This window comes from Hyaena hyaena, unplaced genomic scaffold (genome assembly GCF_003009895.1).
Source record: "Hyaena hyaena isolate Hyena2069 unplaced genomic scaffold, ASM300989v1 scaffold_0, whole genome shotgun sequence".
In the NCBI taxonomy this organism is placed as follows: Eukaryota; Metazoa; Chordata; class Mammalia; order Carnivora; family Hyaenidae; genus Hyaena; species Hyaena hyaena.
The window spans coordinates 8,051,624-8,120,765 of record NW_024080632.1 but is presented as its reverse complement, the minus strand read 5'-3'; the positions used below and the strand labels follow the sequence as shown (position 1 = coordinate 8,120,765).

The window sequence follows — 69,142 nt, the reverse complement described above, 5'->3', positions numbered from 1 at the left end:
ACAGGGGAAGAGGTCAAGTCCTGCTTGATGACCTTGTAGAAGAAGCCAATTTGCCACTCAGAGACTCGCTCTTCTCATCTATTAAGTGGAAATCTATTAAATGGGAAAGTGTAAAAACAAAACTATTAAAATGGGAATTCATTAAAAAAAATCTCCTTCTCAGGGTTGTGACGATTGCAGATGATAGCTATTTTGTAAGCCTGGTTGGTAGGTAGGTAGATTGTAGATGGATACACATTTATGAAGCATGTTTGTCTAAAAACAAATATTTGTTAGTTTCCGGAGGACTCGGGCTCCCAGGTGTCAAATGAAATGGAAACACCTGGCTGTTGTGGAGGCTGAAGCCCGCTTGTTGTGAACCCTGATTAAGCCAGCATCACTTACATGTAGGTTTCCTGCTGAAATTGACCTCCTTGTCCAGTCAGTGACCCTGGAAGTGACCCCATGCTCAAGCAGCCTGGAGCCCCAGGCTTTGAAACTGACCTGGATTTGGGGAGAACTGGCAAGGAAATGAGAGTGGCCAGGGGGGTGGGGACAGGGCCTCTGCTCCCATGTGACCTGGGCCAGTCCGGAAAACCCTAATTCTGTAGGTCCCTCTGACCTGGAGACAATTAACCATCCATTTCTGGGAAACCTGTGTGTGTGTGTGTGTGTGTGTGTGTGTGTGTGTGTGTGTGTGTGTGTCGCCCTCTCGGCCAACCAGGACTAGAGAGAGATGCCCCTGCCTGGGGACTGCCCGCAGGACGAAACCACCCCTTGACCTGTTTCTCTGCCTTGGGCAGTTGGCGGGGAAACAGGAGGCGGAAACTGTCCTCACAGCTCCATTTCCCTCCCCCAGGGACCATCCCTCCCAGGGAGGCTGTTCCTGCCTGAGGTCCACACTCCTTGCTAGGACCTCTTCAGACAACCGACTGTGCGGCCCCTGGCTCTGCCCCTCGCTAGGCTAGCCACCCACGGGCACGTCCCCAGACAGCCTGAGCCCTGGAAGGGAGCCAGCGCCATCAGGCTGAAGGAATCCACCCCACACCAGAGTATGCATCTCTGGGCACCTGCATCAGTTCGGTGCCCAATCCTGTTTATTCTACATCCACACCCCCGTATGGTGGGTGTTTCCCTGTTCATTTGAACAAAGGTTCAAAAACCCCCCATGATGATCCAAGATAAGGTGGCGTGATGGATACTTTTTTGACGGGCTAAGAGAAGCCCAGATGGTTGGGAAGACAGGATTTCTTGGTGTATCTGGGAGGGTGTTTCCAGAAGAGGTGAGCAGTTGAGCCAGAGGACTGTGGAGGTATTTCAGTCAACTGTCCCCGCTCAGCCCAGCCTGTGAGCCATCCAGCCAAGGGCCAGACACGTGAATGAGCCAGCCAACTGGTCAAGTCCCTCGGGCCACTCAGATCTCCCAGGCCAAGGTCTCAGACATCATGGAGCAGAGGCAGCCTATCCCTTCTATGCCCTATTCGAATTCCTGACCCATGGAATTCATGAGTCAATCCGTTGTCTTGAGGCCGCTAAGTCCAAGGTGATTTGTCACGGAGCATCAGGTAATGAACACATTGACCTGCCACCGATCTGAGCCTCGCTTTCCCCATCTGCAACATGTGGACAAGAACACCTTCCAAGGGGATCCTAGAGGTGCATGTGCTTGTACAGATAGCAAATGACCCAGGCACGAAGGCCCCACTGGATTCAAGAGGTTAGGCCACCCCGTGAGGCTCTCAGAGAGCTGGGCACCCCGAGATTCTCACCCCCCGTACCACCTCCCCCATCTCACTGCAGCCAGAGAAACCCAACCAACCCCGCATCTAGACCTCGCGTCCAAAAGGAAACCCCACACACTGCACTCTGCCCGCCACTGCCCATTTCCCTTTGCATTCCCATCGAGGAATTCGTTGCCAGACAGCAAGGCTGCCAACAGCCGAAATAAATCACAACTGGGAAGTACATGAACATTATCCAAAGAGGAACAGCTTAGCAAACATTTCTCCCCCTTCCAAACCAATAACAGTTCAATTATTTGGCTGTCCCTGTAAATGATGAGGCACCATGTGGCGTTCCTGGATGGGAGGGGTGAAAGCTTTGGGAAAGGACGGGAAAACCAGCCAGGCGGACACACTGAGAATCACAGAACGGTAAAAAAAAAAAAAAAAAAAAAATGGGGGTGCCTCTCTCCGAAAATGGGGGAAGGAACAGTGCCGACCAACCTCATGGTCATTGGCGTAACACTTGGTTACACGACGCTCATACATCCATGATTGTGTTGACCCTCAGAGAAAGCCAGAGGTGTCGTCCGAGGTGATGTCCTCCACCCCCACGGAACAGGGACAGGAAGTGGGGCTCAGAAAAGCATTCAGGAGGCACCCGGGTTGCTCAGTTGCTTGAATGTCTGACTCTGGCTCAGGTCATGCTCTCAGGGTTCGTGAGTTTGAGCCCCACATCGGGCTCACTTCTGTCAGCCTCTCCGTGCAGAGCAGGCTTCAGACCCTCTGCTCCCCTGTCTCGGCCCCTCCCCCACTTAGGCTCTCCCCCACCCTGAAAAAAAATTTAAAAGAAGAAAGAAAGGAAGGAAGCAAAGCACTTGGGTGTAACAGGAAGGGCACCCAGTCTGGAGGGAGAAAAAGCTGATCTGTACACACATTCCATGACTGATTTGAAAGCCAGTGATGAGGGCGCCTGGGTGGCTCTGTCAGTTAAACATCCGACTTTGGCTCAGGTGATGATCTCACGGTTTGTGGGTTCGAGCCCCAAATCAGGCTCTGTGCTGACAGCTCAGAACCAGAGACTGCTTCGGATTCTGTGTCTCCCTATCTTGCTGACCCTCCCTGGTCACGCTGTCTCTCTCTCTCTCTCAGAAATGAATAAAACATTAAAAAAAAAAAAATGAAAGCCAGTGATGTACCGGCCACAAGGCAGGGATCTGGGGATACATCACTGAACAAGATACACAAAAATGCCCGTGGAGCTTAAATTTTAATTTGGAGAGAAATGTAATTTTTAAAATAAACCTAGGACGTAAAGGTGTTAAATGGGTCCGTCCAGGGCACAAAGGGGCATGAGACAAACAAAAGCGAGGCGGGAAGGAGGGGAGGGAGGGAGACAGCAAAAACCCCAGCATAGGAACAAAGGCTAGAAAAGAATCCATCCCGCAGCAGCGTGGGGGAAGGGCGCCCCTGGCAGGGGGGAAACAGCCGCATCAAGGGGCAGAGGTGGGGGGTGCCTGCGGGTTCTAGGATCCACCAAGAGATCAGCGGAGGGGAAGGGGACAGGGAGTAGTAGATGAGGAAGTCAGAGAGGTAACGAGGGAGGTGGGGGGGCCAGTCGGGCCAACGTGAGGACTTCAGCGTTTACCATCAATGAGACGGGAGCCATGCAGGTTTCAAGCAGAGGAGGGGCGTCTGGGGGCTCCGTCAGTCGGTTGATCTCATGGTGGTTCGTGAGTTCGAGACCCGCGTCAGGCTCTCTGCTGTCAGTGCAGAGCCCGCTCTGGATCATCTGCCCCGTCTCTCTCTGCATCTCTCCCTGCTTCCGCTGTCTGTCAAAAATAAATAGGTATTTTTAAAACTAAAAGCTAAAGCAGAAGAGGAACATGATCTGCCTTGGGCTTTCAGAGGCTCTCTCTAGTCCCTCCAGTTTTCCAGAGCAGCCTAAGGCAAGGAGACCGGCTAAGAACCACCCACGTGAGGATGACGGTGACTTAAACCTGAGTGGCACAAGTAGATGTGGGAAGAAGTGGCTGGATTATAAATGCGTCTTTTAACATTTATTTATTTTTGAGAGGCGGGGAGGGCCAGAGAGGGAGGGAGACACAGAATCCAAAGCAGGCTCCAGGCTCCGAGCTGTCAGCACAGAGCCGGATGCGGGGCTCGAACCCATGGACTGTGAGATCAGGACCTGAGCCGAAGTCGGACACCTCACCGGCTGACCGACCCTGGTGCCCCTAAATGAATTTTTGAAGATAGGTCCAGTAGCATCTCTGCTGGCTATATCCCAGCACCTTGAACAGCACCTGGCACCTGGGAGGTGATCAATAAGTGCATGTGGAAAGAATAAAGTGGGCCGTAGGAGGTCTTTTCACGAAGCTGAGCTCAAAAGCTGAGGGTTGGAAGATGGGTAGGAGACAAGTAAAGAAAGGGATAGCAGTGGGGCGCCTGGGTGGCTCAGTCAATTAAGCATCCTAAGGGATCTCGGCTCAGGTCATGATCTCACGGTTCGTGAGTTCAAGCCCCACATCAGGCTCTCTGCTGTCAGCACAGAGCCTGCTTCAGATCCTCTGTCCCCCTCTCTCTCTGCCCCTCCCCTGCTCCCACATGCTCACTCTTTTTCTCTCAAAAATAAATAAACATTAAAAAAAAAAAGAAAGCAAGGCCAGGCTAGCGGATCTAGTGGAGGGCAGCCCAGTGATTGCTGCCTTCTGGTTGTCGGCCACATCCTTGTGTAGCCTCCTCCCACATCAGACAGGACCTGCTCCCATTACTAATGAGAAACTGCAGAGAGGATGCAGTGTGGCTTCCCAAACTAGCACATAAAAGATATCGTGGCTTCTATCTTCTTCATCTTGAATCTCTCGTTCAGGCGGAGGTGAGAGAGACCTCTATGGGTGGACGGGGGTGGGGGGAGACTGAGGCCTCCAGCTGATAACCAGCCCCTGTATGCATTTACACCAGTGTGAACGAGCCATCCCATAATTGTAGCTTCGAGCCTGCCGATGATGCCAACTCCAGCCAACCTACCACCGCACCTGCACGAGACCTTGGGCCAGATCTGTCCAGCCAAGCCACGCCGATTCCTGACCCATAGACTCATGTGAGATCATAAAGCCTTAGTTGTTTTCAGCCTTATGGCAGAGATGATTTGTTATGCAGCAGTAGCTAACTGATACAGTGCCCAAAGTTAAGGAAAAGAGGGGAAAAAAAACCCCAGGGTGTCTTAACTTACACGTGTAGGAAAGAGAAGCAGGAAGAAAGGATTAAGGAGGGGCCCACCAGAGGCAAACCTGTGGAAAGCCTTGTGGGCCACGTGAAGGAGCTTGGATTTTACTTTAAGTGCACGGGGAAGCAAGAGGTTTTCATAGGGGAATAGCATGACCTACATTTACAGTCTCGAGAACTTCCAAAAATTGATAGGAGAGGAGTAGAAGGAGAGATCAACTGACAGGAGAGAAAATTGTTGGAGAGGAGCAGGAAATCACAGGGACGCCTCAGCCTCCGGGTAGGCCACGCGGGGGGCTGTCCAGCTGGAAAGAAGCAGGCAGACCGGGGGCAGAGTTTGAAGCTGAATCAGATGAGAGTTTGGGTTTACAGCACACGCAGCAGGCGAGAGGCAGCAGCCACCGTGTGGGGCCCGGGCTCTCCGCAGGAAGTGAGGTCCTTCCCTGAAAATTGTCACGCTAGAGAAAGAAGTCGCCAAAACGGACCGCCAAGGATTTTGCCATGACCTCTGAAATCCCAGCTCCCGTGGAGAGGCTGGTGAGCCGCGGGATGAACTTCTAAGCCCAGGACAGGAGACGAGGCGGGAACTAACAGCAAATAGCTGTCACAGAAAGTCGTAGAACCATGGGGTGGGGGGCATCTAATAGGAACACACTAATGAGAAGAGGACTGGAAAATGCCAGTGTAGGGGAGATTCAGGAGGCCACGGGGTATCCAAAAGACACAGAGGAGGGAGGAAAGAAGGACATGCATGCGGGGTCCCCAAGGCTGCCTCGCAAGGAGCACAGGGGAATTGGGGCGGCTGATGGAAACAGAAACCCTGATTCTTTGTTAGTGACGTGACTGTTTGAATTTATCAAACTCGTAGAAACATACACACAAAAAAGATGAATTTTACTGTATATAAAATTATCCCTCCAGAAGCACCTGGGTAGCTGAGTCAGTGGAGTGTCCACATTTTTTTTAATTTCTTTTAAGGTTTGTTTCTTTTTGAGAGAGAGAGAGAGAGACAGAGTGCAAGCGGGGGAGGGGCAGAGAGCGAAGGAGACAGAATAGGAAGCAGGCTCCAGGCTCTGAGCTGTGAGCACAGAGCCCAATGCGGGGCTCGAACCCACAAACCGTGAAATCATGACCTGAGCTGAAGTCGGATGCCCAACCGACTGAGTCACCCCGGCGCTCCTTTGAGTGTCTGTCTCTTGATCTTGGCTCGAGTCATAATCTCACAGCTTGTGTGTTCGAGCCCCACATGGAGCTCTTCACTGACAGCTTGCTTGGGATTCTCTCTCTCTGCCCCTCCCCACTCACTCACCCTCGTTCTCTCTCTCTCAAAATAAATAAATAAACATATTTTAAAAATGTCTTAATAAAATTATCCCTCCATTAAAAAAAAAAAAAACAGTGCCTCAAGAGCAAAGGTTAAGCAAAAGACATCACCAGAAGCCCCATTCCACGAGGTACCAGCTGAATGACCTTGAGCAAGCTCATCTCTGGACCTCAGTCTCTGCATCTGTACAACGGGCATCTGAGCTGCTTGTGAAGATACAGAGACTTGTGCGTGTCAAGCACTTCTCAGGGCACCTGGCTTAGGTGAGTGCCCTGCAAATCTCAATTCCTCCTTCCCGTCCACTCCTGAAAAAACAAAGTCCATCGGGTACCCTCCGGCCATCGAATCTGTATTCCAGTCGTCGGAATTAACAGACTATGGAGCAGTCAACGAGGCCAACCGCAGCCGCCGCACAGCGTGCCTTCTGAGCGCCCGGCTCTGCGCCAGCCTCGTTTCGTGCACTGCCTCGTTCACCTTCCCCATCATGCTGTGAGGCGGGTCATTCCCGTCACCACGCCAACCTCAGAGCTCTCCACTCTCGGATTCCCGTGACGTCACAAAGCCAGCCTCAGCTGTCTGAGGGATCTCCTGGTCGCAGATACAGCGAGTCCTGTCCCTTGGATGGAGCCTGGGAAACTGTCGGAGCTGGGGCTCCTCGGACTCTCACTCTGGTGTCCCCTGCTGAGCTCCTCAGTCCTGCACAAGGCAGGAGAGCACAGCGGTCAAGAGCATGGCATCTTAGGGGCGCCTGGGTGGCTCAGTCAAACATCTGACTCTTGATTTCAGCTCAGGTCACGATCTCACAGTTGGTGAGTTCGAGCCCCACACCGGGCTCTGCTGACAGTATGGAGCCTGCTTGGGATTCTCTGTCTCCCTCTCCCTCTGTCCCTCCCATGCTCACTCTCTCTCTCGCAAAATAAATAAAGAAACATTAAAGAGCAAGAAGGAGAAGGAGAAGGAGCATAGCATCCAGAACCACCAGTCTGCCTGGGTTCGAAGCCCGGCTTTGCCATTTATTAGCATGTACGACTCCAGGAAAGTTACAGAATGTCTCAATGCCTCATTTTCCCCATCCGAAAAGTGGGGATCATGACCACCCCTCCCTAACAGGGCTGACCTAAGGATAAAGCTATTCGTATTTATAAGATGCTTAGGCCCTTACAGCCACGGCTAGGAGGGGGGCCTGCCTGCTTCTCCCATGATGAGATCCTCTGCGGAACTCATGATCTGGGGAAGAGGCGAAGACAGAAGAAGAAGGTGAACTTTTACAGGGCAAGAAACACGGGCCATACTCCGCACGCAGCCTGCACACGGCAGTGAAGAGCAGGGACACTTGCGGCCTGAAAAATAGCCTGTGGGAAGGCAAGAGGGACCCTGTTCCAGACCTGAGCGTGGCGTCCGCAGGGTTCTTCCCATGCGCCGTCTCTCTTGGACATTTGTCACTGCGGTTCGCACGGTGAGAGGCCGGAGGTCCCCGTGCCTCTGTCCTCGACAGGCAGCGCCGGACAGGCCTCGAAGGGAATCGCTCTTTGTGTAGATGGGACCTGATCGACTATCAGCGACTTCATGAGGTTCAACCTCATATAATTTGGGAACAAAAGCAAAACAAACAAAAAATAACTCTTAAGTATGTTTGTTATGTTATGGTCTGAAATGCATCCAACTCCCCTAAATTCCTGTGTGGAAGCCCAGACGCCCCAGAATGTGGCTGTATTTGGACACAAGGTCTTTATTGATTTATTTGTGCTTATTGAGAGAGAGAGAGAGAGAGAGAGAGACAGAGCCTGAGCCGGGGAGGAACAGAGAGCAAGGGGGACACAGAATCCAGAGCAGGCTCCAGGCTCGGAGCTGTCAGCACAGAGCCCAACATGGGGCTCGAACTCACAAACCGTGAGATCATGACCTGAGCCGAAGTCGGATGCTTAACCCACTGAGCCACCCAGGTGGCCCTAATACATTTTTATTTTTAAGTAAACTGTCCTAACAAGATGGCTGCACGTCCCTGGAGCGATCCAAATGACCACCAGGCATCCATCCACTCCTGACATCTCGTGTTCCTCGGGGCCCCTCCACAGTCCCAAACAGCCATGTGGACTCTCTACCCATCTCAAATAGGGGAGAGACTACCCAGGACTGTGCGTCAGTCACACGGAGTGTAGGGAACGCGGCTTGGCGTCGGTGACCGTCTTGTCACCGTCAAGTTCAAACCCAAAAAGCAGGTCCCCTTGATCTTACATTCCTTCACCTAGCACATTGTCAGTAGCCAGGAGAGGGTTTGGCCCAGCCCAAGCCTTGGGTTTCACTCCTGGCCTCACCATTGCTCGGTGACTGGCCTTGGGCAAATTAGATCCCTGATCCTCTGTGTCTTGATCAGCACAGAGAAGGCCCGGAAATGTCTACCTCTCAGGGCTCCAAGGAAGATGAAAATAGCAAGAGCCCATCGCAGGCCACGGCTCGTGGAAAGCATTCAACGAATTATGAATTCTGCTATTTTTTTATTTTATTATTTAAAAACATTCTTTAATGTTTATTTATTTTTGAGAGAGAGACAGAGACAGAGCATGAGCAGGGGAGGGTCAGAGAGAGAGGGAGACACAGAATCTGAAGCAGGCTCCAGGCTCTGAGCTGTCAGCACAGAGCCCGATGCGGGGCTCGAACTCACGAACCGCGAGATTATAACCTGAGCGGAAGATGGATGCTTCACCCACTGAGCCACCCAGGCGCCCCATGGATTCCGCTATTTTTTATTGTGTGGTTAACCAACTTGGTGAAAGACTGATCCGTGTTACGGCCTCTCTGTCGCTTTCTCTGCTACACACTGTTTGTCCTCCATCAGAGAAGGAGAAGGAGGAGGCGGCGGAGTAGGAGGAAGGATGTGAAAGAGAAGAAAAAAATGATCAATCCCTGTGCACTCATTAGATGTCTGGCACAATTCTGAGTGCTGCACATGGACATTGTAATTCAATTCCCGTTAGGATCCGTTTTACAGGTGAGAAGACAGAGTCCCAGAGAGGCGACACAACAACCCCGAATTCACACAGCCAGTAAGTAATAAAATCAACTAAGTAAGCAAATAATCACGACCTTTATTTTATTTTATTTTTTTAATGTTCATTCATGTTTTGAGAGACAGAGACAGAGTGTGAGCGGGGGAGGGGCAGAGAGAGAGGGAGCCACAGAATCTAAAGCAGGTTCCAGGCTCCGAGCTGTCAGCAAAAGTTCTATGCAAGGCTTGAACCCACGAGCTGTGAGACCGTGACCTGAGCCGAAGTTGGACTCTCAGCAGACTGAGCCACCCAGGCGCCCCAAGAAACACTACCTTTAAAATAAGACTCCTGATAAAAAGGGGCTGGAGAATGCCCCGGAGACATACACCCTCCAAATTCCTCTCCAAGTGCGACAGCCACACACTTGAGCCTATCTGGGCGCTGACAGGTGGAGAGTGTTTCGTGGAGGATTTGGTGGGCACACCACCGTTCCAGGAAATTCCCAGCGCACCTACTGAAATGCACCCAAGAGTCCCCTTTCTCCTCAGAAAACAGCCTCAAGGTCACTGGCTCGGATCCCGATGGGAGGCTCCGAAAGGACAGGGGACGGGGCCAGGTCTATGCCTGCCTGTTCTGCACCTCCTGACCCCTCCCCAACACACACACACATCTGTGCCCCACCTTCCCCGCACTGCCTGCTCCCCAGACACCCGACCGCTGAAGATTCATCGCCAGGCCCTTGCCCTTCGAGCTTCTGATTACGCTCGGCCCATGGAAGTCACTGGCTACAGACAGGAAGGAAGGTGGACTGACAGACCATGGCAGGGTATCTATTCCCTGCTCCTTCCTGAACGTCACCCTCCATGACAGTGGCCCATGCCGGGAAGCCCGTCTTCATGGCTCCAGCCTTCTATGGCTCCACACACCTCCCGCCCTGGCCCCTGCATCCCGGGGCAGGGGGCGGGGCGGGGGGAACCGCTCCCATGTTTGCTGGACCCAGAGAGCTCCAGTACCCCTTGCCGGGCCCCTTAACCCTACTCACCCCCTTGTAAGTAGTCCTTATAGTTAACGCTTCCTGGTTGAATAATCTGAGATGCAGCTATTCCCTGCCAGGACCTTCCCTGAGCTAAAGCCCAAGGTGGAACTAGAAAGAAAAGACCCTGGCTTTGAACTCTCTCTCCGAAACGAAGTTTCAGGCCAAGGTGAAGTAGAAAAAGTCACAGAACCCGCGTGGCCTCAGACGCCGCCTCTCTTCATACAAGCTCGGACCAGCGGACAAAGTCCGTTGTCTATCCAGACAGACGTTGGTTCATATCCTGACTTTGTGGGGCGCCTGGGTGGCTTATTCGGTTAAGCGTCCTACTTTCGCTTAGTTCATGATCTCGCGGTTCGTGGGTTCGAGCCCCACGTCGGGCTCTGTGCTGACTGCCAGCTCAGTGCCTGGAGCCTGTTTCAGAGTCTGTGACTCCCTCTCTCTGACCCTCCCCTGCTCACGCTGTCTCTCTCTCTCTCTCCTAGAAATAAATAAAGCATTAAAAAAAAAAAATCCTGACTTTGTCACAGACTTGGACCCGCCGCTTAACGTTCCTGAGCCTTAATGTTCCCATCTGTACAATGGGATCTGTACCTCACAGCATTGTTGAGTGGACAGGACAATGGATGGAAAGCAATCACACAGTACTTCGAACCTTAGTAGAGGCTCCGTAAATTCTTGTTCTCCTCACTTCTCTCACATCCCTCTTCCTTTACCTAAACTCTGTCCTTAACCCTGTAAGTAAGAAGGCCAGGGGAAAATGTAACAATCATCACATCAGTATATTAGGATTGCTTCATGATTCACAAAGAACTTTCACGGTTCCTATTTAGGTCATTCTCCAGGAAAGTGGAAATTTTAATGGGGAAAGGACTTAGCTTTCAAATGTCTCCAGCCAATTGACTTTAGAGAAGAAACCAGCAACATACAGATCGAAACGGGAGAAAACTCAGGGTTTCTAGAAACAAGAAAACCTCAGTTAGTCACTGCATCAGATCACCCTGCAACAAACAGCCCTGAATGGAATGGCTTCAAAATACCGTAAATTTAATCTGAGACTTAACGTCGCTCCTCTGAAGGTCAGGAGGTCTTCACCGCAGTGGCTGACAGGAACCATGTGACCAGCTTCAACTTCCGGTCTAACCCAAAGCCGCTCGCACTGTCACACAGCCAACTTGGTATCTCTCCATGACTCGGTGGGAGGTTAGAGTTCCTAACAGGCCCTTGATTCTGGGAACCATCGAGTCCACCATATTCAGCTCTCTCTGTTTGTAGATCAGGAAACCATGGCCCAGAGAGGTTGGGGGACTTTCCCCAGCTCACACAGGAGAGCAGCGGAAGAAGAGAGTTTGAACCCAGACCCCACGCCTAACCTCTCCCTCTCCTCCCTTTGAGCATTTGCGATCCAGGAAGTCACGGTTCTGATTCTGCCCCTCCCCCCGCAGGTGCCTCAGTTTCCCCTATCTGGCGAATGGGGTTGGTCATCAGCTCCCTACCTCCTTTCTGCCCAGGTATGCGGTGAGCACTAATGAGTTAACGTGCCTAAGAGCCTGCAGAACCTCGAATGAGATATAATTACAGAGAATTACCATCCTCAGCCTTCTGGGAAAGATTTTGTCAGGGAGTAGGTAAATAAATTACATCCTGCGGTTCTCCCTTCCCCACGGGCTGCTTAGCACTCCCAGAGAATGTTCCCCAGTGGTTGAGGTGTCGGAGTCTCTTTGCCAACCCAGCCTCCCACAATTTGGGGCTCCCTCCTGTCTCCACAGACTCCCCCCGGGCCATCCTCAACATGGAAACACAGCTCTGGAGTCTGGATCTTCTCCGGATGGGTCCAAAGCCCTGGCTTCCAGGCCGCGTGGGACCCCCCTGCCCCTCCGCCCCCCCCCCCGCCACGCTCAGCCCCAGCCCCAGGTGAGCGGGTTTCTAAGAGTTAAGCGTCCTGTACAGAACTCCCCCCTGGGTGAGTACCATCCAGGCTGCCAGATTTATTGCCTTTTAATGTGTCCCTTGTGGTTGCATTAGCTTTCCCTTCTGATACCTCTATCTTTTCCATCTGACTTCTCCTTGCCGTACTCTGTAACCCCAGGTTACATATTTTCCCATTAGCTCCCGCGCTGAGGTCTGGGCATGAAAAGTCACCAGGCTCCCCGCCCTCCGCCCATCCAACCCACATGGAAATATTGACTTCGATCTTCTTTATCTTTTCGTGAGCATCTCTCTGCCTCTCCCATTTGCTCCCATAGCTGCCAGTCTCCCCTCTCCTGCTTCTGAGAACTTCTCCATAAACCCTGGATCCTTGTGAAAGCGGCCTCCAACTCAGTTTGCTCATCACCACCACCCCCTCCCCTGCCGGGAACTCTTTCCCCTTGTTTCTGTTTAGCCAGTGCCCGCCCTGAGCTCCTGCCCCAACCCAGCTCCCAGAGCTGGCCACAGCATGGCCACAGCACAGCCCCCCGCGCAGCCTTTGAAGACCTACCTTCGCCGAAGAATGAAGATCGGCATCCTGATGGCTAAGCCCGGCAGTCCACGGGCTGCTGGAAGAATCGTCTGATGGCTACGACACGGCGTCTGCAGCCCTGCTGGCTGAGTTCAAATCCTGGCCCCGGCACTTTCTCGCCTTGTGACCTTGGGTAAGTTGCTCAGCCTCTCTGTGCTTTGGTTTCCTGGTCTGCAAGCCAGGGAGATGACAGCACCGGCTTCCCTTGTGGTGGAGGTGCGTGGCATTGGGATTAGACTCATAATATGTGTCAAGTGTTGAATACAACACGAGGTAAGTGCTGGATAAATATTAACCCTCATTATCTGCCAGCCAGCCAGGCACTCACACCCTGACCCTCTCTGGCTTGTCCCATCAAGCAATCTGCCATCCCCTGAACACATTCAGACCCCTGTCCCTCTTTTCTATGTGCTTTGTGTGTCACCCTCTCTGTCCTGAAGATCTCCCCTCCCCACTACACACCTCTTGGTGGATTTGACTCGTCTGTATGGCCCAATTTTAAAAAAACTATTAACTTTTGTTTATTTTTGCGAGATAGAGAGACAGAGTGTGAGTGGGGGAGGGGCAAGAAGAAAGGGAGACAGATTTCGAAGCAGGCTCCAGGCTCCGAGCTGTCAGCACAGAGCCTGGCACGTGGGATCATGACCTGAGCTGAAGTCAGACGCTCAATGACTGAGTCGCCCAGACACCCCTGTACCGCCCAGTTTAAAAGTTGTCTTCTCAGGGCACCTGGGTGGTTCAGTCGGTTGAGCATTTGACTTTTGGCGCAAGTCATGATCTCACAGTGAGTTCGAGCCCCATATCAGACTCTCTGTGGTCAGCGCAAAGCCCTCTTTGGATTCTCTGCCCCCTACTCTCTGCCCCTCCCCTACTTGCATTCTCTCAAAATTAAATTTTAAAATGGTTTTAAAAGTAAGAAGAAGAAGGGCGCCTGGGTGGCTCAGTAGTTAAGCATCCCACTTCACCTCAAGTCATGATCTCACAGCTCGTGAGTTTGAGCCCCGTGTCGGGCTCTATGCTGAGCCCTCAGAGCCTGGAGCCTGCTTCTGATTCTGTGTCTCCCTCTCTCTCTGCCCCTCCCCTACTCAAACTCTGTCTCTCTCTCTCAAAAATAAATAAAACATGGGCGCCTGGGTTAGTTGGTTAAGCGTCCGACTTTTGCTTAGGTCATGATCTTGCGGTTCGTGGGTTTGAGCCCCGCGTCAGGCTCTGTGCTGACTGCCAGCTCAGAGCCTGGAGCCTATTTCGGAGTCTGTGTCTCCCTCTCTCTCTCTGACCCTCCCCTGCTCATGCTGTCTCTCTCTCTCTCTCTCCTAGAAATAAATTTAAAAAATTTTTTTAAATAAATAAATAAATAAAACATTAAAAAAAATTTAGTGGCACCGGGGTGGCTCAGTCAGTTAAGCATCCAACTTTGACTCAGGTCATGATCTCACAGTTTGTGAGTTCAAGCCCCACGTTGGGCTCTGTGCTGACAGCTCAGAGCCTGGAGCCTGCTTTGGATTCTGTGTCTCCCTCTCTCTCTGCTCCTCCCCCACTCACGCTCTCTCTTGGTCTCTCAAAAATAAATAAATATTTTTTAAAAAATTTTTAATAGAAGTCTTCCCTGGCATCAGGTGGAGATTCCAAGGGCCTGGCGTGTCCTTGACCGAGTCAGTGATGACTGCAGCCACAACCCAATCTTTTGTGCTCAACCTCCATCGTGTCACCTCTGTAGATGTGCGGCTACGTACAGAAACAAATGTTTCTTCATTTGTTTCATGTTCTCGTTCTTTCTTTCAGACCCTAAAAGCTGTTCACCTTAGACCTAAAAGTATTGTTAGCCTGGAGAAATTGCACTCAACCCATTCACTCATTGATCCAGTCAACAAACCGTATGAGGAGCTACTATGTGCCTGGAAAGGTGTTGTTCTAGGGACAGAGGACACAAATTGAAACCAAACAAGCTTCCTGACCTCACAGGGCTTTAGGGAGGAAGACAGATAACAACTGAATGATCACATGAAGTGTAACTCGATAAGGGCCATGAAGGAGAGACACAGAGCTATAGAGGTTGTATGTCCGGGGGGCTCACACCTAATCTGAAGGGTCAGGAAAGCCTTCTCAAGAGAAGTAAGCTTTGAGCTGAGATCTGAAGCATGAATAAGAGTCACTCAGGTGACAAGGAGGCAGAATCCTGGGTCCAGTGGTAAGAATGAGTATGGAAAGAAAAAAAAAAAGCAGGATGTCTGGTATCAGTCAGCTACTGCTGTGAAACAAATAACCACCAGGCCTCAGCGGCAGCAACAAGAAACATTTGTTTCTCCTCTGTTCCCAGCTTGGTTGATCTTGGCTGGGCTCAGCTATGCATTGTTGCTATAAGCCACAGGTCTGAAAGGACCCAACTCCCGCATGCAAGATTGGGGACCAGCCTACTCCATGCATGTTCATTCCAGCGGGGACCCAGGCTGAAGGGGTAACAGCTATTCAGAGAGACCTCTTCAGTGGGCAGTGGCAAAGGCACAAGAGAACGAGTAGAGACATACGATATCTCTTAAAGCCCAGAGTCATTTCTGCCCACTTTTGATTGGCCAAAGCAGGTCATCTGACCAAGCCCAAAGGCAAAGGTCAAGGAAGTTGCCTTAATCTTGAGAGAGGATCTCTTTCTCTTTCTCTCTCTCTCTGTCTCTCAAAATAAATAAATAAAGTTAAAAAAAACTTTAAATAAAAAAAAAAGGCGGGGGATGCTTGGGTGGCTTAGTGAGTTAAGCGTCTGACTCTTGATTTCGGCTCAGATCATGACCTCACAGTTCATGAGTTCGAGCCCCGCACTGGGCTCTACATCACCGGCAAGGAGCCTGCTTCAGAATCCCTTTCTCTCCCTCTCTCTCTGCCCCTACCCTGCTTGTGTGTGCGTTCTCTCTCTCTTTCTCAAAATAAGTAAATAAACTTTAAAAGAAAATGAACTGCCAAGACACAAGCCAAAGGGCACAGAGACAGGGGTGTGAAGGCTTGGATTCAATCATTCAGTCTAGCACAATGCGAGAGCAGAGGAAGAATGGCCGAGGCCTTGAGACCCGTTGAATGGGAGAAGCGGGCAGAACCAGACCCCGCAGAACCTCACGGGTCTATTTAAAATCTTCTGGTCTTTTGCCGAAGGGCAGTGGGAAACTCCTGAAGATCCATAGCAAGGTGGCAACCAATGATTCCACCTGGATTCTAAAATCGGACCGCGGTAAGAGGTAATAAAAATGCCCCATGTCCTATCGCTGGGGTTCTGTATGCGTTTCAATGTGCGCAGGTGTGCGCCAGTGTTGGTGCCTGCATGTTTACACGCCCAGTGAGGAACTCTAGGATTCATCTCTCCGCACATCTGCAGAGCAGCTTACCCGTGCATCATCTAGAACAACAGTACTGTTACCCCATTCCTCAAGCTCCCAGAAGTTCACGCTTCTCCAGCGCGGAGAACAGGACGATTTCCACATATTTGACAACATGTCAATGAATGTCACCCCCAGGAGGGCCTTTCCCTTATCTCGGGAACTGCCATTGAAACAATCCAGCTTCCAAACGTTCTGTGCTTTAAAGTTTGCTGAGGATTTAATCACGGGGCCCCGGGAGATGGACGTGGAAGCTACAGCCCCTGGAGAGGTACAAAGGGATGGAGAGCTTGTCCAGCTGACTTCGCCCACAAATGTCGGCGCTCGAAACCCGTAGCTGGCTTTTCCGCCCACTTGTCTGTCCTGAGATTCCCATCGGTAAGCCCAGCCGACGTTCCGTTTTCTAGAATTGTTTGAGCATCTGGGACAGTGGCTGCCCCACGAGGTAGGTACAGAAATGAGCCCTGAAACTCCTCCAAACACCGTTGAGGCTCCGGTGCCTCCGAACATCCCTGAAAGTCGCTGGCCGCCCTCGGTCAAGGGAAACACCCGTCTTAGGGGCAATCGTCCAGAAAAAACTGTTTGCCAGCAAAATGTCACCGTTTTTCACAAAGACGCAGAAAGAGAGGGGCCGTGTGATTGGCACAGTCATCGGCCACAGAAGCAAAGACGGCAGACTGACCTTCTTTCTTCCATGACCGTGAAACCACAGAGGCAGGGCTCAGGCCCGCACTGGGCCACCATGGGGGAGAGAGGGCGCACGCTTGCTTAGTCACTTAATGGAACACGAGAAATAAGGCCAGCACAGCGGGATTGCAAGGTTGGGGTGCAAATTCAAGCAGCTTCTCTCTTGTCAGCCCTTTTGAATGGGAGGGGAAGATTTACTGCGGGCCTCGGCTGACAGCCTTTTACAGCCATTGCAAATGGATTTGAGACAGCAGAGGAATGGGCTGGACTGACCACGGAGGGGCCGTGGAAGGCTCATTTTAAGTCCCATCCAGCATCGCGGGCACCATACAGGGGCACTACTTACCAGAGAAGAGCACGGACGATTCAGCTGGAAGCTTCGAGGGCCAAAGCTCTCATCACACGTGGCCAAATTGCTGAGGGTTTCAAGATGTAAATGTTTTCAACACATTTGCTCAGCCCGGCAGTTTCTGTCCATTTAGCAAGATGTGCTTGCAGTGTAGGCAAAAGTCTTGAGGTCCGGTTGATGGGGTAGTGCATTTATTATTGATAAAGGCCAAGGAAAAATGGCTTGTGCCTGAGTAACACCTGGCCCAACAGATTTATCGTTTATGTAGAAGATATTTGTAATTTACCCCTGGCTGCCACGGACTACCTACCATTTCTCTGTGGAGTGCTCGGGTTTTTTGTTATTGTTGTTGTTGTTGTTTGTTCTGTTTTTTTTCTGATTTAGGCTGTCTTTTTCTACGGGGATGATTCCTTAAATGTCAAATTCAATATAAATTATTAAAAATACATTCCATGTGTATACATTCATAATAAAAAGTCATCCTTTAGGGGTGCCTGCATGGCCCAGTCAGTTAAGCATCCAACTCTTGATTTCAGCTCAGGTCATGATCCCAGGGTCATAAGATGGAGCCCCGGGTTGGGCTCTGCGCTGAGCATGGAGCCTGCTTAAGATTCTCTCTCCCTCTCTTTCTGCTCCTCTCTTCAGCTCACACTCATACTCTCTCCCCTCCCCCCAAAACTCATCTTTAATATAAAATGTAATATACTCTGGCGTGAATAATATATATTTTTAATTTTTATTTTTTAAATGTTTTTTTTCTTTTTGAAAGAGAGACAGAGTGTGAATGGGGGAGGGGCAGAGAGAGAGGGAGACACAGAATCCGAAGCAGGTTCCAGGCTCTGAGCTGTCAGCACAGAGCCCGATGTGGGGCTCAAACTCAAGAACCGTGAGATCATGACCTGAGCCGAAGTCGGAGGCTTAACCGACTGAGCCAGCCAGGCACCCCTTGAATGATGTATTTCAAAAAAAATAAAAGAAAGGGATGCAACAGGGAAACTGCATAGATATGTGTATAATATATCTATTATATATCTTTTATATATATTATATATATGTATTATATTATACATATATAATGTATTTATACATATATACATATGTATACATATATACATATATAATGTATAAATACATATATGTATTATATTATACATAGATCTATGTATAATATAAATAATGTAGATAGACCTAAAGATCTATCTGCATTATGATACTAATGTATATACAGATAGCATATATTATATATATATGATATACAATATACACTATATACTATATAGAACTAGAAAGATACATGTATATTAATGTGTATATATATTAACATAACTAGACAGATACACATTGCTATCAGTGATCAGTTATGAGGAATGGAAATGGGAAAGTTTTGAAAGAGAATGACTCTTCATTCACTATTTTGTACCTCTTAGATTCGATGCTCTGTACATACAGAACTTAGTTAAGAGGAAACAGTATCTTTGTTTAACTCTATGCCTGCGGAGGGAGGGAAGAACAGATCACTGTTGGAAGTGTGACCAAACCATTGGGTACATTGTACACTATAGAGCGTATTTACTTCTTTCATCAGAAACAGCATGTGCTAATTTGCTTACCAGCGGCTAATGCATGTATATGGTTGCACCATCCCAAATAGTTTACAGTTGAAAACAGGCTCCCCTCCAGCTCTGGTTTCCAAGCTCACCTCCCCGTAGGAAATCAGTATCGTCAGATTTCTTTTGTGCGAAAATAACCACTTAGGGTTGTTTTTCCCCCCTGAACATGGGTCCAGAGTGTGAGCTTGAGAAATACTGTGATTAGACAGATATATGAAAAGGGGTGTACATGTCAGGTCGGGGGAGAAGAAGAGAAGGAGTGTATTATACTTTAAATACTTCAAGACAGGGAAACCTGGGTGGCTCACTCGGTTCAGCTTCCGACTTCGGCTCAGGTCATGATCTCGCGAGACTTGAGTTCAAGCCCCGCATTGGGCTCTGTGCTGATGGCTCAGAGCCTGGAACCTGCCTCCTATTCTGTGTTTTCCCCTCTCTCTGTTCCTCCCCTGCTCGCACTCTGTCTCTCGCTCCTCCAAAAATAAATAAAGATTTTTAAAAATTAAAAAATAATAATATTTCAAGGTATATTAATATATTAATATTATAGGTGTGCTCACCTGGGGACAGCCTCACCCTTGTCACCAACAGCTCCACACCCAGCTCTGCGGGGATCATCACTCCTCCCCCCCAGGGTCTGCCCCCACCTCCTTGCTCGGGAACCCAGGACAAAGGCAAGCTGAGCTGATCCCAGGAGGAGGGGGGAGGGGGGAGGGATGGAGAGGTCCCCCAGCCGCACACCCTCTCCCACACCCTGTCCTCCTGGTGTTTTTTCTTCCTTCCCCCTCTATAAACAAGTGATTAATGCCTTGCAAAGAGGCACAGACACACATCCCCCGCAGCAAGCTAGGCCTGCCAGATTCCCCAGCCTTAATTCCGCTGTTAACACTCCTCAGGCTGAGGGGTGAAGAGTAAATCCCCTCCTTCACGAAGCAGACCTGCGGGCAATGTGGTTTGTTTAAAGCCGCTCTGCCGAGTGCTTGACCTGCCTCCCGTGAAGCTTGAAACTTAAAAATGAAACACACACACAGACCCCTTTCTCTAACCGTCTCCAGTTTGTACAGCCTAATTGCAGGGGAACCCCCACCTCCAAATGGACCCAGCTTCGGCAGAATCTTCTTCTCGTTCTCCCACCCAGCATCAGTGAATGGTGGGGAGATCGGATGGATGAACTCCGTCAGAGTTTCTACAGGCTCCTTTTTCATTTTGTTCGTAAGACACGTCCTGGCTGATTTCAGAAAGGAATCCCTGATTGGGTTGTTCATGCCCCTGGACTGGGCAGGCGGGCCCTGGTACGCACAGGAAAAACTTGCGTGCACATCTATGTTTGAATGCCATCCTGTTTAGCTTCCATTTTAGTGCACTTCAACAGCAGAGAATATGTCAAGTCAGCAGAAGAGGTATGTACTTTAGAAATGCGAAAATATATAGACATTGGACAGTTCTGCCCGCACCTTCGTTTGTTATGATGTGGCATCTTCCAAAGAAGTCTGGGAGTATTCCGGCTAATAAATGAAGAAAAAATGAAAGAAGCAAAAGTTCACCATCTTTCAAACCCCTAACGGCAAGGTAGATCCATCTAGAAAATGGTCATCAGAAGCTTCTAACAAATCGCGAAGAAAAAGGGGTAATATTATACGTCTCCCGGTGGAAGTATATGCTGCCATCTTTAAAGGGCCCAAAGCATCAACGCTGAATCCTCAAATATCCCCATTCTAACCACAAGGTTGCAGGAAATACAGGGGACAGACACACAACCCGTGGACACCACAGGGGCGCAAACGGTAAGAGCCGGAATGATTCCATTATTTCAACTTAAAAATTTCTGACCGGGAGAAGAAAGAGGGGGAAGGGGGATATAAGAGATTCATAATCAAACACAATATAGACACCTTGTCCTCGTAAAATAAATCAACTCTAATGAAATCACAAGAAGGATGAAGACAATTGGGAGATATGGAGTCCTGGCTGTGTATTTGTTAAGAGTGTGCTATCATTGTCTTTCAAGGTGTGTGTAATAACGGTATTGTGGTTGTATTTTTTTAAGTGTATTTTTTTAATTTTTAAAAATGTTTTATTTATTTCTGAGAGAGAGAGAGAGACAGCGTGAGCAGGGGAGGGTCAGGGAGAGAGGGAGACACAGAATCAGAAGACAGGCTCCAGGCTCTGAGCTGGCAGTCAGCACCGAGCCCGACGCGGGGCTCGAACCCACGAACCTGAGATCATGACCTGAGCCGAAGGCAGACGTCCAATTGACAGAGGCCCCCAGGCACCCCTAAATGTATTTTTATCTTATGGAGATACAGACTGAAATATTTACAAATGAAATGATATGGTGACTGGATTTGCATTAAAACAACCCACTGTAGGGATCAATGAAACAAGACTGGCCAGGAGTTGATAATCATTGAAGTCAGGGGGTGGGTATATGGGAGTGCACTTTGCCAGTCTCTCTACTTGTTCTATGTTGGAAATGGTTCATTAGAAAGTGGGGGTGAGGCAGTGCCTGGGTGGCTAAGTCGGTTAAGCATCTGACTCTTGGGTTTGGCTTGGGTCATGATCTCACAGTTCTTGAGATTGAGTCCCAAGTGGGGCTCTGCACTGACAATGGACGCCTGCTTAGGATTCTCTCTTTCTCTCTCTCTCTCTCTCACCGCCCCTTCTCTCTCTCTCAATAAATAAACTTAAAAAAAAAAAGGGGGGGGGGTTTGGAGACCGCTAGCACAGACCATGAAAAGCAGCAAACACTTCACCTCAATTCTAGACCAAATGCCAAGTAGCAGGTTGGCCAAGGAGGAACAGAAGAAATCTATTTCTTGGGCACAAACTCTATGCTAAGTATTAGAATAAATTCTCTTTCATGAGCAATCTTGTGTTTCCTGTTCAGCAGCCGTGGGGAATTTGTATGATTGCTTTGACCGTTATATGACCATTTTACAGGTAAGGAAACTGAGGCTAAAGAAACCAAAGTTGCTTGCCGTATGGTGCCAAGACAAGAAAAAGAGCCGCTGATGAGCCGAGGCATCTAGTTACTAAGTTTTTTCTTTGTGACCTTGAAGAAGTACTTGTCCTGGTTCTCTGGGCCTCAGTTTCCCCTACTTATAAACTGCAGTAATGATTCATAAAAGTATATTTTACTCTTAGATTTTCTTCTGCCAGTCTTCCATTTCCTTCTCATTCCTTCCTTTTTTTTTTTTTTTAAGTTTATTTTGAGAGAGAGAAATGAACAGGGGAGGGGCAGAGAGAGCGAGCGAGAGAGAACATCTCAAGCAGGCTCCATGCTGCCAGTGCGGAGCCCAGGGCGGGGGCTCAAACTCACCCCCTGACCTGACCAGAAATCAAGAGTCAGACGCTTAACCGACTGAGCCACCCAGGCGCCACATTCCTTCCTTCCGTCTTCCCAGGAATGTGTCCCCGGCGGCCTGGTGTAGGAGAAAGGGAAACCGGGTCCTGGGTTCAAATTCTTGTTCTGCCTGACGCTATTTAGAAGATTTCATTTTCAGCAAATGCTTCCAATCAAACAGAGAAGGAAATGGTTAACTACCTCTGAGCAGGGCCGGAATGATCAGGACAGCGGACAGAGAGTGCCTGGCTCAGAATCCGGAGTATAGCAGGTATTCCAGTAAGGACACGTCTCTGTCGTCCCCACGGCTTGTTCCCACCTCCCCGAGGTGGTGGCCAAAATGTCACTTTTTCAGTGAGGCCTTCTCTGACCGCCTCTTAAAATTAAACCCCACCGCCCACTTCGTAACCCCCTTTCCTGATTTAGCAGTTTCCATATGACTCCCCACCATCGAACATTTATTCTACCTGTTTACTATAATTTCGTCCCCCACTCGAAGGTCCTGGGAGACCGTCATTTTTATGTGTTTGGCTCACTGCTGTCTCCTTAGCCTGAGACAGATATCAGGCCCGTGGTAGGCCTTTGTTGAATGAATGAATGAGTGAGTGGATGAATCAATGAATATTGGATCTGGCAGTGGGTGCTTGAACAGAAGCAAAGAACTGGGCATGGGTCTTACACAAAGCGGTTGGTCCAGAAGTGCTTTTGTACTTGTTTTATTGGGGCCTTAGAATCCACTGAGGGTAAGGGCGCCTGGGTGGCTTAGTCGGTTAAGCGTCCGACTTTCGCTTAGGTCATGATCTCGCGGTTCGTGGGTTCGAGCCCCGCGTCGGGCTCTGTGCTGACTGCCAGCTCAGAGCCTGGAGCCTGTTTCAGTCTGTGACTCCCTCTCTCTCTGACCCTCCCCTGCTCACGCTGTCTCTCTCTCTCTCCTAGAAATAAATTAAAAAAAAAAAAAGAATCCACTGAGGGTGCTCTGTCCACATTTAAGCAACACCCCCATTGAACCTGAGAGAGTTCTGGCAGTTTCCAGCTTTCTTACCTCTGACTCTCCCTGAAATCGGCCTCCAAGGGCTTGTCTCGGGAGAGCTCGGAGTTCTCGAAGCTGTGTTTCACCAAGGACAGTGAGCACCACTATCCTCGGGGCCGTTTGCAACTTCCCTTCCCTGAGCACAGGTGTTTGACTAAGTGCTTTTGTTTAAAGGCAGATAAATGGCTTGGCCCCTTGACTTCATCTTTACGGTGGGATTTACCCAATGCTGCGGTGGGACTCGTCCATGGATCCTTTGGGGGCCAAAGAGCTGCAAATGCGTGTGTATGGTCAGAGAGAAGGAGGCAGGCAGGGATCCTTTATCCAGGAGGGGAAACTGAGGTATTAGAGGGGCCAGAGTCATGCTGAAGGCCACCCCAGAGGAGGACTTGCTGGAATGCGAGCATTGACAAGCACTTTCAGGAGCCGCTTCCCTCCACAGGCACCCTCTCTGAGCCAAAACTGCCCAGGCCCACACCTCGCTCCCTCCTGGGCCCATTGAGAAATATCCCTTGAAGGGGCGCCTGGGTGGCTCAGTCGGTTAAGCGTCTGACTTCGGCTCACGTCATGATCTCACGGTTTGTGGGTTCGAGCCCCACATCGGGCTCTGTGCTGACAGCTCAGAGCCTGGAGCCTGTTTCAGATTCTGTGTCTCCCTCTCTCTCTGACCCTCCCCTGCTCAGGCTGTCTCTCTCTCTCTCTCTCTTTCAGGAACAAATAAAACATTAAAAAATATTTTTTTAAGAGAAATATTCTTTGAAATGTTGATCATGGCTTTCCTCACCCACAGGCAGGTTGTGCTAGCTTCCTTCTCATGGGAACCTTCCTCCTCCATGCCTACAGAGACCGAGAGCTCAATTCATCCCCTCCCCCTCAAGGATTCTTGCTTCTTGCCCTGATGTCCCCCAACGGTCACCTACAGGAACACGGGAGCCCATGGATCGAATTCTGGGGTCTGTGAACTTGGGACTTCACTCAACTCTCAGTTTTGCTCAGCTCGAAGTGAAATGAGTATTTCCTTCCATTATAACCGTAAGTGACTGCACCCAGGAGGACTGGCCATGGCTGGGACTTGGCCATAGATAAAACCACAGGTGTTTTCGTACCGCATTGCAACTTCGTCGTCATGCTCATCCCAACTTCCGAGCTACAGTACTATGCCCACGGGTAGATCGCACTGCTGGACGTACTCATTAAGAGCCTCTGCGTTACTATACTTTCATGTTTAATACTGCTTTTGTCGTAAAATCGTAAGTCTACGCCTCTTGAAAATCTTCTACTGAGAAGGCATCTGTAGGCTTCACCAGATTGCCCGAGGGGTCCGCGGCCCCACAAGGTGGCCAAGTCCTTCTTGGGGTTGGAATTAGTGAAACGAAGCCTTGACCGTGATTGCTTTGGTTGTGACTGAGCAGAAGGCAGCCAAAGAGCCCCAAAACCCAAAATGATTGTTAACGCGCCTGTACTATCAAAAAAGCTCCAGGAAAGCACATTGCACAGCGCTCTCTGAAATGTCAAAAAGGGGTGCGCGTGTGGGAGCTGAACGTGGCTTTGGATGGCTCTGACTCACAGACGAAGAAAGCTCTTCTGGACCTGCCAGTGGAGTCCAGTCTTAGGCTCATGCTCACCGGGTCGGAGTGCCCTTGGACAGCAGTTGTGCATCATTATCAAGGCCGCAGTGGGCTTCCAGCTCGGAGCCTTGTAACATTGCCTTGATATAGCTGCGCATCACATCCCGCCTCCCTTCCCTCCCTGGGAAGTGAGACGGGAGCTCATGGACACAAGCTAGGTGAGGATTTCACGTCCAACAAATGGGGGTGCTTTGAAAAAATGAGTCGATGATGAAAATACAGATTAAGGGAATCATCGTGAAGGCGGAACCGAGGTCTGTAAATCGTGAGTGTGCTGTGCCGCGGTGCCCCCCCCCCCTACCCCCAGTTTTACCAGTCAGGGAATGGAAGCCAGACGCTCACTCCAGCGCCTGGTAATTCCCAGGCACTGTGCAAGGCCTTCCCGTGGCTTCTCTGGGAGCTGGTGGCCTGCAATCCACCCCCACCCCCCACTACCCCCCGCCCCCGCCTCAGCCCTCCTCGACCTCTGTGGGGCCAGGGGTAGAAAGCCAGGGACTCAAAGTTCCCAGCATGGGTGTCAAACATGCCTTCTGAGTGGCCTGGCTCCAGGGTCCCCGGGCCTGAAGGGCCCAGCTGAGTGGGGCTTTCATCGGCCTCTGAGAGGTGGCAACAACTTTCAGGGCAGGGTGCCCGCTGCCCGCTGCCCCCACTTCTGCAGCCCAGGCGGAGCGCTGGTAAGACTGGGAATGAGATTCCAGAGGCGTCTGGATATTATCAGTCACTCAACTGTCTGGCCAGTGGGGGGGGGGGAGGGGGGTGCTGGTGGCAAGGGGCAGAAACTGGCTGGAGGGTGGAGTTAGAAATCCCACGCAGATTCCTGGGTCCAGACCCAGCAGCTCCTGGGAGGAGGGTGGAGGGTGGCTGTGATGCGCTGGCTGCACCCCCCCACCCCCACCCCACCCCCGCGCAGCCTTCATTAGGCGGCGGGACCAAAGGCAGCTGAAAGTCAATGATGGTATTTGTCTGACAGAGGAAATGGGGAGGGAGGGGCTGATGGGCTACCCAGGCAGCCAGACTACTCCACTGGGCAGCACTTGAGGACAGCAACGGAGAGGGGCGGGGGGTGGGCAAAGCTCGCCCTCTGGTCCACTTGAGGATTCCTGCTTCAAAACTAGCCCTGATGGCTTCCAGACAAGTCGGCACCAAGGGTCACTTCTGGAGGCTGTAAGTGTTGTTGATGGCAGCTGTAGGGACAGGTGTAAATCTGTCCGTGCATTCCTTCCCCCACCCCTCCCAGCTTTCTGCACCTGAAGCAGGTCCCATTTATTACTGCAAGCCCGCTCAAGAGGCCTAAACACACACACACACACACACACACACACACACACACACACACACACGAATATGCATGCTCACAGTTAATGCTTGGCCTGCCCTGTGGGTACATTTTTTTTTAGCTCCTTACAGCAAACTCGATCAGCTGTTTGTTAAAGCAAAGCAAACACAAGCCTTTGCAACAAAAAAGAAGGGAGGGGAGGGGAGGGGAGGGGGGGAAAAAGGAAAAGAAATCCTTTTAGTTGCTGCCTTGAAAATGTTCTTTAAAGAGACTGGGAGGCCGGTAAGGGAAGAGGAACTCTGGGCTTATTCTGCTTGGAGTTGAGGAGACTTTCACCTTAACCAGCCTCCTCTGTAGTAGGAACACTTCTGCGCCTCTCTCAGCAGCCTCCCACCCCCTGAGCAAGGATCTGCCCTCCCACAGGCAGCAGGGGCACCCCATCCCTCTCGGGAGAGCGAGAGCGGGACTCTAGAACAATACGCTGCTCCCCTCTCCATCTGGCCAAATGCACTCTGGGAATCTGGAGGAGGACCGGGAAGGGTGGGGAGTAGGGGATGCTTCCTCTTCTTGGCCAAGGAGACCCCACTGACCATACCCTCCCCACTGTGGGTTTGAGCGACCATGAGCCAGGCAGGAAAGGGGCTTTTAGGCCAGGCCACTTGCAGAGCAGGGAAAGGCAGTGCCTCCCCGCACCCCGCTGGCTCCCAGGCTCTCCGCCCCACGCTCCCCACCCCCACCGTGAAGGCCTTGTAGGGGGAGCCTTGGACACCCCTAATGAATGGTAACTTATCTGCGACGTTGCTGGTATCTGATGCTTTAGATGGGGTTGAAACCATATTCCCTGAGGGCCGGAGGCCACTTCGGGATCTGGTCATTTGGAGCAGCTCAATCACGATTGAATGGAGGCGTTTATGCGGGACTAGACCACCTAACAGAGCGGGAGGGCGGCGGGGCGGGGCCGGGCTGTGTGTGCACTCCCTGGGGGCCACCGTCCCCCCATGAGCCTCCCGAGGTCCCCACATTTCGACAGGAGGCTGCTGTCTCCTTGTCTCTGTTTATCTCTGCACCTCTCTTGTCTCTGCACTTGGTCTTCACTGCCTGCTTTTTCCCCGTGTTCTTCCGTCTCCACCCCGCCTCCCGCCCTGGGTGCTGGCCTCACCACTGCCTGGGTCCGCCTTCACCTCCGCTCTCCTCCAGGTCTCCCCTCACCCCTCCAGGTGTCCAAGGGGCTCCGTCCATCTCTCAGTGTCTGCCCGGCTTTCTCTTTCTCATGTGCCCTTCTCCCTCCTACCCAAGCGTCCCCTCCCTCCTGCTCTCCCCGACTCTTCCCTGTTAGCGTCCTGCTCCATCCCCCCTCCCCTCCCCCCCCCAAGTCATCAGGCCGGGTGCAGGGCCCCACAGGACTGGGGAAGGGAACGGTGGGCTCCCGTCGCTGATTCCAGTCTGGGCCTGGGAGTGGGGACGTCAGCCACACGCAGCGGCACTGGCACCGAGGGCCCAGAAGCCTTCACCCCACCCGGGAGCTGAAATCCCCCCGCAGGCCGCCCAGCCTCACAGAGCGCAAGGCTCCCAGTATCGCTCCTTCATTGTCCACAGACCCTTGTTCCTCAGTTGAGCTGAGAAACTTTCCCTCCTCTCGGCAGGTTGGAGGAGACCCAGGGCACGGGGGCGGGGGTGGTGATGAAAAGGTCCCGGATTTGAATTCGGGATAGCTGGTGTCTGAGCCCAGCGGGGACCCTGGCTCCTGTGTGAGGAGAGGAAGGCCGCACCCTCTTATCTCTGGGATCGCTTACAGTTTTGAGATCCCGGGTCGGGCAAGGGGCCCACAGGGACATGAGGTTTTGAACGGGAAGCCTGAGGGAGCCTCTCACCTCAGGGTCAACCTGGAAGAAGGCAGGAAATGGGGCGTCGGGCTGAGCTGCGAACAGGACTGGACCAGAGTAACACTACAGAGACGGAGCTTCATAGATGCTAGGTAGTCGTGTAAGAATAGATAGATAGATACCTCGAAATACTCGAAAACATACACTTTGAGTAAACGTATAGGATTTACACGCAGCGTATAGGAGTAGATGAGATAGAGACTGGACCCAAAGGGTTTAGGGTGCCCAGCTAATTTTTTTTTTTTAATTTATTTCTGAGAGAGAGAGAGAGACAGCATGAGCAGGGAAGGGTCAGAGAGGGAGACACCGAATCCGAAGCAGGCTCCAGGATCTGAGCTAGCTGTCAGCACAGAGCCCGACACAGGGCTCGAACCCACAATCGTGAGATCATGACCCGAGCCGAAGTCGGACGCTCAACCAACTGAGCCACCCAGGGGCCCCGCCCAGCTAATGTTTAATGAGCACTTATTAGGCACCAAGGTGTGCCTGAGCAATGTCCACCCCATCTCATTTACCCCCTACCAAGTCCTTTGTGGCAAGAGGCAGCTGAGGCTTAGAAGGACTAAGGGACTCGTCGGAAGTTCTAAGGCTCTAAGAGGCCACCTCTCAAAGCTCAGTAAGAGGTGCATGAACACAGCGTAATGAACCACTGACCCTGGCAGTCGTGGGGGGGGGGGTCCGCCAATGTCCCGAGGCCCCCAGCAGCAACCCCCCCCCCCCCCCCCGCGGCGGGGCAGGCAGCCCTGGAAGGAACGTGCCCTGCGCTCACGCTCGGCAAGCGTGCACCTGCTGGCTGGGACCTGGCTGTGCGTCCTCACCTAGAGCAGGGCACACCCACACTGCCCTCCGAGCCCCATCAGGCTGTGGGCGGCTCTTAGGGAACACTGGGGTCGTGGCGGTCGGCGGCTCCATTCCTAATGCGGGACGCGTTTCATCCCGTGTGCATGGTCCGCGGAGGGGCGGAGAGGGAAAGGCGGCCGCGGGTCGCCAAGACTCCCCCTCCGGCCGCACAGCCAGCAAGGCAGCCCCGCCGCTCACCAACCCGATCCATCCAGTCGCCGTTCCTCTTCCTCCAATCGTGTCGCCGGTCACGTCTCCAGCCCGAAAGGAGCGGGGAAACTGAGGCCTACCGCAGCCGGCGCTGAGCGCGTGCGCGGGAGGCTGGCCAGGCTGCTGCATGCCCGCCAGGCACGGAGGTGGCGAGCCGAAACCGCAGTCCCGAGCCTCCCAAGGGAGGCAGGGAGGGCGGCCAAGCGCGGCGCAGGCACCTCTGGGCCTCGAGTGAAGTCTAAGTTGGTCAAGTCGGCAAGAGAAGAAAGAGAATTCGCGGTTCGGGGCTGCTGTGGGAAAGCCACGCTTTCACCAAAAGCATCCGGCTGGGGAAGGGGCTGGGCGGTGGGCACAGCAGGGAAGGCATGGAATCCAATTGCATTCGCTTCCGCGGCTCGGAGCTCGGATCCCGGCGGCAGATGGACGTCCTGAACCTCAACCTGAGTGCGGATTCCGTGTGCAGTTGAGGGAGAGAGCGACCAAAGCGGACACGGCTGGAAAGACAGAGAAGGGAGAGAAATCGCGAGTGGGCGCCACGGCCGAGGGGGAAAGGTGATCCCGACGACCCTCGTCCTGTCCGTAAATACCCGGCCGGGCCAGGCGGACAAATGATCCGGACCCCCGACGCCTCCCTAGAGGATAGAATCCTCGGCTTCGCCTCCCTTTGCTCTGCGCCTCCAGGAAAATCACTTCAGTTCTCTGAGCCCTGAACGCCATACCTTTAGTTCAGGAAGGTGGCACAGGGCGCCAAAAGACCTTGAAATAATCGGGTTTACTGTTTGTACCTCCCCTCCCTTCCCTCCAACGGAACTGCTTTCGACGAAAACACCCTGAGCTTCCCTGCCTGGGTCACAGGGTATGTGTGACCAGAGATGCCGGAGGAGAGATGTACACAGCAGGTGCCCAGTCATCGCTCGTGTGCTGCAGATCTGCGTCAATTCCCCATCATACGGGGACACCGATGCCTGGTTAACAAGCCCTTTCAAAACCACGCAGAGGGCTCCGCTGACCGCTCTTAAGAGCTGGATGCAAGGTGACGCAGGACGCAGAGCCGGGTCCCCAGGGACCCAAAGCCAGGGCTCATTTCCACCTCGTCTCCCTGCGTCAAGGATTCTCAGCATGCCCAGCGCTGTCCCCAAACCACCCAGCTCAGGTCCTGCTAGGCTGAGCCCGGGGCTTGAGAGAGAGAGAGACGTCCCGGGCGCAGAGAGAGGGCGACCAGGAAACCCGAAACCCGAGCAGAGCTGAAGGGGAGAGAAGGCGAAGGCCCGGACGTTCAAGGCGGGGAAAAGCCCAGCAGGAGGAGACGCTCAGGACCGGGGAGGCAGCCGGCGGAAGCGAGGGCCCGGGGAGTGCGCGAACCCGCTCCGGGCGCAGCGCGAGGCGCCCCCGCTCGGTCCCCCGGCGCGCCCCACCCGGCCCCAGGGGGGCGCCCCACCGACCAATTTGGCGAGCACAAAACCCGCGCCCCAGGGGCCTTTGCCTGGCCGCTGGGGCTTGATTCATTTCTTGACTAATTAACTGGAAGCTAGGTCGCCTCTTCTTTCGGGGCCCAATTAATTCGCCGCGGGCGGTGCGGCGGGGGCCGTGAGGCCTAGGCGCCCGCCTGGAGCCCTTTTGTGAAGGGCTGTCTGGACCATATTGATTCTACACACACACACACACACACACACACACACTCCTTCCTTCGTATATTAAAAAAAGTCTTGAAAGCGCTGGATTGCCAGAGTTTAAGAAGGATTGTCAGCCTGTCACTTCCTCCTCCCCCCACCCCGCCCAACCAACTGCATTTGCTTCTAGAAGGAAGGGACCAACGGGCTAGGGCAGTTTCCAGATCTGCCCAGACAAGGGTTAAATGGAATGTCTCCCTATGAAGAGCAAAAAAGTAAAGGAGACAGACGGCCATAGTGGACCCACTGTGTGCACGCGGGAGGGACACCTAGTGCCTCCCCGTTCAAAGTCAGAAAATGAGAAAGACAATCCCAGGTGGAATCCCAGCTCCACAAGAGACTAACTAGCCGTGAAACCCCGGGCAAGTCTTTGTATCCCCCTGCGTGACTCAGTTTCCTCCCCTGGAGATGGGAGCTCACTGTGAAGGCACCTGCCTCCTCGATTGTTGTATGTGATGAGCTGAGGGGTGGAAAAGTTCTCAGAACATTCCCATTCACTTGAGCATTTCACAACTGTTGTCTTCGGTAAAGAGCATTTCATAAAAACCCCGTTTTGCAGGGATGAGGAGGGAGCCCTGGGCTAAGGAGCGCGGACCCGCTGCCTAGCGATCCTGGTGCTGGATTCCAAGGTCAAGACGCTGGCGAATGAAATCTACTAGTGGGCTGGGTGCCAGGGGAGAGCGATCTCCCTGCCCGGTGGGCCCAGAGACTCACTCGTGTGGGACTGGAGCCTTCTTCCCGCCCACCTACCTCCATGCTCCCCCCAGTTCAATACTGACTGCGAAAGACCGAGAAACTCCAAATCCTGAAAGCTCCGGTTGGAAGCCAGAGGCGCGGCAGCGAAGGTGATTTCCCAGCGGTTGCGGGGAAGGGGGGACCTCATCGATTGTATTGACCTCAACAGTGGGTCAGCTTGTCTCCATCATCGACCAACCAAACGAAGTCTAGGACTAAAATAGAGACGAAAGGAAATCACAGGCGTCTTTGTAAATCCAGTGGAAAGGGGCCAGAACGCGCAGTAACCCACGCCCGCGCACCCTCACACCCTCACGGAGCGCCTCGGAAAGCGAGCTTCTCACCTCACTCCCCTTTATTCGATCCTGGTTTCATTTTTTAGTTCTGTTCTATATTTAAAACCCAAAACAAACAAACAAGGATTCATTTAGTCAATCAACAAACACGAGATGAAGAGGCTGCACGTGCCAGACTGCGCTGGTCACTGGGCTACACCAATGAGGGAAGAGGTCTGCAGAGAAACAGAAAATCCTGGTGGGGGTGGGGTAGGGAGGAAGGGGTTGTAAAGGCTTCTTCGCGGTCACTTTGAGCACTGTGACCTTGGGAGAGGCTCTTGTCCCACACTGCCTGTCTGTGAAGAAGGACAGCACTGCCCAGTCCTAGGCAAGGTGTCGGCGGAGTGGTCTGGAAGAATCGGATGGGAGACTCTAGACGTTACATCCTTCAGCTCGGAGCTTCAGGGAGCAGATCTGGGGAAGTCCTTTGGGAAACCCCCACAGGGTGTAGACCCTGACTCCTGAAAACTGCCAGGCGCTGGCCACAACCTCGAGGCCCCTTTGGGATTTGCAGGGCTCCCAGACGTTCCTGCCTTTTCCCAGGATCGGAAAAAACCACCTGGCCCAACCTCCCCCAGCGCGCATAGAAGGTGGGGCAGGGCTGAGTTTGGCCTTCCTGCCTGAGATGCTGAATGTAAGCCCTCTGCCACCCCACCCTTCCTGGGCCTTGACTTTCCTCCTCTCTAAAATGGAAACGTATATATATTCTACTCACCGCAGTGGATAAAGTTCAAGACAATCAGCATCGAACCAGCCAGGACCCAGTGTCTCCAGCGCTTAGCCGACTACATGGACAGAGAAAGCCCTTCAATCAATATTTGTGGAATGACCTAGTGGATGCTTCTATCCATGGGACCAAACTTTCTTCTATCGTGTTTTCACTGTTTCACCTTACATATCAGAATCTGGGGGGGGGGGGGCTACTAATCCGTTTGATGCTGGTTTTTAAAAAGTGCACTTTGGGAGTGAGTAGTCATTGGTTTCCAAAAGCACAGAGGAGCCCCTTCAGTCCGTCTCTCCCTTTCTTCATTGACTTTTATTCCTGTATGGAAAGATTACTTACTGAGCACCTACAATTGCCAAGCGCTGTGATTGGAGTTGTAGATAGGATGAGTCAGTCTTCTCTTTCCATCCAGAAACTTAGAAAATAAAGACCTAATATTAGACACTCTTGGCGGGACCATGTAGCAATACACCTCTTCGGCTATGGTTGCTCTTTTCCCCTTTCTAGCTCTTTAAGTCATTTTTGACCAGCTCATAAAGTCTAGTGCAGTGCTTGGTAAACAGTAGGCGCTCGCCAAGGGCTGGGTGCATTTCTGCGCAAGAGGTCTTCAGCACCTTCAGGGACGCTTCCAAATGAGGGCTCCGTTTGACTGGGGTGCGCTCTAATCCTGACACTCCCAGTTACAGGTACAATTCGGGCCCGCTGACTTCCACTGAGCGTACCTGGAGGGGGAGGGGGAGTAGGTGAGAGCTGGACTGGCCTTTGCAAAAGGGGGTGCGGGGCCCTGAGGTTCTGCAAACCGCGTCCCCTTTTCGCATCTCCCCATCCACCTGGCTGTCCTCCTTTGCAGACCACTCTCCCCGACACACACACCACACACCCACACTTGTCCCGGTAAACAAGCGCGAGTGCAGGTGGCGCCTAAGAAACGAGGCGTTAGTTTTGCCCTGAGAACTCTCCCCCAACCCCCCCCCCCCTTCCCCGATCCCGGTTCCAGCCCAGCCTCTCCGCATCCACCTTGCAGGGCAGGCCGACGCTGAGTGACCCTCCCCCGCCCCAGCCTCCAGGACCGGCTATGGCCTCCGGGTGCATCCGGAACTGCCACTGCGGAAGCTCCAAACTGAGGTCCCAACCCGGCGCGCGGCGGCGGCGATGCGCGCGGGCCCTGCGGGGGCCGGGGGGGGGGTGGGGGTGGGGGTGGGGGGTCCGCCGGCCGCGTCTCCGCCGAGCGCCATCCAGCGGCGAGACGCCCGCGGCACCCTGCGCACAGGTTGCGGGAGAGCTCCAGACGCGAGGCGCGCAGGTTTCCAAGGGAGCAGCGGTCCCCTCCCCCACCTCTCCCCTCCCCCCAAACTAGGACACATCTATCTCCTCCGCCTCCCCACCTACTTCCCGCGCCGCTTAAGGCTGATTCGGGTTCACCCAGCGTTCACCACCACTCTCCCCGCTCTTATTTATGCCCAACATATGCACTGGGCTGGGAACTTTTTAAAGGCGGACAACAAGAAGGGAGAAAGAGTAAAATTAAAAAAAAAAAAAAAAAAGGCGCTTGCCCCCACCATTGCCTGGAAACTTGCCGGTGGCGGCTCGGGGGTTTCATCCCGGGCTGGGTGACGCCTGCTCTCCCTTCGCCGCGGGACAGACGTGTTAAGTCCTGTCTCCCTAATTCTACACCTATGACCTTATCCTGGCTGGAGTCAGGCGCTTTGACTCCGTGCCCTTGCGTGCAACCGAGGCTGCGAAACCTCCTCCCCGCGCGGTCCCCGTGGGTCCCCGTCCCCCGAGACGGGGGCTCCAGAGTGGCAACGCAGGGCGCACCGATCCTTACATTGCAGAGGGAGAAACACGCCATTCTTCGTACCCCCGGAATGTTATCGCTAACTTTTTGGAAAAGTGCCTGTGTACACACATATTACATATATTATTGAATGGGTTAGTGCAAGACTAAGAATACTGAACAACAGTTGCGGGGGTGAGGGAAGCATATGCTCCAATTCCCTGGTAATTTGTAACAGGCAGACTTTATTGCTCAGAGAGAAAAGGAGTAACTATGTAGCTGCAAAACAAATTTAACTCTTGTCTGTATTGATCAGATGGGAGTCCGCCCGTGGGGCGTGACTGCAATGCATTTTTTAACCTGAGATTTAATTTCGTGTTTGGGGCTACTTGGAACGTCCCTATGTACACACCGTACCGCATAGGACATTTTAGAGCCACACATGCAAATTCTATTACGTTTAAAGAATGCAATAGAACATAGCCTTTGAGTTGGACCCATACAGGGCTCCCCAAACATTAAGGAGATCTAAAAATGAAGCCCTGGAGAAAGGTCGTGACTCTGCTCTCAGAAAGCGAGGCCCTCCTCTCCAGATTCAGGTTGGGGCAATCTTCTGATATCCCAAATAAAAGGGGGCCCCCTCCCCCTCCCCTCGCCTAATCTCTACGAGTAAGAAAAGTTTATAAATAATTCAATCTCCCTGTCTCATTCCCTAAAAACTAAAAGTATCATAACCCACCCTCCGAAGGCTTTTCAAGGACTCCCAACAATTCTCGAATTCTAGACGGAGAAATGAAATAGAGGAGCCTGTCCCGGTTAATCACGGCATTAATACACGGACATAAAAGTGAGTCCAACATCATATTTTAACTTGTCTCATAGAAAAACCCTAACTCGCTCCCACCGCTCTTCCTCCTCCCCACTTTGCTCTCAAAGTACGAGAATCTTGCAGGGGTGGGGGCTGGGGGGGGTGAAATGAAGTCTCTTGGAAAGGGTAAAAAAAAAAAAAAAACCCAAGGCATTATTTACACCTGCAAACTTGGAAAGCTGTATTCGGCCCCAATTGGCTTAATTGTAAATCTTTTCCTCATGGCCCCAATTCCTGGACGGAGCGTCTGGGTTTAATAACGCGCCCCGGCACCCCAGCAAGGCCGAGCTGAAGAGAGAGAGAATCCCCCCGACCCACCCCCACTCAGCTCAGAAGTAATTAGAGCACCGCGACCCCCCCTCCCCCAACTACCTAAACCCTGCTTAGAGGTACCAGAAGACAGGAGTCAGCCATGTGGGGAGCTCATATTTTACCGTCTGAAGACAAGAGCAGCTATTTCAAAAGCAACTGTAGCCTCCGAGTCAGAGGCAGCCCCCCCCACCCCCCACCCCCCACCCCCCACCCCCGCTCGCGGCCCTCGCCCCCTGCGCGTTTGGCTCGTAGGGGGGCGAGTGGGAAAGAGAGGCGTCTGCACACAGCCTCCAACTCCCTGCGCTGGCAGCGTAGGGCTGACCTGTTTATAGAACTCGCTGTTAAGAAAACATGTAAAAACACACCCCAGCGGTGGGAGTGGAGAACGTTCCCTCGCACCCCACCCTCCTTTGTACGCGAAGATCCTCTCCGGACTCTGCTCGGTGCCTCCGAGCCCCGTGTTCTCCGCGGGAGGCTATCTCCTGGCGATTGTTTTTACATCCCTTTTGAGAGCTGGAAAGGGCTACATTTCTCCTTCATTTTTGGTAACCCCTGCACCCCCAGCACTTAAGGTCTTTATTATTCCCCCCTCCCAGGTGGGTCCTTTGCAAGCAGGGGGGTGGGGGCGGAATCCAGGCTGGAAAAAGACACCTCCGCGCTGGGTGGGGGTGAGGGGCTGCTCACGGAACCCCTGGAACCCTAGTTTGAGCTGAGAGAAAAAAACGTGCGTTCTCTACCCCCGCGCGGAGCAGCCCGCCTCGCCTCGCCCCGCCCCGCGAGCCGCAGAGGCGAGCAGGTCGCCGGGCAGCCAGTGCGCGCGGGTCGCGCATCCCGGGTCCCGGACCTCCAGGCGACCCAGCCCATCCGGGACCTCTCCGCTCCCCCGCGGGCCTCGACCCTCCACCCCAGGGTGCGGGTGTAATCCGAGGCAGCCAGGGTCTCCTCGGGTTCCGCGCTGGGCGAGGCCTGGAGCCGCACGGAACACGTCCAGCTTCCGGATTTGGAACGCGCTGAGGCGGGTGCGGAGTGAGGCGAAGCACCCCCCCCCCACACACACACACGGGCCCAGAGGACCTGGATGGGGCGATCAGGGCTGTCTCTGCCACACACTCCTTCCTGGGGGCCGCAAGGCTTCCTTTTCCAAGGGAAAGGAGGAAAGGACGTTGCCCAGAAAGATTCCTAGATCGGGGAGGCCTCTGCTGTCTGCCCGCGCGCCTGCCAGAAGGATTTTTCATATCTGGCTCGGACATGAAATGCACTGAGGTCTGGGCACCAGAAGCAGCAGCTTAGGGAAAGCGCTTTGACAATTCCAAACATTTTCGCTTTCCATGTATGTGTGTGTGTCTCTGCCTCTCTCTTCTTCCTCTTAAAAATAAATCAAAATGTAAAAGGAAAAGAGAGAGAAACTTCTCTAGCCCTCCGTTACTCAGACCCCAGGCTGGAGGCTTGTGAAGGCTCCTGGGGTCTCTAAGGTCACAAGTGTCACCCAAACCTTGCGCTCAGGTTGGGAGGGAGAGAACAGTCGCTCCAGCTGCGCCCCCTGCCCCCCTCGCTCGCCCCCCAGATATTCTACAAGACTCCGGCAGGATCCATTCGTACTATTCCGAAGACAGAGAAGCTTAGCTTGCAGGCAAGGCGCCGACTTTGAGGCACATTGTTGAGGCCTCAAGTTTGTTTTAGCCACATGGAGGAGGAGGCTACCCGGGATTGTCAGGTAATTAAGACTGACACTGAGGTTCAGCAACCCCGGCCCCCTTTTCTGAGCGGCCACCGTGCGGGGTCAGCGATCACAGAAAGCAGAGCTGGGGCTGGGGCCTCCAAACCGTGAGGGGGGAGTGTGTGGCCAGAGCGTTTCCCTGGGCGTGGGGCAGCTAGCTGCTCAGGGGCAGACCAGGCCTGGGGTCCCCATCCGGAACCTAGGACCCACACCCTAGCCTTGGCCACAGGTTTTCAAATCCTCCCGAGAGAAGCAGGTGAAATCACTCCCCACCACCCTCTGTCCTAGACCCGCAAGAGGTTATATTTTCCGTAGGATTGTACAAGGGAGAAGGGGTTTTAGCAGCTTTCAATGTGAGGGTGAAACCTGTGAGCCTTAAAGGCTCCCACCCTTCCAGTCCCTGGAACTGTATATGCCCAGAGAGAGAAGACAGATCCCTCCCCAAAGCCATCCCTCTCCCAGGGACAGCGACATCTTGGGGGGCTTCAATGGACAGGGAGGGATGTCTGTGTGTGTCATCTCCTACTGGTTTGGGGAGACACGAAAACATGACGTTGGGAACACAGGCCAACCGGATGGCTCGCGGGAAGAAAAGGGAGATGAAACACACACTCTTCTGCATCCAAGGTTCTCTCTCATTTATCTCTTGCCTGCCCTCTCTGCTCTGATCCTCTTTAATTGAAACCCAGTACGGGAAATAGTAACGGATATCGTGCTCAAACTGAGAAAACGTGTCTGGGACTCTAAGGGGACAGTTAGTTCAGCAGCCTTGGAGGAGCTGATCTTCCTTGGCCCTGTCAACCTTTCTGACAGTAGTGGCCATTTAATTAGCCATGCCCCCTCACTTACACATCTTCCTGCTCCCTCTGCCCCGGCTGCTCTCCGAGGGCGAGACCCCCCCGCCGCCAAGCCCCCTGGCACCAGACACCACGGCCAGTAATCATGGGAAGGAGCAGAAGCGGGAAACCTTGGAACTGAGCTCTCCCGTCCAGATGAAACCTCCCATCGGCCGGTGGGGACTTGAGAACGTTCCGCTGTATTTTTCCTTCCCCCTTTTTCAAGTGTTCTGTCCCTTAGAACCCCCAACCCCACCCCACAAGCCAGATTCCTGGCACAAATTGCTGAGAGACCATTTACGCGCTTACCTGTCTGGACTGAGAATCTGAAAGAGGATGTGGAATAAAGAAAGGTGTTGGGTAGTCAAGAGGGCCGGAGGCCCAAGCCAGCTCTGGCCTGCGTCTCGCTGATTCTAGGTCAGATAAGATGAGAAAGAAAAAAATTCCCTGCCCTCTTCCTCTGAATTCATTTCTGCTGGACTAAGAAACATCCATTACTATCTTTTTTTTTTCCCCTTTAAGTAATTGGGCAAAACACACAAAGAGAACATTGAAGATGTCGATTGGTTTGAAATTAGGAAACCACAATTAGTTCCTTTTCCTGTGAGAGAGAGAGGGAGGAAGAAACCCTTCACAGATGTATAAAAGGCACTCTCCCCCCTCCCCACACACACGTACTTCAAACCCCCTCCTTTGTTTTCCTTCCAACTTCTCTAAATCGCTAGCCACTTACAAGTTTGCCGTTTTCCAGGGTGATCGGCTCTGATGAAAGGTAGGTGCTAATAAGAATAATGCAGGGGGTGAGATCTTTCCGTTTTGCTTCTGCCAAAACCGTATTTACATTAAAAGGAGATATGGTAAGCAGGGATTACGTGAGTAGTGAATGATGCTCTAGAAACGGCATAAACCAACTGGCGCCAAAGTGAGCCTCCGAACTAAAAATACTGCTTCCCCAAGCTAGACAACTTTGACAATCTTTTCTCTCTCTCACACACACACACACATGCACGCACGCACGCGCTTCAGACTCTTGCACTGAATAGCCCTGATCAATAATTTAGAGGGCTGTCAGAGGACAGGGAAATGTGCCTTCCGGGAAGGCCCTGTGCCGCTAGCGCAAGGCAAAGGTAGGAGCTGGGGCTTTAGGGCAGACGGGTCTCCCCTCGCCCTGGGCTCCTGCGTTCCAAAGGAGATAAAAGGGGGAGAGAGAGAGAGAGAGAGCGCCTCTTGGAGGGGTGCAGGGGGAAGGGTGACTTTGGTGATCCTTTCCAACCTACGCGGATGGGTCCAACCCTATTTCTCTCAGGACACCTTATCTTCTTCCTGGCCAAGGGCGTGAGGTGGAGGTGCCTGCCTGAACCCCAAGAAGAACTTCCAGCCTGCTCTGGTGACAGGCAAAGATGGGGGGGGCAGAAGAGGGAATACAGAGGCAATGCAGAAACACAGAAAAGCGAGAGAGAATTCAGAGAGGGCCAAAAACAAAACAAAAAACAAACAAACAAACAAACAAACAAAAAAAAAACCCAACAGCCAGAGAAAATAGAAAGGGAGGAAGAAGATGAAGAAAGGATGGAAAAGAGAGTAAATCAGAAACAGAAGGAACAAGAGAAGCTAACGGCCTGGGGTGGGGTGGGGTGGAGACAGATGGGAAGGAAAAATAGAAACTTAGAACAAGGCAGAGATGCAAGAGAGAGAAGAGAAGAGTTCAAAGAAACAGCAAGAAAGAGTATACAGGTCTACAGTCCCAGTCCTGAAAGATGAAGAGACACCGGGACACCAACAGACTGATCAACCAACCGAAACAGCAAGGAGAAGAAGAAACCAAAAAGATGGGTGCCCTATCTGGTCCAACCTAGAGGCTTGTGCCTGCCCCCAGAGGGAGGAAAGATAGAGAGGCTGATTCTCTGTCAAAGAGAATGATCTGGCAGCCTCCTGGCCGGGGAGGAACTGAGCTCTGAAAGCAAGTTTTGGGGGGATGGAGGTGGGGGGTGGCCAAGTGACTGCAGAGCTCTAGAAGGAACATTTAGCTTCCATGGTCTGTGCCCAGGTCCTCTACTGGGCTCAGAGCTGCATATGGCAGAATCAGGGTTTGGGGTTGCACAGGGGTGCTAATGTGGGGAGGGGGTTGCTAGCAGCATTTTGCAGGACTCCCAAACGGTAAGCTAGGCACTCCGGAGGGAGCGGAGTCCCTGAGATCCAGGGTAAGAAAATCCAGTCCCCAGTTAGCTGAACAGAGCAGCCAAGGAGGGTGGGAGCCCTAAGGCCACATATAGTCAGTTTCAAAGCTTGTCAGTTTCCAAAAAAAAAGGCCATATCTTATGTGGGGGGGGGGGAGGCGCCCACTGGGCAGAAACAGGGAGCCATCTCTATACCGCCAGGCGACCAGAGAACCCCTCCCCAGTAAAAGTTTCTGTATTGACCAACCACTGTAGGAAATTTCTTAATTAGGCCTCAGACCCCTGGAGAAACACGGGTGTCTTTATGTCAACAGAGTTTCTAATTTAGCGACACCTCGGACTGAAAAAAGGTCGGCGCAAAAGGGGGGGGGTTGAAAGTTTAAGAGGGAATAAGCGTGTAATAGTCCCCCGCCAGACCTCACACATGCTGAAGAGAGTATTTACAGCAAAGTTGCCAAAGTAAACCACCCCGCCTACCCACCATCCCTTCCCCTCTCCTCCTCCCCTACCCCCCTTTTTTTGTAAACTTCAGATAAACACCATTCGGTCACAAAAGGGTCGGTTTGTCCCCTTTATAGTTGGAGGCAGGCGGTGCCTTAGGGAAAAAGTAGGATCCAGCGGCGTCCCTGGGAAGGCTAACTTCTCTGCCGCACTGGTGGCCTGGACTAAGAAGAGAGGTGCTTTGGTTTCGCATTTGTGTGTGCGTGTACACGAAATTTGTTCTGAGGCTCCTCTGCCCCTTTGCCACTTTACCGTCTACACACCCACACACCCGCACACGCACACAGCTTTGCCTTAAACGCTGCAGGCATTACAGATAGCGAGACGTGGTTTTTGTCTTTTAAAGTAAAAAAAAATCAGGCCTGCGATTCAATGAAAACTTTTTTGCAAAAAGGTGCAGGAACGTCTGGGGGACACCGGAAGTTCCGTGGGTCCTCTCCGATCCAAACTTTGCCGCCCCCCCCTTCTCCCGCCTTTAAAAGTACCACTTTCCAGACTCTCCCGAAGGGCAGGCTCCTTCAATGCTTCCTGTAGGTCTTTTGTTGAGAGTGAGGCAGAGAGAGAGACTATCGTGGGGATCTGCAAACAGAGAGAGCGAGAGCAGGCCGTGTAGACCCCCGCGTCTGGAGCCTGAAGCCGTGCGCCCCGGGGCGCGCTAGCCTTGCGGGCTCTCGCGGCTGCCGGGCCTGGCACAAATCCTCGGAACGCGCTGGCCAATGTTTAACCCGAATGCGGTGGCCACCAGGCCTCTTTTGTTTGTTCGCAAATTAATCACCCAGCGCACGGCCGGCGCCAGAGTGGGTTTATCACCCACCGGGAGGGGGGCGCGACGGCCCAGCAGAGACAAAGAGGAGTTCGCACCTTCCAGCTTTTGATCCCGAGTTACCGCGGCCTCCCAGCAGAATACGAGCCTCCCGGGGCCGAGTCTGGGAGGTCAGTCATAATTGGCGGAAGTTTGCAGACCATTAGCAAGATGTCGACATTTTCGATTCAGAACCCCGCAAACTTTCCTCTCTTCCCCCCACCCCTGGCGAGCAAGAATGGGGGAGGGGTTACCGAGCGGTAACTGGGGTGACTCCCAGGGTGAAGTCAGAACTACGGTCAAAACACCGGCATTCGAGGGAGGGGGCGACGTGAGGCCCAGAAATCCCGCTCGGTCCACGCGGGGGCCAGAGGCAAGTCAAGATATTTACAAGTAAAATCAGCAAGCTGGCTCCCCAAGTCCCAAGCCGGAGGGAGGCCAAGGAAGCGAGGACCTAGTGAGACGTCTCTCTCCCCTGCATCTGCTCGCTTGAGGGCACCGAGACAGTGGGGGGGAGCGGTGGGGGGGTCAGACGCACTGTGGCTGCAGAACTGCTTTCTGCTTGGAGCGGCCAGACAGACATTGGCTGGCGAGTGCAGGCAACCTCAGATCGCGGGGATTTGGGGCCGCTCCTGAAAGCGCCGCCGAGCCGCCCCGGGCTCAGGAGGCGGGCGATGTGGGGGAGGGGGTGGGCTCGGGCCTCCGGAGACTCGTGAAGCCCTGCAGTGACCTCGGTGGAAGGCGCAAGGAGGGGTAGGCCTGGCCTCTCGCACCCTCCGGGATCGGGGCGCTAGGGACGCGGGAGGGGGCGCAGTGAGCCCACACCCCAGGCCCTTGTCTCCTCTCTCTTCTGCACCACCGGCAGAGAGACCCCAGAGAAAGACAGGACGAGAGGGAAAGAAGGGGGCGTTCTCTCTGGTGACTTCAGGGAATTCTGAGCGCTGGCGCCAAGCGCTCTTAACCATGTGCGTCAAAAATGCGAGGCTGGAAAAGCTTGTCGCCTCTCAAGTTCCGCCCCTATCTCGAGGCCGTTGGCCCACAATAGAAGTGCATTTTCACCCTCCACTTGCTCCCATTTCGGAGTCTGGGAGCTGGGGGCGTGGGGGGATGCAAGGCGGACTGAGAGAGGACCGCGCTCGCTGTCTACACACAGACACACACGTCCCAAGCCTTGGGTTTCTTAACCCCCTAGGCCCTGAAGCCAGCCCTTTTCCCTGAAAGGAAGCTCTCCACTCAGAAGGGCAGAAGAACATTCTCCCCAAGATTTCCATCCATCCAGACAGGGACGGCCCAACTCACTGCCCCTCCCCCAGAAGCGAGCGATGGGGGTTTGGGGAACCCTCTGATCCAGACAGGGACCTGCGGTAACATACAAATTCGGTGACAGGTCTGATTCGGAAGATGCCTCCCTCCCCTTCACCCCTGCAGGGGGGGCAGAGCCCCCCCCCCAACTGGAACCAGTCACCTCGCCTCTGGGGTGGGGGCGTATCACGGTTTGTTTTACAAATTCACCCCGTACTTCTGGTGAGATAAGTCCCCAGGTGGAGAAAGGACGGAGGCAGACAGAAGTGGAATGCCCAGAGAAGATACAAGGAGGGCGCGCCTCCCCCCTACCAGCTCGCTCAGGGCCGCCGCGGTGAGGGCAGGCCCGTAGCCTAAGTCCCTCGCCGCGCTCCTTCTGTCCGGGTCTCCATTCTCTCCTCTACACTCACGCACACATTCACGTGGAACTCGGGGAGCCCAGATTCGGGCAGAAGACGAGATCGGAAAGGGCTGGCAAAAAAAAATCCCCGAGTCCGCCTCCCGGGGTGAGCGCAAACCAGGGCCGGAGGAGGCAGGCTGTGTACGTGTTTGCGTGTACGTGTTTCCCGCGGGTGGCTCGGTCCCGGGGCGCCCGCGCGTGTCCGCGCGCAGCCGTGGCGGGGCGCTCGGGTCCCCGCCCACGGCTTCGGGTGGGGCCGGGGGAGGTAGAGGGAGCCCCCCGCACGCGTGTGCCCGGGAGCCCGCGAGCCCAGGGAGCCGGGAGCCCGGCGCCGAGAGCCACCCGAGCTCGGGAGCCCTTCGGCGGCGGCCGGGCGGAGCTTGGCTCCACCTGGGGCCGGAGGAGAGCGCGCCAGCCCGGAGTCGCGGCGCGCTCGCCACTGCGCCGCCGCCGCCTTTTGTTGCGGCCGGCGGCCGATCGGCAGCTCGCGGGGGGCTCGGCCGCCCGCCCGGCCCTCCCGGGGCCGCGGCGAGAGGGTGCGCCGCAGAGGGAAACGGCCGCGGCGGCCGGAGAGGCGCGGCGAGCCGAGCGCGCGAGAGGCGAGCGCCCCTGCCCGGCGCCCGGCGCGCTCTCCGCCTTCCTGGCCCGGCTCGCTCGCTCCCTCCTCCTCCCCCTTCCTCCCCGGGCCCTGCCTCCTCCCTCGATCCCGGGCTGGATGACTGAGGCATTTCAGACGTGGGCCGAGCGAGCTCAGGGACTGCAGCGATCTCTCGATAAGCCACCTAGAGGCGACTCTGCGCGCGCTCCCCAGTGGCTCCCCGCCCTCCCTCTGATCATGTTGACATATTCACAGGACAGGCAGTAGTACCGATGCGGCGCTGCGACGTTACAGTTTCCGACACCTTCTTTTTATAACTCGCCTCTATCCCCCAGCACTCGACCTGTGAAAACCACGCCTATGCAGCAACACAATTGGTCCGAAAGCGTCAAAGAGCCAATCAAGAGGCCTCCGGCTCCCCGCAGCCCACAGCACAGCCCGACCTTCTAGAGCCGCCGAGCAGACGCCCGGGGAATTCTAGAGGCGGAGGAGGGTGGCGCGGAGCTCCCGCTCGCTCGCTCTCGCGCCCTCCCTTTCCTCGCGCTCCCGCGCCCGCTCCGTCCCTCTCTCCTCTCCCTCTCTCGCTCACTCTCTCTCTCCCCTCTCCCCTCTTCACTCCCCCACCCCACCCCACTCAGTCCTCCCTGCCCAGCGCGTCTGGACGCAGATTTAGGAAGCGATTTCGCTCACGTTTTAGAACAAGGAAGACAGGCGCGGAGTGCAACATTGCAGGACTCGGATTGCAACCCGGGACACCCTCCGGAGGCTCGGAGCAGAGGAAGGAGGAGGAGGGCGGACGGAAGCCAGTGTGCAGTTCGAGTTTTGATAGCGCTGGGAGAAGAGAGCCTGAATCAGAGATTTTTTTTTTTTTTTTTTTTAAGGCCAGAGACTTTTCCGCTCTCTCGCTCGCTGGCGAAGCCGGGTCTACGCTGCTGCAGACGCCTCCAGCGAGAGAGAGGGAGAGGAAGACAGACGGGGGGCGGGGAAGAAGAAGGAGAAGAGAAGGTAAAAAAAGTCTCGGCGCTGAGCCGTCCGCAGCTGCAACAAAGCGCCGGGGGGCCCGGGAGCGAGTCCTGGGACCCGGGGCTGCCGCGTCGAGTTGGCTGCGCCGCGGGGCTCGGGCGCCAGGGAGACCCTGCTCGCCGCTCTCGCCGGCGAAACCGACTTCCAGGAGCGGCTTCTGAAAACACGCGAGGCACCGGGACAGTCACCCGAGCGACTATGTCTCCTGATTTCTCGCCTTGCCCTCTTTAAAAGCGGCATCCCCCCCTCCCCAAAAGGCACTCCCCCCTTCCCTAGGGTGCTTTCGTTGTGATTTCCCCCCCTTGTTGCTTTGCTTTCTTTCTTTTTTTCTCTCTCAAACTATGCGCTGCTGTTAAAGAGCAAAAACAAAAGCAAACAGCAGCTGCGGACTCGTCCCCGGCTGGAGCCCAGCGCCCCGCCTGGAGTGCATGAGCCTCTCCATGAGAGATCCGGTCATTCCGGGGACAAGCATGGCTTACCATCCGTTCCTACCTCACCGGGCGCCGGACTTCGCCATGAGCGCGGTGCTGGGTCACCAGCCGCCCTTCTTCCCCGCGCTGACGCTGCCTCCCAACGGCGCGGCGGCGCTCTCGCTGCCCGGCGCCCTGGCCAAGCCGATCATGGATCAATTGGTGGGGGCGGCCGAGACCGGCATCCCTTTCTCGTCCCTGGGGCCCCAGGCGCATCTGAGGCCTCTGAAGACCATGGAGCCCGAAGAAGAGGTGGAGGATGACCCCAAGGTGCACCTCGAGGCCAAAGAACTTTGGGATCAGTTCCACAAGCGAGGCACCGAGATGGTCATTACCAAGTCGGGAAGGTAAGCAAGTAGCAGGGCCCCCTCCCCCAAGCCACCGGAGGTGTTTTCTTCTCCCCCTCCCCGCCCCTTTATCTCTGTTCCCAGAACACTCGGTTGGCCAGTTATTCGGGCTCAGACAAAACTTAGCTCCCCTGGAACCGGGTACAGACTTTCCCCGCTTGCTATTTCCCCAGTGGTAGGAAATTTCAGCTTACCTGGACGTTTGCAGCCGTGGTTTCTCCCACCTGGGGCTGCATCACGGATTTCCTACAGGCTAGATAGAATTTTTCAAAGGAACTCAGACATCTATCTCTGCAGGAAGAAAGAAAACCACCCCATGGCAGGAAGTTCGCTGTTCTAAACCTTTCTGGAACCTTTCTGGAACATCCTTCTGTCTCTGTTGATGGTCTGGTTTTTTGTTTGTTTCATTTTGTTCCCAGCGGAAAAACTTAACTGCCCTTTTCCTTTGTGTGGGAGTGGGAGACCCGAAGCTAACACTCCACTTGCCCTTTCTGCCCTCCAGCCTAGCCTCTGGGTCTGCAGGGGGGGCCTGAGCTTGCCTCCGGCGGGGTCACAGAGAAATGGAAGGGCACTGGGGTTTGTCTGTCTCCACTGCTTCAAGTGTCTGTAATCCGAGGGAGAGTTTAGGCGATTTTGGATAATTAAGGTGATGTTTGCAGAATCCAAGGAGCCACTGATACATGCTGCTTTTTTTCTATACTATCAACCGTATTTTAGCCCTAAAAGGTCCTTGCCTGACCGAACCCTGCCTGTCACTTAAAATCCATGATTTTTTTTTTTAAATGGCTTTGAAGCCTATCAAGGCATAATGTTGGAATAATAAAAATAAAATCCCTATCTTGATGTCTTGAGCTTTCGGGGTCTTTCCTAGCCCAAAGAGGCCAAAGCTGGGCATAAGAATGCTGAAATCCAGAAGACATTTCCTGGGTTTCACAGCGAAGTGCTTCCTTTCAAGTCAGGACTTCGGGTTGCCACGACTTCTGGGAAATCAGAAGCTGTCTGGTGGTACAGTCGTGCCGTTCGGGACTGGCCTGGGCCATGGGAGAATTGTGGTTTGCCGCGTGCCAGGCAGATTGGTTATCAGGCCCAGAAGTCTACCCCAAACTACAAAATTCGTTTTGAGACCTCACCGAAGGCCGGTTTCATTTCCCCCAGCGGCCGGTTCGCTGCTCCGTAGTAGGGAAGCCGGACATTCATGTCCTGGATAGATTTAACTTTTTCTCAGCAGTGGGTGGTGGAGAATTCTAGCCTTGACTGACCCCACGTTTACCAAAATCCTACCCCTAGCTGTTTCGGGGTAGACACACACGGGACAAGGGGAAAGGCAAGAATTTCAATGTAAAGAGGGCCTTCTGTGAAGTCCTACAAGAGGGAAAAATTGTGGAGAAATTGTTAGCCGCTGTAGAGAAATGCAGCCACAGTTCACTTGTTTTGAACCTTGAGACGTTTCACCAGAGTGAAACTGAGGGTACTTAATACTTCTGTCGTGGAAGAATATAATATTGCACTCAGTGGCCCTCCTCTGAACCAGAAGCTCATCAGTCAATCACAGTAGAAAGGTTTTTTTTTTTTTAAATCAGATTGAAATATTTTAGGGCGAACGGAATCAACCCCAACCAAGAGTCTGAGTGATTTCTTTTTCCTTTCTCTTCCCTCTTCTTGTAGGCGAATGTTTCCTCCGTTTAAAGTAAGGTGTTCTGGGCTGGATAAAAAAGCCAAATACATTTTGTTGATGGACATTATAGCTGCTGATGACTGTCGATACAAATTCCATAATTCTCGGTGGATGGTGGCTGGTAAGGCTGACCCTGAAATGCCAAAGAGAATGTACATTCACCCAGACAGCCCTGCTACCGGGGAACAGTGGATGTCCAAAGTTGTCACTTTCCACAAACTGAAACTTACCAACAACATTTCGGACAAACACGGATTTGTAAGTTTCGCCGCTCGGTAATATGTTGTGTGTCTTCACCCGAACACAGGCAATGCCTGCCCTGTAAATCGCAGGTTTCTGCTCAGACTTCTCCCTCGCCCTCCGTTGCTAAGCGTAGCAAACGTGGCTCGATCCAAAACAGAGCCCGAGAGAGGATTCCGGGGTGTTTCTCTTTGATAATGGAAGGCCTGGCGTTCTTAAAGAAACGAGGGCGAGTATACTCTCCGCTCACGTTCTGTGACAATTCCAGGTCTTGGAAAATGCCAGACAGTGAAGTTAAAAACCAAGATAGAAGACGGTTAAGATATAAAATCAATGTTAACGCGATGAGTCCGTCAGGGATTTATTTTGAGTAATCATTCCTGTGTTTTGAAACGAGCTTTATTATTTCTTGGGGGGGGGGGAGGGTTAAGGTTCAGAGCCCTGGCTCCGTTGGTTAAAGGGTGGGAGTGCGTGTTGGGAGAGATTTTTTTTTCCCTTCTATGATAAAAGACTGGGCCTGGGGGAAAGTCAGGTTTGCTGACTGAGGCTGAGCTCTCCAGGAGAAACGTGGTGTGTGTGTTGGAAGCGTGTACACGGAGTCGGTAGCAGCGTCCTTAGAAACTTTGAGGAGACTGGAATTGCTTGTAAAAGTCAAGCAAAAACGCCTTTTGCCCCCTGCCCCTCCCCCTCCCCCGCATTTCAATAAAATAAACCGAGTGATAAGCGAGGAATAAGCAGAAAGATTAGGCCCAGGAAGACGTGAAGGGCGCGGAAATCTCTTCTGCGGGCAGGAATTGCATTTGAAGCCCTTGATTTGATTAAGGCATAAATATTCCTCTCTGGAGTTCAACCTTTCAGGGCTTTAAGTGGATTGGGCTCGTCAATTAGTGGGCGCTTAAAGGACTGAATCATTTTGTAAATTAAAATGCATGTTTTTCTCTATCTTTTAAGACTTTGGCCTTCCCAAGTGAGCACGCAACGTGGCAGGGGAATTATAGTTTTGGTACTCAGGTAGGCTAGGGTTCAAGGTACGAACGGACCTTAGATGGTGAGGGTGGGGGGGAGCCCTTTGGAAATTGAGGAGCAATTTGGATTTCTCCAGAAGATACCATCTGTGGTGTGGAGTGTGCCCAAAGAGGTACTCCGAGGAGAGGAGGTGGGCTCCGGATAAGCTTGGTATCCTCTGGTGGGGTAGGTGTTAGCCTGGCAGGGGTCTTACGGTCCAGTTTATCCCACTAAACTTTTTTTTTCTTTCTTTTTTTTTTTTTTTTTCTGTGTCTCTCCTCTTCCCTGCCCCCTCCCCTTCCCGCCTCAGACCATTTTGAACTCGATGCACAAATACCAGCCTCGGTTCCACATTGTGAGAGCCAATGACATTTTGAAACTTCCTTATAGTACATTTCGGACCTACTTGTTCCCCGAAACCGAATTCATCGCCGTGACAGCATACCAGAATGATAAGGTAACCAAAAGGCGCTTTTTTTTTTCCCTTTTTAATGAGGCTATTTTTCGTCTCACCTTTAAGCTGCTTGGAGAAGGGGATGAGGAGTTTACAAAAGAATTGGGATGGGGGAGGCTGGGTTTCCTTCTGTGATATGACCTTCAGTGGCGCTTTTTTGGGGGGAAGGGGCTCTGAGCCCGTCCAAGAGGCAGGGAGAACACGAAACAAAACAAAAACTTGACCAGCTAGGAATCCAGCGCTGAGGGAGAACGTGCCAAACTAACTTTGCCTAGTGAGCAACTCTTGCAACTGTGCTGGCTCCGGCTTCCCCCACTCCTGGCTTTCTCTTGTTTGTTTTGAGGCTCCGCTTCCTCTCCTTCTGGAAGAAGCATCAAAACCCAGGGTCCAGGTTCTCAGGGCACCAGCTAAAAATTTCAGCTAAAGCCATTTGGGATCCTGGGGGGAGAAACCAATCGGAGAGCAGCTTTTCTCTCCTGGCCAGAAATCCTGAGTAGCTGGTCTGGTTTTTATTACCTTTTATGCTGCTGTGTTTTTTATGGTGTGTGTGTGTGTGTGTGTGTGTGTGTGTGTGTGTGTGTGTTTGGAAAAACCTCTTCTGATCACAGGGTCCTGCTAATCGAGTTGTCTGAGACTTTTGAGAGGAGATGACCAAAAGTCATCTCTTCATTTGAAGTTCTTTTTTTCTCCCTTGGGCCTGAAGCCCAGGATTAGGAGGGCCCCCAAATGGAACTCCAGGCAGCACCTGGTATATAAAGTTATGGTGGCCTGAAGGTCATGGGTAGGTGCATGGAGAGACCCGGAGAAAGTGACTCTTGCTGATTCACTAGCTCCCAGCTTCACTGTTAGCCGGCTATTCTGGGGGTGAGGAGCCGCAAAGGACCCCAGCTCTTCTTCTGAACCCTGGACCTCAGTGAGAGTCCGGCCCACCAGACAACACCTTGCCTTTTGCATTTTGAATTTGTTGTTCCCATGGGTGGGTCCTCTGGCTGTATATACCTCCCCCCACCAAGGGAAAGAATTTGAAAGATTACATGTGATGGCATTCTGCCCCAGCGTGCAAATGCATGCTCCCTCTCGACGCACACTGCCGTGAATCTGAGTTGTTCAAGTAATAATGTAGCATTTTTGATGGGACAGAGAGGCCACAGGCCTTCTCCGACCTGATGGGGGTGGCAGAGCATATCAACAAGAACCAATGTTTCCAGTGGTCATTCCATCCCTTGACATCTGTAATCGTAATGTCAATAGTGTAATTCCTCGACCCTCCTCTGCGCCCCCTCCCCCAACCCGGCAAAAAAAATTGAGCCCACTCTGGCACGAGAGTAGCAAACCCCCATAAATCATTTCATTAGATTCACAGGAAAGTTTGCAGTGTATGCTGTGTGTGTGTGTGTGTGTGTGTGTGTGTGTGTGTGTGTTTGGGGGCAGGAAATACGCCATAACATAGTTTATGATTAGTTGCACCGTATTAAAAAAATGAAAGCATAACTTTAAGATCTACAGGTTGTCCGTTTTGACAGCCTCGACAATCTTGCCATTTCTAAATCTGAGCTCTCAAGGCTGCGTACAAAAGAGGGTGAGGCCTTTTCCGGACGGTATAATTTCAGTCTGGAGTTTCTGCTCTGGCTTCCTATGGGAAATCGAAGCCAGGGTGCAGCCCCCTTGATTTCTTCTCTCCCGGCCCCCTTCACACGGACACTGTCAGGCCCTCTCGCTTCCTCTTTAACCTGGCGTATCCGAAGGACTTCTTTGGGCAGTCAGATTTCTAGTAGACTGATTTGGAGGAAAAACTCCCCCAAAACGTTCTAGAAAACGAAGCCAACGTCTCTTTCTTGCTTGTGCTGCCTCCTCTAGATAACTCAGTTAAAAATAGACAACAACCCTTTCGCAAAAGGTTTCCGGGACACTGGAAATGGCAGAAGAGAAAAAAGGTGAGTGAAGACCCTTACCCAGTACTTACTTTCTCAGGTAACCCGCAGAATTACTTTACTAGGACCCAGATCTCAACTATTAGAAGCGGGATGCGGGCACTTGGAGTAGGAAGGTTGGGGGAAGGGTCTGGGAGAGGGTGGAAAATAATTGACTGCCTCTCTGCCACCTGCTTGCGGACTTCAGGACGCTTTCTGTGCCTCCTCTGTATTACCCTAAAGGAGATGAACTTGGCCCCACCATAGTGGTCTCTGGAAGACCACTGTCAGGGATATATACAGACGCCTGGTAATTCCTGATTAAGTCCATCCCCCAGCAGGTCCCAGGAAAGGACCGAATCATTCACAAAATGCTGCGGCATTTTTTGCAACCTTGTCTTGCAAATACCATCCGACAGAACTGAGGCCCCTTGAGAGATCTGGGACGTTCTCCTTCATGGGTATATGTAGCAGTTTGCATTAGGCAGACAGCTGGAGAGTATATGGAAACAGCTCTCCCCTCCCCCACCCGCTTTCAAAGAATTTCTCAAATCCAGACGATCAGCCCAGATTTTTAACCTCTCCCCTTGCGGGGGTGGGGTGGGGCGGGGGTAAGCATTAAAAATAATTTCCAACATCTAAATAGATTTTTTTTGTTGTGCTCCCTGTTACAATGGACGGGTTGGTAAAACAAAGCGCACGCTCAAATGAGCACTCTCTCCCAGTCTTAGCAACCAGTGGGGAGTGGGGAGGCTTTGTGTTCACCAGTTGGGGCGCCCAGTCACCCTCCTTATGTAAGGCCTCCGAGTCAGCTGTCTGTGGCCCATGTGCTTGGCCTAATGAATAGTGAGCTGAAACCTTCTTCCTCAACAGCCCCCTCCCCTCCGTGCCGCACACTGCGGCCTCAGGCCTCCTTACAGGCTCAAGCACGATGCGTGGGCCTCTGGCTGCCTCAGGGGCAAGCAGGTTTCGTAGAAACCGTGGGTGGTGGGCAGGGAGAGGTGTGCCCCCCGTGCCTCCTTTGGGAGGGTGAGGCAGACAAAGAGGGGAAATGTCTGTTCCGACCTCTAACGCTGGGTGTGGACTCCTGGCACAGAAAACAGCTCACCCTGCAGTCTATGAGGGTGTTTGATGACAGGCAGAAGAAGGAGAATGGGACCTCAGATGAGTCCTCGAGCGAACAGGCCACCTTCAACTGCTTCGCACAGTCCTCGTCTCCAGCCGTCTCCACTGTAGGGACATCGAACCTCAAAGGTAGGACCTGATCACCTTCAATTTCTCTACTCCAGGTCTGGGGCAGGGGGAGGGGAACGGCTGGGAGATTTGGGGGCGGGGGGGGGAGGGTATGCACTCAGGAACCTGCTCTTCAAAAACCTCAGATGCTTCTTGAAGTCCCTAAGCAGGAGCCACAATTCAAAAAGGGTGGCCAGGTGTGTCCCCTTCCCTAAGTTGTATAAAGGAGAACTCAGAACTCCCTTCCTCCAAACCTCGATTTGGCTGAGGCTGGGGTGTCTGTCCTTCTGGGGGTGGGGGGCAGCTTTGAAAACTTGCGTGGAGCACCCCTCTGTCTCTCCCTCAACTCTCTCCAACCTAGCAACTGCTGACTTTTTACTATTTCTGAGCTCTAGATTAAAAAGTGTTTGGCCTGGGGGTTGGGGTGGGGTGGGGGGAGGGAGGCAAGAGATTCTCTGCCACCAGGAACAGGGAAGGTGGCTGAGAAAACGTCCAGCCCTGGAGCGGACAGTTGAGCATTGGGAGCCTGACAGTTGAGCACTGGGAGCACGGAGGAGCTGAGTAGGGAGTGTGTGTGGGGGGGAGGGGATGAGATGGTTCAAATCCCCAGTTCCTGTGTTTAAAGAGCAAGAATTATTTATTCGGAAAGACACACACTCTCTCAGCAGGAAGAAACCTGTTTCTAAGTGAATTAAAATGAAAGTCCATTATGATTTCAATCCATTTAAACCTTAAACATTAAATAGGATCCCTTTTTCTTTCTTCTTTTCCTTTTTTTTTTTTTTTTTTCCTAGTGGGAGACCCATAGAGGGTGTGGTGAAAAAGAAGAGAATCTGTGATTGTCCATGGGCGGGGGATGGGGGTGGTAAGCCAGCCGCCCCCATCTTTGCCTGCAGGGACAGGGGCAAACAGAAGGTTCCAGTTGAGAGTGTGTGTGCGTGCGTGTGTGTGCGTGTCTTTGTGTAGGGAATGCGTGTATTTCTGCCACTACCAATTCAGATGTCAGGGTTCAAACAAATCCTTCTGAAAGAATTCACAAATTTGTGCAAGGTGCCAATCTTGGTCACTCACTGAACAAAGACTGTATATAGTAACTAGAAGGTGTTCTGGAAGTGAGTTTTAGGATACGTGTAATTCTGTTTTCAAAAAGTGAATGCAGTGAGGTGGGGAAAGGCAGTAAAGGCTTGGACACCATAAGAGCTCAATGGATGATTGTGAAAAATAGCAAAATCCGCCAGCAGTTGGGGGGGGGGGTGGTCTGGAGGGGAAGCGGTTCATTTCTATGCACATATTGTAAATTCATTGTTAGCTTACTGAATCATCCCTGTAAAGGCGTGAGGTATCATCACTTGCACTTTGCAGATGAGAAAACTGAGGCACAGAGAGGTTAAGGGGCGGGCAGGGGACCACACAGCTCGTAAACGGCCTGAGCTGGGATTCAGACCAGGCCACTGGAGTTCCGCTGGCCCAGATTGGAGCTCACGCCCTTCCGCTTGGCTTTTGTGCCCCTCCCGTGGTAGATCTGTGTCCCAGCGAGGGGGAGAGCGACGCCGAGGCCGACAGCAAAGAGGAGCACGGCCCCGAGGCCTGCGACGCGGCTAAGATCTCCACCACCACGTCGGAGGAGCCGTGCCGCGACAAGGGCAGCCCCGCCGTCAAGGCGCACCTCTTCGCCGCCGAGCCCGGCGGCCGGCCCCGGGACTCCGGGCGGCTGGACAAGGCGTCGCCCGACTCGCGCCACAGCCCGGCCACCATCTCGTCCAGCACCCGCGGCCTGGGCGGCGAGGAGCGCCGGAGCCCCGGCCGCGAGGGCGCGGCCACGTCCAAGGCCGAGGAGGCGCGCGCGCTGCCCGGCAAGGAGGCCTTCGCGCCGCTCACGGTGCAGACGGACGCGGCCGCCGCACACCTGGGCCAGGGCCCCCTGCCGGGCCTGGGCTTCGCCCCCGGGCTGGCGGGTCAGCAGTTCTTCAACGGGCACCCGCTCTTCCTGCACCCCGGCCAGTTCGCCATGGGGGGCGCCTTCTCCAGCATGGCGGCCGGCATGGGGCCCCTGCTGGCCACCGTGTCCGGGGCCTCCACCGGCGTCTCGGGCCTGGACTCCACCGCCATGGCCTCCGCCGCCGCGGCGCAGGGACTGTCGGGGGCGTCGGCGGCCACCCTGCCCTTCCACCTCCAGCAGCACGTCCTGGCCTCTCAGGTAATGAGGGGTCATACCCCCGCAGACCCTCCCTTGATTCACTCTGGTTACCCCCCCATGCCAGACCCTCACCCAGCCCCCCTCGCCTAGGAGCCTTAATAATAACAATAATAATAGCAATAATTGCTAGGTCAAGGTTTATCTCACTGACTCAGCATAATCTGACCCTTCCCCCCACCCCCGCCCACCCCCCAAAAAAACTAAAAACTTTTTTTGACTCTTCTTCTAACTTAAGGGCTGTTTCAGGTAGGGTAGGTAGGCAGTAATAACGGTAATAGCTGTTTCTAGCACACTTAGGTCGTGTTTGGTCTGTTTTAACTTCAGCGACACTCTTGTCCCCTCCACTTTATAGAAGAAGTGGCAGAGGCCCAGAGATGTTGAGTAACTTATCCAAAGTCACACAGCCGCCAAGTGGCGGAGGCGAGGCTCTACCCCAGGCCCTCTGACCTCAGGCCCTTCTTCAGGGTCTCTGATTTTCCTCTTCGGAGCTGAAATGTCTTTTAAATGGTTCCTAGCCAACACAACAGCCCACCAGGAATCCCACCAGGGAGGGGTAGGGATTTTGGGGGTGGGCTTGTGGGACGCGTGTCCCTGTCGTTCACCCCAGACAGGCCGGCCTGCCCTCCAAAGGGTTAATGGTTTGTGCCTTTGTGGGAAATGTCAGAGGAGAGGGGCCACTCCTTCGGCATGGCGGCCCCTTATGCGGCTCAGACAGCTGTGCTGGGGCGCAGGGCAGCTGGGGAGAAGTCTCTGGCCGCTTGGAAGTGCTCTGAACCCAGCGAGGAAGGTTCTGTGGGGTTTTCTGCACGCCCTTGCCTTTGTTTTGTCTGAGTACATTCGTCTCCCTTCTCTGAGCCAAGAGGCAGGGTTTGCTCCCCTCTGGGAGGCGGGGGAGGGAGCTGAGAACATGGCTGGCTTCTGGCTTTTTCCCCTTGCTCCCCACTCCTGCAGACCCTGCCCCCAGAGGGGCTGCCCGGCAAACAGGTAGCAGAGGCACCCCAAGGCCAAGGACAGAGAGACCTGGCCCACATCAGGGGCCCTGCATTTTCAGTTCTGCTTCCGCCACTTGAAGCTGAGTGACCTCCTGTGCCCGTGGGACCTTACCTCGGTTTCTCTACCTGTCGTACTAGTGTATCTGGCCAGAGGCTTTCTTTGTCTCTGTTTAGGGCAAACGTGATTCCGCTCCCCCCACCCACCCAGTTGCCTTTAGCAAGTGTATGTCCCGTAAGTGATACCCCCTGCTTTGCACTTGGCCACCTTTGTGGCAGGACTAGCCTGCAGCCCCATTTATCAGATGCACCAGCTGACCCCAGTGGAGAATTTCTAACAGTTCTCCTGGCCAGGTGCCCCGTGGAGGGCGTTGCGAGCCTTGGCTCATTCGCTACCCAAAGCCCCTAAGTGTAGGAACTCCCTCCGGGTGGTTTTTTCCTCCGTCAGAAAGCTGGGGCATGGGGAGGGAAGCGGTCTGGAGAAGGAAGCCTTGAGTGCCCCAGCCCCTAGAGATTAATGGCCCGCCCAAGGCCCCAAGGTTGGGGGGAGGGGGGCGGGGGGCATGGTCGAGGTTGGAGGTTGGCTCCTTCCCGCTGCGCTGGTCCCGCTGGGCCAGCTCACCACCCGTGTTTCTCTCCCCCCCCAGGGCCTGGCCATGTCGCCTTTCGGAAGCCTGTTCCCTTACCCGTACACGTACATGGCCGCGGCGGCCGCAGCATCCTCGGCGGCGGCTTCCAGCTCCGTGCACCGCCACCCCTTCCTCAACCTGAACACCATGCGCCCGCGGCTGCGCTACAGCCCCTACTCGATCCCCATGCCCGTCCCGGACAGCAGCGGCCTGCTCACCACCGCCCTGCCCTCCATGGCCGCGGCCGCGGGGCCCCTGGACGGCAAAGCCGCCGCGCTGGCCGCCAGCCCGGCCTCGGTGGCCGTGGACTCGGGCTCGGAGCTCAACAGCCGCTCCTCCACGCTCTCTTCTAGCTCTGTGTCCTTGTCGCCCAAACTCTGCCCGGAGAAGGAGGCGGCCACCAGCGAACTGCAGAGCATCCAGCGGCTGGTCAGCGGCCTGGAGGCCAAGCCAGACAGGTCCCGCAGCGGGTCCCCGTAGGGCCCTCCCCAGGCAGACCTCTTCATTCCAGTCTCCAGTCTGCAGTGCACTTTGTTGGACGTAAAATAAACCGCGGGCGCGCCGCGGGGTTGGCCCTTTGTGCGTCCTGCCTGGGAAGGGGGTGCCGGACTCCTCGGCAACGTGCTAGAAACCGGCCCCGTCTTCCCGGCGTGGTCTCTGTATCCAGGATCTGACTGGGATCCCGGGGCCCAGAAATGTCTGTTGCGTTGAGCAGTTGGGGTAGGAGTTAAACCATTTCTGGCCACAGCACCTCTAGACCGCTCTGATTGCTGTGGGGAGAAGGTGGCCAGGCCCGCCAGAAGGGGAGGTGTGGAAAGGCTTCTCCCCCAGTGCAGATCTGTCTGTCTGTCTCTCTCTATATATATTTTTCCTTCACCGTGTCAAGTAGAAACAAAAACAAATAAAATTTAAAAAAATATACTGGGGACAAATGAATACATTAACATGATTCTGTTTGTGAACATTAAAAGCTTTATCGCGACTTGCATATCAGTTCTAAATAAATGACGGAGAAGCATTGTTTGGGGGAAGGAAGTCCTTGCCACCCTTGTTTGGTCTCTATTAAGGAAATCTGTGTCTTTTTAATATTCTTGTGATGTTTTAAGAGCCGCTATAGGTCTCTTCTTTGCATGGTCCACAGTAATGTATTTGCGGTTTTTATTTTGAATGCTTGCTTTTAGAGAGAAAAGAACATGAACCCACACCCCCCCCCATTCTCTACCCTCCAATCGGCAAGCCCAAGGGGAGGATTTAAAGAGAAGGGGTGAGGAGAAACACACACACACAATGAATTTATTTTATCTCCGCTTTGTAGGAGGATTTATGTCTCAGTTAATTCTCTTTCCTCTATATGCAATAACAAGGTTTTAAGAAAAATAATAAAGAAGAAGCGAGACTATTAGACAAAGTATTTATGTAATTATTTGATAACTCCTGTAAATAGGTGGAATATGAATGCTCGGAAAATTAAACTTTAATTTATTGACATTGTACATAGCTCTATGTAAATAAGATCGCAGCCGCCAGGTTTTGTGTTCTTGTTTTCCTTTCGTCAATTTTATTTCAAGGCCACAGGATTGCTTTTAAAACTAGAAAACACACTTTCTGCACCGACACCCAACAGACTTTCCAAAGAGCTGTCTGAGAAGAAAAGAAAAAAGGATTTTTCTTTTTTTAGTGTCCAAGAGTTGGGGTAAGAGGCCATTGTCTATTTCACCCCAAACTGGGGAGGTGTGCAACTTCCCTTAAATTCCTTAAGATAGAACACCCTGAGAGTGTTTCTGAGATTGCTTGGGAGGGGCGGGGGTGGGGGGGGCCGGGAGTGCAGAGGCTGTGGATTGATTTCCTAATTTTTCTTTTGTATTTGTATTTGCTAGTCTGATTTCTTCAAAACGAAGTGGGATTGACTACTGTCTTCAATATTGATGGTGTTTTGAATTTGGTGCCTCTAGAGCTATATAGTCCCAGTTCACAGGTCAGGTGCTGAGAGATGGTTTAAAGACAAAAACTCATGAAGGTATATTTTGTGTTAATAATTGTTGATGAGTTCTTTGGTTTTCTGTATTTCTTCCCCTCTCTTTAAAAAACAGCATTGAAATTTCAATAAATTTTTATTGAAATGTCTCTGGGCTTCCTGTGAAATGCAGTCTTTAGAAAACTTTCCAGCAAGCGGAATCTTTCTGTCCCCACTGGCTTCCTCAGTCCCCTTCTCTTCGCCTTTAAGTAATTAAGACCGCCCCCACGGAACCCAAACGAGCTGTCACTCAAGTTCGAAAGCTAAAAACAAAAGTCCCTTACTGGGGCGAAGGGAGCCGCTTCGATCTGAAATTACTTTTCCTTTAAATTAGGGAGCAAAACGCGAGACGGGAAGAAGACTGATTAGAATCGGGTTGAATAGCAATGTCAGATACTTAAGGTTTAATGGAAAAAGAATGCCCGGCTCCCCTAAGTCCGCGGTTACCACACGAGTCCAACCGAACCTACGGTCGACGACGGCGAACGTTTTCGTTTTTAGGCTCGCTCTCCCTTTTCACGTAGATCCGGAAAATGCGAGTCAAAACTATCTCCTTGCATCACTGTGCAAAAAAAAAAAAAAAAGCAAGATCTCGCCGGCAGACCCAGCTGGGCCCGGCAGCGACCCTAGGGTGGGGGGTGAAATGGCAGGGCCCCAGCGGCCCCCGGGTCCCCGAATCTCTGCTGGGACCCCGCTGACCCAGGGCTCCCCCGCGCGCGCGGAATGCGGCCAGCTGCGCGCAGACTTGGCTGTGGCGCGCGAGGGGAAGGCAGGTTTTCCCCGCCAGGGAAAGGTAATTCCAGGGCGCATAGTTGACCCCCTCCCAGGGAAGAGTCACCCCGGAGGCTGACACCCTCCCCCGGCCCTCCCCCTCCAGCCAGCCTCCAGGCTGCTTGGGGAGGTGCCTTTTGAAGTTCAATGTATTTTTGAAGCATTCAATAAAAAATAGCGAGGCCGGGGACAGTCTTGGTCTCCGAGCGTCCCCACCCCCAGCCTCGCCGCGCCGCGGAGGTGTATTTGTGCGGGGGGGGGGGGGCGCGGGGGGGCGGGCAAGGGAAGGTTCTCGAGGCCTTTTCGTGCCCTGGGGGCCGTGACGTGAGGACCCAGCCGGAGCCTGCCTGGCGGCTGCCTCCCTCCCCCCTCTTCCCTGGAGCCCGCCAGCCCGGCCCCAAGTCCTTGTCACCTTCGGGCCTCTGGAATGGCCGGCGAGGAGGATCCCTGTCCCCTCCCTCCTCCCGGACTTGGACGGGATCGGGGTCGGGACCTTTGGGGGGGGGGGTGGCAAGCTCCTTGCATCTCCAGCCAGGCACGTGGGGAGTCCCACACCCTCTCCAGTGCCGTCTTCCCGGGTGAGAGGGCAGACGACGGGGGAGGGGGGGCTTGTAGGGCCTGAAGACCTTTGGGGCGCTGTCTCCCTGGAGCGCCGGGAGATTTGCGGGTTGCGCGCCCACCGGGGCCGGCTTTTGGCCCAAGGATTCCGCGCGGAGCCCGCGCCCCCAGAAGGTGGCAGTGGGCAGGGTGTGACCCGCGCGCTGTCCCCTCCGGACTCGGGGGGGCAGAGAGCCTCGGCCTCGGGGAAGGAAGCAATGCTTGGCTTTCTCAGCCCGCATCTGCCCCCCGCCCCCGCCCCCGATTCTCGGACAGTGCTCTCCCACCGCTCCCCCCCCCTTTAATCTCCTGTGTACCTTATTTGTATATAGTGATGTTAATGAGTAACTCTGGTGGCGCTGATGGACGGGGGGTGAACCGCTCACAATCTCTCTGGATTTCGTGGCCTATTACTCACCTGGCGCCGGTCGCAATCTCGCCGCGGGCTTTATGGTGGCGGCGGCCGCCGCGGAGGCCACTCGGGGCCGGCGCCTTCGGCTTTTTTTTTTTTTTTTTTTTTCCCCGGGCTTCGAGTGCCACCTATCTGCCTGGCCCACGAATGCGCGCCGGTCGCCGCCGCTCGCTCGGCACCGCAGCGCCTCCCGGGTCCGGAACTCGCGCTTTTCACCTTTGCCCCTTCTCAGCCTCGCCATCCCAACCTGCGCGCCCCTCCTTGTCTGAACCGCCCCCCCGCGCCCCCCCCCGCCCCGGCGTCGGAAGAAGCAGTGAGTGGTCTCTTTCCTGGGTATCACTTTCACTTCGCTTTGCGCCGCAGATGAGAAAAACAGTCCTTCCCGTCTCTGGGTTTCCAGAGAGAGTAAGGAAATCCAGGGAGGGGACCCTGCTCATCGTTTTCTGGCCAAGCACCCTGCTGCTTGGCGTGGATATCTCCAAAAGTTTTCCCCGACCCAGCCGGGCAGGGGGTAACCTGAATTCTCAGTGGGCAGATGGAGAGAGGCAGGGTTCCCTCCTTCCCCAAATTACATAATTTAAAACGTAGTCTGGATGCGGCTTCCCTTTGCCTGGATGCGCTCTTTTACTTTCTTACTTAGAACTCTGGAATGTTTCGCTCTTTGCACTGGCCGCGTCTACAGGGACAAAGGCCGCGCGGCTCGAGGGAGCAGCAGTCTGTCCCGGCGGGGGTCAGAGCTGCGGCCGCCTGCAGGGCCGAGCGACTCCGTGATTTGTAGATTTAAGGTGACAGACGCGGGTGCCGGCCGGAGCCCTGCGGCCCCCGCCCCTTGGGGAGGGGAGGTCGGCTCCCGGCCTGGCCGCGCCCTGGCGTCTGAGACCCGCGGAGGGGCGGGGTGGGGTCACCTTTTGCTGCGCTTTGAGCCGCGGGTAAAGGCGTCCGGGTTCCTGCTGACCTCCCGGCGCTAATTGCAGGGGCCGAAGGGCGCGCTCCGGCAGAGGCAGGGGTCACGACCCGTGCGCTCCCTCCTCCCGGGTCCCGCCAGCCCGAAGGAGCGGGGTGTGCGCGCGCGCGCGAGCGTGTGCGAGTGAGTGTGGGTGCGTGGGTGCGTGCGCGCGTGTGCACAGGCCCCCCTCTGGATCTGCGCTGCCCTGGAGACCCACTCTTTCTTTGGGGGGGAAGATCTCGGCCCTTAGGCCCTCCAAAAAATTCCATCCGAGAAGGAAAACCCTTGTTTTGACCTTTCCCCTAAGCCAGCAGACAGGCAGCCGCCTTCGGGCGCTGCAAGAGGTTTGACACGCTTCGCGTCCGCGCGCTTTCTGCCTCGCTGGTTTCCAAATTCGACCTCACGGCAACCGGCCAAGAGAGAGGCTGCTGCGTGCGGGTGCCAGGCCGGGACGTGGGCTCTTCCACATGGCGCTGTGGATGCGCGGACCCGTGGGTAGCTCTTTGGGCGCCTGAGCTGGGGGCGGCTAGGACCGCAGGTGTCAGAGGGAGATGCGTGCGTGTGCGTGGGCTTGTGCGCGCTCCCTTGCAGATGTCTCTTCCAATTTAGATTTGGAAGTGCATGCGCAAGACAGTTCCGGATACAGATGCATTTGGTTGTTTTACAATCAAGATGCGTATAATCAAGATCTATATGTTGCAGATGTCGGCGTTCAAAGTACACGTAACAACAATAATAAAACGAGCTGGCATGTAAAGGGGCACGTGCTCGTGCCGGGCACTCGGTGAGGCACCCCACCCAAGCGAGCGCCTTTAATGCTCACCGTTAACCCCTGCGAGGTGGGGGTGCGGTTCAGCCGTTTGACAGAGGAGGAAACTGAGGCACGCGAGAGTGAAGCCACTTACCCCAGATCACCTGGGACAGTGCAACCAGAACGCCCGCGAAAGGGGACTCCAGAACCCACTTGGATCGCCATTCCTAATTCAGGTGGAGGTGTACACACCTACCGTGCGTGTGTCCCCGGCTGCAGAGAAATCTATAGGCGTGTTCCGGGTTTTCGTGTGTCTCACGCTCTTCGGAGAAGAACATTTTCATTTCTCAGGGCGGTGGGATAAGTGCAGCCTCTGTCTGGGTGCTCCCCACCCCCCGCCCCGCAGCCCCTTCCCACCCTCTCTCCCTGGTGCCTCGAAGGAGCCGTGGGGGGGGGGGGGGAGACCAAAGGCTTGGGGCCTTTGTTCCCAGGCAGCTGAAGTGAGGAGTGGACAGGACAAAACCCCATTTAAAAATGACAGTGGCGGGGCCCCAGGGCAGAAACCGGGTTCTCATTCAGATCTGAGTCGCGAGCCAGAGGGATTTACAGCAGCCCCCGCGTGTGCCAGGCCAGGCAGGGCGACCCGGATGACTCCAAGTGTCCCCTGCGCGCGGGGTGGGAGGGGGACCCTCAAGCCTGGGGTGCCTTGGGCGTCTCTCCCCGGGATCCTCCCGCTCATTCGCTGCGTGGCATCGGCCCAGGCGCGCGGGCCAGGGGCTGCGTGCAGGTGGGCGGCGGGCGGGAGCATCATTTGTTTCTTTCCGCCCTGCCCAGCCTCCCGGAACCTAAGCGAATTCGGTTTTGCCTGGCCGCTTATGCCCAGCTCTTTGGCCTCAGCCGGGAGCTCAGCTGGTGGGGAGACAGATTCTGCGGTGAAGCGGGAGAAGGGGTGTGGAGAGCACAGCCCTCGGAGGAAAAGGGGGGCCTGGTTACCCGGCGCGGCCCAGTTTTCTGCAACCTGGTCATCTGTAGGCCGCGCGCACCTAGACGGCCAAGGCCGGGCCGGCTGCAGGCTGCGCAGGGGTGAAACGACGCACTGCTCCAGTAGGGAGTAGGGACCCCTCTTCTCTGCCCCAAGAGGCAAAGCGCTTTCCGCCGCCGGGCAGCCGGGATGAAGTCAGGCGGCCTTTGCGTCTTGGATCGAGCAGCTTCCGCGCAGTCCCTGGAATGGGGGGGGGGGGGGTGTCGCGCGCGGGGGCTTAGTGAGGGGACACGGGGACCATCCCGGGCTGTCCGGTTCTCCCCCCCCGCCCCCCCCACCCCCGGTCCAAAGTCCCCAGTCAGCCGGTCTATTTGAGCTTTTGAAATGCGATCTCCCGCTCCACTTCGGTTTCCCGCTAATGACCCGGGCTCTGGTTTCGGGTTGGGGCGTCGCACCGGGTGGAGACGATTGCTCCCCCGGGCCCGCGCCGGCCAACTCTCGCCTAGGCGCTCTTCCTGCCGGCGCCGTTCGCCCAGGAGGGTGCGCCCCCTGCCCCCTCAAGGTACCCCCCCAAGCTGCCCTGGATTCCCAAGCACGGAGCTGACACTCTTCTTCGCCCGACTTCCTTTCTGCCACTTTTGCGGTGCGGTTCGCGCCCCCTCCCGCCCCGAGTGCCGGCATCTTTAACTCACTTCGGTGGTAGTTCCGGGAGAGGGCCGGCTGTTTGTGGGAGCTACTGAGTCGCCACCGCACCCGCACCCCCGCCGCCGCCCAGTCCCCCCAATCCTCTCAACACAGGCTTGGAGCCGAGACGTGTGAGCCTGTTCGGGGAGCCCCGCCAGGAGCCGGCCGAAGAGTGACCCATCATCCCGGGCACCACCCGGCCTTCCCCGTGGCGCCCACCCTCCCCCAGGCCAGCACCGGTTAGCTAAGTGGGTATTTATTCTCTAGGGTGGGCGCTCTTTACGGAGGCCAGAGCTCACGACTTCCGTGAATCCGCAGAAATCACAGAACTTTGTTACTGCGCATATATTCGCATTTGGGGGCACCGGGAACCTGCGGATTTGCTCTGAGCCTGGGAGATGTGTGAGTCCAACCAAATCAAGAACCCCTCACTGCCCTGGGGACAGAAAGAAGTGAGAGGAAGGTTTAGGGTGGTCTCTGGTCTCCGCCAGGTCGAACTTGGCTTTAGGGACGAGCTCCATCTCTCTCACCTTCTAGAAGGATACTCTTTCCTTGCTTCTTTTGAAGCGAAGCCTCCAGACCCTCAGGGCCCCAGGCATTGTCTAATTAGTTGACTAATTAATGATATTAACTCATCAACCAAATGATCGTGAACAATCATTATCACCCTTAATGAATTCTGTGTTAATTTCCTGTTGCTAGACTTACCCTCACTCACTAGCACAGGCAATAAAAGGAAACCACTTTTCATAAAACAATTAGTTTTTATGACATTCCTCCCACCTCAAGATCTAGGGCTGAAAGGAGCTGTGGGGAGGGGTCCCCTGTGCAGAGAGACCACCAGAGGCTACTTGGGGGCTCCCTGGCCCCTACACCCCTTCACTTGCTACCTCCACACACAGCACCGTGATATGGTAACATACACAGGCAGGCTTCAGAAGGACTGACTTAGTTTTTTCATTAACGTCACATCTGGTGGGCTCGGGGGCTTGAATTTTGGACTATAGACGTGTATGTGTGTTGGAAGGGGGTCCTTTGGGGTCTGAGGGTCACCTGAACCTTTTTCTCAGAGCAGAAGTGAACAAGGCAAAGCCTGGGACCCAGCTCGGTGCTGATCATTCGTTTTAACTTTATTGCCCAGCAGAGCCTTGTACAAGGTAGATACCTACCCAGATCCTGTGTCTGGGTCAAGTCTAAACATGTTCCCGGACCCCACTACTTTGGATACATTGTTAAAAGCCCTCTGCATGTCTATCATGCTTCCCTGTTTTTGATTTCTTTCACTTTTTATTCCAGCAAACACCCCCACAGCTCAGGAAAATTCCCAAATTCGCAAGCCCTCAAAGGAACATCCTACATATTGCAGACTCTTCAAGGGGAGTGGGAAGGACTCCTCTTTCCTCTCCTCTGATAAAACAGGGTCCCGGGGGGAAGCCCCTCATCACCCCAAGTCCTGCCTAAATAAATCCTCTTTGGTTGTCCTTGGCCACTTAGGGATGGATTTCTTCCTGGCGTCAAGGCAAGATTGATTTCCAACATGGCGATGTAAGCTCAGGCTCCCTACTTCTCTCCGCTGCCACCATCTCAGCCCCCAAATCAGTGAATCCTCCAACAGCCTCTACTTCCTCCAAGCTTGCCCCCCACCACGCTCTCTGGCAGGCAGGCGTATCAGGAGAAAGGAAGATGGTGAGGCCGGTGTTTGGCCACAACCTGTGTCTGCCTCAGGGAGCCGAGGACGTGGCACTTTCTGTTTGTTGATAAACGGGCCAACTCTGCGCTGGGCTTAATGGACATTAAAGCCCTTCTGGCATTATTTCCCGGATTTCTTGATCCATCCTGGTCTCTGAGCAGAGATCTGAGGTGAGAGCATAAACAGGAAGGGGGAACTGCAGTCAATCAACAGTAACGCTAGGTTCCTCCCAGGGGAAGAGAAAAAAACAACAACTCAAGCTACCTGTTTTGCAGAGCTCCGGGAAGGGCGGCCCCATCAATAAAAAGAAGCTTACCCCAACTTCCTCCCACGCCTTTGCTTGGCCGGTCCTTTGCCGCCATCTGCTGGTCATATAGACAAGTGTGCACCCTTTTCAAGATTTCTGGGAAGCTGTCATCCATCCACCCATCCATCCATCCATCCATCCATCCATCCATTCAGCAAATAGTGGTGGCTAAGACACGGTCTCTGTTCTCGTGAGCTTTTTAATTCAAGTAAAGCAAGCTTCCTGGCCATCCTTTGGAAGTAAGATACAGAGGGAACAAAAATGCTAGAGGAAAGAGCTGGCATTTAGAGACAGAGCTATGGAACTAGCATTCCGAGTCTGCCATCTGCCCGCTGGGTGTCTCTCGGCCAGGTGACTTAACTTTTCTGGGTCTCAATTCTGCACAAAGTAAAACTGGAAGAAAGATATGCATAGGCAGGCTTGCTGTGTGGGGTGGAAAAGACAATGCTTTTATTTGCAAGGTACCAGCTCCATCAACATCATCTTCCCTTTCTGGAATTACATGACTACATTTCTACAAAAACAGAGTTTACTCAGGTAGCTTCTCTTTCCCCTGGATCGTTCTGGAACACTGCTTCCTCACCCCTACTACGCCATCTCCAGCGATGGAATTCAACCAGTATTTATTGAGTGGGGATTCTAGGTATTCAGCTTCAGAGACTCCAGGCCTGGCCCGTAGCATCAAGAAGCCTGTCTGGTCTGACCCCTCCTTTTCTCTGTAACTTCACTTCACCCTGAGGCAGCTGGGTGGCTCAGTCAAGAGCATCTGACTCTTGATTTCAGCCCACGATCTCAGGGTCATGGGATCGACTCCCGCGTCGGGCTCCCGCACTGAGTGTGGAACTTGCTTAGGATTCTGTCTCTTTCTCAAATAAAATAAAATAAAGTTGCATTGGCCAAGTCACCCTACTTCTTCTACCCAACTCAAGGTCTTTGCATGTGCTGTTTCTTAATAGGGAATGATCTGGTTCGCTACTGATAGTTTGAACTGGACAGTTCTCTGTGGCAGGCGGCTGTCCTGGGCATGAACCACCTGGGTGATTAGCAGCTTCCCTGGCTCCGCCCACCGGATGCTAACAGCATGTCCTCCTGTTTCCGCGATCAACAATGTCTCCAGATATTGCTAAGTGTCCCGGGTAGGGGGGCTACCATCACCCCTGCTTGAAAACCACCGGCTTGGCCTGAATGCCTGTTATCTTTCTCCTTGGTTTCATTTCAGCGCCTGTATCAATGCCATTTCTTCTAGGAAGCCTTTCTTGACTTCCCAGAGCTATTAGGTCCCCCTGTTAGAAGTTCTCCAACCCTCTAATATCTCTTCCCTCGAGCAGAAAACAATTGTATGTAGATAATGAACTTCCGTATTTGCCTCCCTTGAGACAATGAAAGCATCCAGAGGGGTCTTATTCGCTGAGCTTCTCAGCGGGAGGAAGTCTTGCAAACCACAGGCGATTAATAAAGGCTTCTAGTATGATTACATGCAACTGATTAGGCCTGGCCTGGATGTTTGTTTTAGCTGAGTTTCATCTGCTGGGCACTTTTAGGGCAAATGGGACCTTTTCCACTGTCGCTCCAGCCCTTCCCTGATGTCCTTCAAGGCTTCGATGGTCGAAAGCAGATGCCCACAAATGCCCACAAACGAAGGCCCGCAGACGTCCAGTCCAGCCTGCCACCTGTTTTCACAGGGCCCGGGAGCTTGGAAAGGTCATTGCGTTTTTAAATGGTTAGAAAAAAGAAAATCAAAGGAGGTATATGACCTGTGAAAATGACTCGCTGTTCAAATTTTAGTGTTCATCAATAAAGTTTTATTGGAAACCAGCCACACCCATTCACATGCATGTTAACCGTGGCTGCTTTCTCTCCGCAGCGCCGGAGTGAGGGATGTGATCTGCAGAACCCAAAATACTTACCATCTGGCCTTTGGCAGAACACACGTTTCCGACCCCACGTCTAAAGGAAGGCACGGCTACTGCCCCAGATTTTCCACGGATCCCAAGAAAGGCTGGCGCCCAGTTCCTGCTTCACATCGAGGAGGAACCAGAAGGTCAGAGCAGCCGCCCCATTACTTGAAGGCTGGACACTGACCGGGTTAAGGGAAGCTCACATAATAACCATTGAAAAGTTGCTCTGAAATGCAAACGGGCCCCAGCACATGAAGACACCCAGCACTTAGTAAGGCCTCAAGAAAATAGCCCTTCATTCACCCAAGGCCACTTGGGGGGGGGGGGGGGGGGTTGCGGTAGGAGCCCGGGATCTTGGAGAAAAGACAAGTTTCCATGGAACATAACTCCATCGGTGGGGGGATGGGCTCACTGGGTGATGGGCGTTAGGGAGGGCGCTCCACATGCGCGCTGGGTGTTGTATGGAATTGATGGGTTACTAAATTCTATTCCTGAAATCATGATAGCACCGTATGTTAACTAACTTGGGTTTAAATTAAAATATAAATAAAAAAATAAATAAATGAAATATGGAACAAGTTTTAAAACAGAAAAGGAAAAAAAGAAGATTGCCAGAGTCAGAATACAGTGAATGAATGGTGGTGGTTTGTGCAGACTTGAGGTGAAAGCACCCTTATTATAGACCCCGCTCTTTTTTTTTAAATATTTATTTTTAAGAGAGAAAGAGAGAGAGAGAGAGAGCAGGGGAGGGGCAGAGAGAGAAAGGGAGACACAGAATCCGAAGCAGGCTCCAGGCTCTGAGCTGTCAGCACAGAGCCCGATGCGGGGCTTGAACTCACAAACTGCGAGATCATGACCTGAGCCGAAGTCGGACGCTTAACCGACTGAGCCACCCAGGTGCCCCCAGACCCCAGTCTTAATGAAGTAAAAACAGAGTGCAGAAAGCTGCCAGCGATGACTTCTTTTGGCTGAAAGGAGGAGACATTAAGTCCTGTCCGTTCCTTGACTAACGCTTTGAGCAGTTCAAAGCACAAAAGAGGCTGCAACAATTTTCTTCTTTTTAAAACTTTTAAAAATGTTTACTTACTTATCTTGAGAGACAGAGAAAGAGCTCGAGCAGGGGAGGGGCAGAGAGAGAGGGAATCCCAAGCAGGCTCCTCGGGGCTGGACATGGGGCTCGAACTCCGGAACTGTGAGAGCATGACTGGAGCTGAAAGCAAGAGTCCAACACTGAGCCGACTGAGCCACCCAGGCGCCCTTACAGTTTTCTTCTTTAAAATTTGTTTTCCTCCTTCCTTTCCTTTCCTTCCTTCCTTCCTTCCTTCCTTCCTTCCTTCCTTCCTTCCTTCCTTCCTTTCTCCTTCTTTCCTTCCTTCCCCTTTCTCTCATTCTTCCCTCACTCCTTGCCTCCCACCCTCCCTCCCTATTCCGGATAACACCCTTCACCCGAGCGTCAGAGAAGGACCCTGGAGCACGGAGAAGCTAAGAGATTCGCCCAAGATCCTGCACCCAAGGCTGCCCTTGACACAAAGCTTGGGGCTTCCCCTTCTGTGTCCTTTCTCTGACGATGCCCTTCCTCTGTCTCAGCTTTGGTCCGCATGAGAGTCTCCTGATTCACCCCGTGAAGCCCCAGGATTTACAGAGCCCAAATTTCAGCTGAAAATGCAGCCAATTACCCAGATAATTTAGGTAAACGTTGGGGTTGTGTTGTGAGTGTTTTAACATCCACGTCTGAATTATTGGAGTAATTGTCTCCACTCGTACTTCTCATTGTGAGGTTGAAGAGGCCGTTCCCCCCTCCCCGCCCCCCGACAGCCCCTGTTTGTTTTGTCCGGGTTGAACAAGGCCGGTAGCTAAGGAGAGAGGGCTGAACAAAACTCCAGGAGAGAGAGAGGCAGCCGGTGAAACCCTGGAGGGCCAAGCCAATTTGTGTTTGAGGTCAACAACCTTTGTGTTTCCATAAAAACCCCATCCAGAGGCACACTCAGCCCCTAGACGTTCGACTCTGCGAACACACTCCTGATGCAGGAAACATCAAAGAAGCCATGGCCTGTGTGTGTTTTAAAAAAAAAAAATTAAACAATGAAAGGAGAATTTTTTTAAAAACCGAAATCAAGGCTATAATTTCTTAGATAAAGAGAGTGAATTTTGGAGTCAGATACTTAAGATCCCTTCCCCAC

General features: G+C 53.5%; 2 protein-coding genes across 26 annotated transcripts; one reads left to right on the top strand and one right to left on the bottom strand.

The window, feature by feature from the left end:
• Positions 1 to 28,601: 28,601 nt before the first annotated feature.
• On the bottom strand, positions 28,602 to 45,829 carry LOC120246955 (collagen alpha-1(I) chain-like). Of its 24 annotated transcripts, none has more exons than XR_005526307.1 (6): positions 38,268 to 38,429; positions 33,063 to 33,170; positions 32,788 to 32,863; positions 31,734 to 32,509; positions 31,434 to 31,604; positions 28,602 to 29,478 (listed from the first exon to the last, which is right to left on the bottom strand). XR_005526307.1 is itself a non-coding variant. In XM_039256771.1 (2 exons), the coding sequence occupies exons 1-2, from the start codon at positions 45,812 to 45,814 to the stop codon at positions 29,023 to 29,025; spliced, it is 498 nt and encodes a 165-aa protein (XP_039112702.1). In that variant the 5' UTR covers positions 45,815 to 45,829; the 3' UTR covers positions 28,602 to 29,022. The 24 variants fall into 24 exon arrangements, 2 of the variants coding, with proteins under 2 accessions (XP_039112702.1, XP_039110927.1); XR_005525751.1 differs by having other exon boundaries at positions 31,734 to 32,073; positions 32,440 to 32,509; positions 32,788 to 33,170; positions 38,268 to 38,422; XR_005525985.1 differs by having other exon boundaries at positions 31,734 to 32,073; positions 32,440 to 32,509; positions 32,799 to 33,170; positions 38,268 to 38,422.
• TBX3 (T-box transcription factor 3) lies at positions 44,347 to 58,034 on the top strand. Of its 2 annotated transcripts, XM_039253193.1 has the most exons (8): positions 44,347 to 45,578; positions 47,244 to 47,511; positions 48,445 to 48,504; positions 48,809 to 48,955; positions 50,810 to 50,886; positions 51,959 to 52,116; positions 53,616 to 54,292; positions 55,929 to 58,034. In XM_039253193.1, exons 1-8 carry the CDS (start codon positions 45,190 to 45,192, stop codon positions 56,388 to 56,390), a joined length of 2,238 nt encoding a protein of 745 aa, XP_039109124.1. In that variant the 5' UTR covers positions 44,347 to 45,189; the 3' UTR covers positions 56,391 to 58,034. The 2 variants fall into 2 exon arrangements, with proteins under 2 accessions (XP_039109124.1, XP_039109867.1); XM_039253936.1 differs by lacking the exon at positions 48,445 to 48,504 and having other exon boundaries at positions 44,348 to 45,578.
• The last annotated feature ends 11,108 nt before the right edge of the window (positions 58,035 to 69,142 follow it).

Bases quoted from the DNA above. Each gene is read 5' to 3' on its own strand.
- LOC120246955 (XM_039254996.1), bottom strand. From the start codon at position 43,868: ATGCCTCAGTCATCCAGCCCGGGATCGAGGGAGGAGGCAGGGCCCGGG. The intron at 29,479-43,052 runs GTAGGGGGGAGG...CTGTCTTTCCAG, and splicing joins CGGCGGCCCTGAGCGAGCTG to CCGTGTCCGCTTTGGTCGCT.
- TBX3 (XM_039253193.1), top strand. From the start codon at position 45,190: ATGAGCCTCTCCATGAGAGATCCGGTCATTCCGGGGACAAGCATGGCT. The intron at 45,579-47,243 runs GTAAGCAAGTAG...CTCTTCTTGTAG, and splicing joins GTCATTACCAAGTCGGGAAG to GCGAATGTTTCCTCCGTTTA. The intron at 48,956-50,809 runs GTAACCAAAAGG...TGCCTCCTCTAG, and splicing joins CAGCATACCAGAATGATAAG to ATAACTCAGTTAAAAATAGA.